The 57,167-nt window shown below is 35.8% G+C and overlaps 1 protein-coding gene across 2 annotated transcripts; it reads right to left on the bottom strand.

Moving 5' to 3' along the window:
• Positions 1-7,974: 7,974 nt before the first annotated feature.
• Positions 7,975-29,569, bottom strand: LOC145683677 (uncharacterized). 2 transcript variants are annotated; one of them, XM_081755026.1, is made up of 4 exons: positions 29,412-29,569; positions 18,595-18,942; positions 11,633-12,038; positions 7,975-8,275 (listed from the first exon to the last, which is right to left on the bottom strand). In XM_081755026.1, the coding sequence occupies exons 1-4, from the start codon at positions 29,482-29,484 to the stop codon at positions 8,251-8,253; spliced, it is 852 nt and encodes a 283-aa protein (XP_081611152.1). In that variant the 5' UTR covers positions 29,485-29,569; the 3' UTR covers positions 7,975-8,250. The 2 variants fall into 2 exon arrangements, with proteins under 2 accessions (XP_081611152.1, XP_081611151.1); XM_081755025.1 differs by having other exon boundaries at positions 11,622-12,038.
• Between the last annotated feature and the right edge of the window lie 27,598 nt (positions 29,570-57,167).

The following is a 57,167-nucleotide window of genomic DNA, read 5'->3' on the forward strand; positions in this document are numbered from 1 at the left end:
AGACGGTGATTATGAGAAATGAATGAAATGGTGGAATGATGAAAGTGGGAGGAAACGGGAGAACCCCGAAGAAACCCATGCACACGGTTTTTGTCCACCATAAAGTTCACTTGGCGGAGCAGGATTCGAACCGGAGACCCCATGCACCAGAGGTGAACGCTCTACCACTGAGCCACCGCGGACGCTTTGACTTATTAATTTAAAGCGCCTGCTATTCATGTTATACTAGTGTTTGGAACTAATGAGCCTGTATGCATCGTTTTATAAAGAAATTATAAAATCTCTAATACTTTAAAGCACCACCAAATTTTTTATTCCATAAAGAGAACCGAACATCAAAACAGGTAAACAATACATTTTTACACTTCTACATTTAGGTTCTGTTCTGTTTCAATAATTAAAACAGTTTCAGCCCACTTGAAATGAGCACGCTTTGTTTTTTTTTTTTTTTTTTTTTTACCAATTGGTTCATATTATGAAACTCATGATCAACAACGTTTCAAACAGGGGCGGATCAAGAAGATAAACACTGAGGGGATGGGACAGCCAGAACCCAGAGTAACTAACTAACTCACTCTATGGCCTATGGAACCCGGAGGTTCAATGCCGCGTTCACAAAAGCTCTCCACTGACTTCTATCCTTAGTCAACTGGATCCAGTTTCTACTTTGTATTCCTATCTCTGAGAGATCCATCTTAATATTGTCCTCGCATCTGCGCCTAGGTATTCCTAATGGTCGTTTTTCGATGGGTCTTCCAGTCAAGACTGAAAGCGTTTCTACTTTGACTATGATAGGTATATCATGAGTTTACTATAAACTTTCAGAAATGCATAAATATTAGCTTAAATTATTTTTGTCATTTCGAAAACTGGGGTCCTAGATCCTCCCGGCAACATTCTGGATCCGCCACTGGTTTCAAAGTTTCATTGTAAAACGTACTTGTTTCCACTTGTACAGAAAACATAATCATTAGCGTAACATGTGATTTATTTTACATACGTACGTGAATAGTCTTATCTCTTTTTCCTGTTTGTACAAGAGAGAATAACTTGAAAAATAATAATAAAGTGACAACTTGATGAACACGTATGTGTGACGTACGTATAATAATGCATGCGATAGTGTTGGCATTCAACCTTGTCTGGCACCTCAAACCATGGGCGTCTCTGGCGGGGGGGACGAGGACGACGCATCCCCCCAATATTTTGAAGTACAAAATATTACTATTTTATTCTAATTTAATATATTTACTAACGACAATAAATATAAATAATAATAATTATGTTTATTTCGAATATAATATTCAACCTATAAATAGTTTATAACAAAGTTCTTGATATACCTTAGGAGGTCCGTGAAGGTAAGTAGAAAGGTAACAAATAGAATCGAAGATAATAAGCACGTTGGGCTAGGTAGTACCGTTTAAATAACTTTCTGTGATGTCCCCTCCAAATTTTACATGCCAGAGATGCCAGTGATTCAAACCACTTTTGTGTTTATTAGTTTCCTTTTATGTATATCTATAGCAGCATTTATGCCATTAAATAACTTTTTTTTTTTCAGGAATAACTATTATTCATCCCACGTTAGCTGATAGGCAATCAAAACAAACTACCGCTCCTGCTAGAGAGATAAAAGTTTACAAGACACAGAATAGTGTAAAATATAAATATCTTTCCTGCCATCGCTTTTCTTCTTAGCCACTATCCACAACTTCTACTAACAATAACTAGATTAAAATCATTATCTTTATTATTATTTATGTATTGAACATTTGATTTTAGTTGTATTTTAAATATACATAGCAAAAATTAAGTGTTGAAACAACACAAAATGACTACCACTTTAACGTGTTACTTATGTGTTAATTCAGCATCAACTTTTTTTCTTTTTCTTAATTTTACGAGGAACGGACATTAGGGTTTCTTTTATAGAGTAGGAGTGTAGGGGAAATAAATTTTGTCCTCCAGCCTCTTTGAGGGTTACGCTCTCTCTGTGGCACCACCTTATATACAAGGTGCAAGAAATGGTAAGGTACAAGCTAAGATATATTTTTTATTAACAGTTGGAATGGAACAAACTATTAAGTGGGTTGTGCAATCATCATATAATTTTATATCGCCATTCTATATTTATTTTTATTTATGCTCATATATATATACAGGGTGTTTGAAAAATAACTCCATAGTTTTAAGTATAAATTTAATTGGTAAATGAATGAAAACTTACATAAATGAGTACATATCATGAAAGAAAATTCCTTCAAGGTTTGTTTAATGTTGGTAGACTTCAACGTGGGATCCATTTGTGGGCCTGCACACGTCGAGACGATATTCCACTTCTCGCCACGTATTCACCAACATTTCAGGTGTAACTGTTCCAACCGACTAGAGTTTTTGTTGTAGGTGGTTCACCACCATAGTGACGTCTAAAACTACATTGTACTGTTATAACTGACTCAAGTTTCACAAGCCAAATAACACACTGCGCTTTCTGTTGCGGAGTACACATTGTTGCTGAGTTCCTCTGCACTGTACGCCTGCCTGGACTGAACTGAACTGAGGAAACAGATAAAAAAAAAAAAAAAAAAAAAAACAGCACTGGTGCCGTCTCAAGGTCAAGCAGACCTGCCAACTGCAGGGGAACCAAACTTGGATGAATCAAACACACAAACTAAAATAGTGTATCCGTGGGACGTAAAACTCAAAGATTTCATTTCATTTTTTAGAATAATGTATGTCACTTTGTACATATTCTAGGACACATTAAAACTAGGGAGTTCTTTTTCAAACACACTGTATAGTGGTACAATAACTATAAGATTGCATAATTATATGGTGCAAAGAGAGAAAAAGCGAAATATATTAAAGTTTGAACAATAAAGTTTTATGTATCTACCAATATCCCAACCACTGCTTCCTGAACAGCATAATATTCTAACATCTCCTCCCCTACAGAGGGTGTAACCCTCTTCGGGTGGTAGCTAGCGTAGGCTAACTAGTGAGAAAAAACAAATCAACTTGGTGTTAAATGAAAACCCAACTAACACGCTAAAGTGGTAGTCATTTTGTGTTGTTTTAATACTTTATTTTTTGCTATGTAACGGTACAGTAATTACTAAAATAATGGTAAAGTTAATTTCAATGATTCCTTTATTTAAGAGTTGCCAATTCGGTGAGGCAAATCAATCATGTGATGATGTCTTGTTTTAGATGTTAAGGAAACCAGCTTTCCATACAATTAAGTATAGGTAATTACATATATACAGGGTGTTACATTAATGCATGGCCAAAAGTGACGAAGTGATTGCGGACATCCAAATAAGTAGAAATGTTGCTATAAACATGGGTCCGATGTTGCTTCGTTTCCGAGATACAGTGTTCAAATGTCGAGTTCCTCCAGTGGTTCACTATGGGAAAGTGAATGGAAATGTTCAATATTACAGGAATAATATAATCAAAACGTTCCTAAACATGGGGCACTGTCTTGCGAAGTTTATGTGTGGTACAAACGAACGCTGTGGCCTCCATCGAATACCTTTCTCAATTACTTATCTTTGGAAACATGCAATAGTTGTGATCTATGAACCGTTGTTTACTATTGTGAGCCGTTAATTGACTTCACTCTTGGATGCCTTGTCTTTCGGAAACGAAGCGAAATCTGCCCCATGTTTAGGAACGTTTTGATGTTAGCAATCATATGCTAATGCGTGGACGTCTAGTGCTATTTGAAAGCATAACACTTTGTACCATGTTGTAAACGCTGACAATCTAATAACCTCAAATGGTGATTAGTTTCATTTTCTATGTTAATGTAAATGTATTTGCATAGGAATAATTCCACTTGATTGTATTATTCCTGCAATATTGAACATTTCCATTCACTTTCCCATAGTGAGCCATTGGAGGCACTCGACATTTGAACACCTTGTATCTCGGAAACGAAGCGGCATCGGACCCATGTTTATAGGAACATTTCTACTTATTTGTATATCCGCAATCACTTCGTCAATTTTTGGCCATACATTAATGTTACACCCTGTAGAGTATTGACATGTGCAAAGTAATGTGTGAATATAGTGTGTGTAAATATTATCTATAGTATGGTATGTTATTAATATATGTACCTATTATTTGTAACAAATTGTAGTGTTCATTCATTTGTACTATAGTTCACAAGTTCACATTTAATCCTTAGCAAAGTCAGAATTTACAATGTCTTGTGCTTTTGAAAGAAGAGGAAAAAATAAAAAGGAAATGTCGTATTGTTAGATTGTTGCAGGAAACACTGTAATTTTCCTGTTACACTGAGAAAAAAAACGTATGTGGTATACTTAAAAATGTAGGTTACATGTGTAAATCCTGCAGTTTTGGACTTAACGTACAGCAAACGTATTACTGAAAAAATATATTTTATACATAGTTTCTGTATAAGTGTTCCGAATAATTTTCGAAGCTTCCGTATTTTGGATATACAATTAAATCCTGTATCAGTAGAAAATCAGTCTGTTTAGAATTACCAATAAAGTATTATGAATAACTATAATAATGCCAAAAGCTTTGCTAAAGATAGTAAAACAAACCATTGTTAAGCTGTGTCAACTAAAGGTCTTATAAGAGGTTGAATACAGTAAAGTTCTCTTTACGATAGAGCTTAAAAATGATACACGGAAATTTTTGGACTTTCCGAGTCATCTTCTACTATAAAATTCCTCCTATGTATAGTAATAGTAATAATTATAGTATTTAATAATAAGTCCTTTTAGATGTTTGCTGGTTTTGTTGGTGAAATGGTGTATGGACCCAGAGGCCGAGCGTCCTAGAGTGATAGGATCCAAGGTTTCGTGGCAAAGGAATGTATGTAAGGACCTCTGAGAGACCGAGTATCCTAGAGGTGGATAAAATGTCCTTGAGTGGTGAGGTGTTTAAGAGGACCAGGAGTCCAAGCGAAGAGAAATTTTCAAAGAGCGATCGTCCTTGGAGACAATCAATCGTTGAAGATTGATGTCTTCTGCGTTGTTGTGCCTCCTTTCATCCTGAAGTGTTGACTCATTACAATATTCAAATTGGGCAACATCCATACTGGTGCTTAAGAAAAAAATACGTCTTAGCTTCAATTTATTACGTTTTTGTTTCACTGGCATTAAAGATCTGGGCTTGTGTATAGCCCGCTCCCCCCAGTTCTTTGTCACCGGAACTGGAAGAGTCACTACTATACCCTACTACTACTGCTATTACTACTACTAGTACTACTACTACTACTACTACTACTACTACTACTACTGCTCCTGCTACTACTACTACTACTACTACTACTACTCACTACTACTGCTACTACTACTTATATCGAGAACAGAACTCAACCAACCCCTGCGGGGCTTCTAACCCGTTCCTACTACTAGTACTACTACTACTACTATTGCTACTAACTACCACTACTACTACTACTACTGCTACTAATACTACTACTATCGCTACTACAACAACTACTACTACTACTTATACTAAAGTTTCCTCACCACAAGATTTACATCTTAAATCTTTATAACATGCGATTCCGATTCATTATGAACTAATATGAATCGTTAGAATCACTATAATTCGTTAAAAATCACTGGGGGGAGCGGGCTATACTCAATTCGCTCTGATACCAAGATCTGATTTGGTTTTAGTTTAGCGGCCCTTTCAGCAGCGAGGCTATATGAGACGTGGAGCTACTGATTAACGTTGAATCCGAATCACATGAGCTCCCTCCGGGAATCGAATCCGGGTCTCTCACGCTATTGGTATTAAGAAAACCTTTGGAACCTCATATGCGTTTGTATTGAAATCGTACTTGGTTTCAATGGGACTGGAACTTTTATTTTAAGCTTCGCATAAATGTGTCAATGTTATTAGTAAACATATTTGTATATGTATTCAGAATAATTTGTTGGCGATTCTGAATAGCCTCTCTTCATACTCACATTTTAAATAACTGCATATCCTGTACCTATTTCTTTTATGCTAGTTTTTGTCTCCATAGATATATTCTGTTTTAAAACCACTAACAATCAACTAAAACTTATGGTTGATAAGGAAACATCTGTTGAGATCTGAACCATAATTCCAATGAGAGACGTATCTATATTCTGTAGTGATATTTCTTTGCTTAAAAAAAATAATCCCTGTGGCCCATCTATTCCTAACACAACAGTCCCTGTGTTCAGCATAAAATTAATAGGAGTATTATCCCATGTTAATTGTAATTTTTTAAAAATGAAATCTTTGAGTTTTACGTCCTACGGTTATGCTGGTGAGGCTAAAGGAGACGGTGATGATGAGTAATGAATGAAATGGTGGAATGAAGAAAGTGGGAGGAAACGGGAGAATCCCGAGGAAACCCACGCACACGGTGTTTGTCCATCACAAAATAATTGTAATTGTAATTTTAGTGGCACAGAAAAAGAGTGTTTCTTAGAATTTGACATGCTCATTGCAGGTTTATGAAAATCTCCTTCGCAGCTGTCTTCACTTCGTCCTTGTATTCAAAGTGGATTTTGCTGAGAGTTTTCTTTGATGCTGGAAAGAGATTAAAGTGTCTGGGTATGAGCTCGGATTGTACTGGGCTCCGAACCGATGAGTGACTAGATGGTTTTTAGATTCCTGCCATCAAGAGTGAATCATGCGGGACCAGAAACCGTCATAGTGCAAAACATGACAAGATAGTTCACTATAGTCAAGGGCGCCGATCCGGGGGGGGAGGTCCGCCCCTCAAACCTCACGTGGACCCCTATTGTAGTTCTGAATATATAATATTTGGCATAATTTGAATGTAATTTGTCTCAAAATCCTCACATATATACCTTCTGCATCTGAATGGGCCCCCCAAATTTACTGAGAAATCGGCTCCATTGACTATAGTGCGAGGTAATTGAAAGAAGACTAAGGGTCTATTCTTCAAAATTAATAGGCTTGTAATACTAATGAAATATTTTCAAAATTAACTATTTTGAAATTGTTTGTAGCATAAAATAATGAGAATTTACAGGTGTTAACAATGTCTTCTTCTATTATTCTGGTATTTCTACTTAACTATCTTTTACGACTTGAAGACGAATACTTTTTAAAAATAAATTTCAGACGCTTCCTCAGAATAGTTCATTTTAATCTTGTTTGTAATCGACAATGTCGCTAAACATTGATTGCTTCAATCCCCGTAGTTACTGGACAGAAAATGGGCTGGTCATTCGAACTTTCTGGTCCCTACTTCTTGTAATACTAATGTAAAAGTTTTGAAAATCAAATATTGTATATACAATTGATTATAGCATGAAATCAAGAGAAATTTTAGAAGAATCAAGATTGGTATTTAGAAGTGATTTTATACTATTATTCTAAAATTTATATTTAATGATATTTATGTCTTGTAAAAAATATATTACAAGGCTTGTTGTTTTGAGAATCATGAAGATAATAGGAAAAAGAAGAAACAGCATGCTTGGCCATCTTATTCGGCACTCCGATTGGATCACCGTGTTGATAGAGGAAAAGGCAGGAGGAAAACCAGGAAGAGGAAGACCAAGGATACAATATCTAATGTACAGTAGATACAGTTACAAAGAAAAGACCTATAAAACAGCTCTCCCAAAGGAGAAAAAAGTTTTAAAATTTAAAATTTCCATGTTGCCTACCTATTTATGGTAGAGAAGATAAAGAAGAAGAAGATGATGTTTTTGATAAATGAACTCCTCCAAGCAGCGCGGAAGTTTCGTTTACAAAACCCTTGCTGTTCATCACCAAATAACGCATGGATGCTTCTCGCGCTAAGCCGATGTGTTGTTGGCTCATTTTCTTTGCGATTTCTCGACAAGAAAAAAAGAGGGAAAAATTATTTTCCAACCTCCTCTAATAGTTTGGAAGTCTAGTAAAACTAATGACTGCTAAATGAAGTACATTAATTGAGATATATTAATCAAATTTAAAAAAATAAAGTTTTTCATATCTAAGTTTATTATTATAAGAAAATGTACACATTGCAGCATTTTTAAAGAAAATAATGCAATATTTTTTTCTTAACAATTGCTTTTAAAAAAGGCTATATATTCATTCAGTTGTCACCACCACCCACTTGAAATAACAATTTTTGATTCTTTGCCTGTATAGAATTGCATAATATAAGTTCATACAGTTTTTTTTAAAAAAAAGCAGTGCTTCAAATTCTTTTGAAATGTCATTTTATGTGTTAGGGTGCCTCAAGCACGAACTATGTTACTTCTTGAAGCTGCGTTTGAACCTGTTAAGAAGAAAAAAGAAAATATTTACATACTTCATTACAGCTGTCAAATTTACAATTTGTATGTACATAAATCCTGTAAATTCTTTTTTATATATTTTAAATTAACATTATTATTAATTTTAAGAACTGTATGTTAAAGCTATCTTATTACAAACTAAATGCATCTATTATTTAAAAAGTAGTTCACAGTATTCCAAGACAACATGATACGTAATCAAATGCAGTTGAGTTCGTTCCTCTAGTCCAGGGTTTCTCATCCTATAGTGCTGCCAAAATGTCTTAAGCCGTGGCAAAAATGCGAACTAAAACCCACCCTCGACACACCCACGCGTTGTGCCAATAAGAGTTCAGCTGTTGCTAAGCGAGAGAGTCTGAGTGAAAGGAAGTGGAATTCCTTCAGCCGATAGCAGCGCCTGGAACGGAAGACTAGGTGTCAAGTCAATGTGGTATATCTATAGGGGTCGCGAGAGTGTTTCATGGGGGGCGCGGAATCTGATACCGGAAAATATTTTTAAATATAATTTTGAATTTTGTTCTGATATGCATATTTTTATTTCTATACATACTATTAAGAACAAAAAAATAGGTCTACTAAACATTTTCAACAGGTGCAGAATTATTTAAAAATAAATTTAAATGAAAGAGATACAATATAAAACTAATGAGAACTGCATATTGAAATACCAGAAAAATACAAATGCAACAGAAGCTGCATATTAAAAGGCAGTTAAAAGTGGAAACTAATGAGATACCCGAGCATGGTGTGATTTCACTGCTGCTCCTATGCCCGGTTCAGTCTTCGTGACGCACATTATCAAGTCATTTAAAATACTCAATAACTTTTTTTTTTTTTTTTAACAATTGTCTAAGTTTTTGAAACGAAAATTAGAAATCACTTTAATTTTTTATCAAATGACCCAAAATTTAGGGAGTTATGAAGTTTTAAAATTTTCAAACGGCCTCCATTTTGAAACAGTATGACGGATCGGATATGATATTTGTAATATGAATGAACTGACCAAGTTTGGGTTTAATCCATTCGCTTTTAGAGACGTTACTCTATTCATTATATACAAGAAGTAGATTCTACTATTATAGAAATAAATGGATATCGTGAGATCTCCGCAATAGGTATATTAATAATCCCACACAAGCTTATTACAAACCAGAAATTATAAGGGGGTCGCTGGCAAGAGGATGTGATAAAATAGGGTCGTGATAGGAATCAGGTTGAGAACCACGGCTCTAGTCGCTGTCTTAACTTAGATTTTGAGGCAAATGTTATTCTGACAACACTGTAATTTCTATGGATGGCAAAACTGAAAATTCTTCAGATTCATATTTCTTGCTGTAGAACAACATTATCTATGATTGTGGTAAGTTGCATTTCATTATCTTCTTTCACTTATGGAAAAAAAAAAAGCAGAAGGAAAATTGTAAATTTTGTGTTATTTTCAGTAGAGCAGGTTCAAGTAGTTTGGCCCGGGCATTAAACTGTCACTGAAGACTTCTTCTTTTATATGTAAAGATTGGTAATTGCCGCAAGAAAATTAATAATTTTAAAAAATTCATTCTACCATATTTTTAGCCAAGACACAAGAAAATTGATATCTAGAGCTTCAGAGCCAGGTAATTAATTGTGCAAAGTTGTTTCCGTTTACACTTGAAATTGCTGTGCCCTTCCATTGAATAAAGTAACTTTATCCATCTTGACTCTGCAGAAAATCAAGTATTAGTACTACTCAAATAATAAATAACTTACTTTTCTGACCAGAGTATATACTTATTTATGAAAATTACTAGGCACGTTCAGAAAATAAGTGTACTAGATGTTTGTAGATTTCAAAAATAAATAAATAAAACTTTTACATGGTTTCATCAGTACATACGTAAACTATTTTTCCATATAGTCGCCATGCGTCTCGATGCACTTAGTGAGACGAGGGATCAACTTTTCTTTTATGCCTTAGCCAAAGGAGTCTCCAGCCACTTCTTTCGTCCAATTCTTCATCTCCACCTTCACTTCCTCATCATGTGAATTTTTTCTCTCATCCGTGTGCAACTTTAGGAAGGTGAACAGATGATAATCTGTAGTAATACACAATAACACATTGAGCAAGGCTATGTGATAATATGTAATAAAAAAAAAACACACACAATAACGTAACAGTTTCAACACTATAACTGTGTCTTCATCAGACTTCCACTCTTTCTCAGAGAGTGGAGAACAGAAGGAGTGGAAGTCTGATAAAGACACAGTTATTGTGTTGAAACTGTTACGATATTGTGTGTGTGTTTTCTTTTCCACATATTATCACATAGACTTGCTCACTGTGTTATTGTGTATTAGTACAAAATTGAAACAAGGCTTGATAGAATAGTTATGATAATCTTATGGCGCCAGGTCAGGGGAAGGCATGAATCAGTCAAAATCGACGGTCTTCCACTTCTTTGCTCATCATGTACACTCATGTCCAAAATTATTGTCTCATATCTATAACTGTCTTGTTTTAAGAATATAATTTGATAATGATTTTCCAGGGTAATTTTAATACTGATACTATGTGTATAATCGCGAAATGTATATTTGTGGTAAATTTCATAGGAAAAAGATGTATAAATACGAAAATTAGAATGAGTAAAACAAAATGTTGCTAAATGGACAATAAATATTAATTTTCCTTTTATTGTTCTTATTTACTGCTCTTTTGACTTGGAATTTGTCACATACATGTCTTTGCCGTTTATACACATACTAACATTTTAAGAAATACCGGGTGAAATCGTTATCAAATTATATTCCTACAACAACATATTTATAGACATGACAATAATTTTGGACATGAGTGTACATTAGTACGGCCGCTTTTAAATACGCGACACCACTTAAAAATACACTCGTACAATCCATAATTCCTTCGCCATAAACTGATTTGATCTCGATAAAAACTTCAGACGAAGATTTTCTCTTAACAGCTAGATAACGGATAACGGATAACGCTACGAATCTCGCACGTGGCGGCAGATTTTATCGACATCTTTAACGGGAGACATTACTGTGGCCTCAGTTTTGGTCGTACTCACGCGTGATGGAGATAGGTGAAAAGGGTAGGAACCAAGCTACACGACAGTGTGACCAACATAAAAATAAGAAAATCCCTCTGTCCGTGAGGGCCCTAGTACACTTGTTTTATGGATGCGCCACGTATTTTAATTTTAATGAACACATATATACTCTGGTGAGAAAAGTATTAACTATTGAATAAATTAAATAAATTCTAAATGTAAGTAATAGAATTGCACTCTACAATCTTTTTTCTCTTCTCACATACATCATACGTACCACCTACTGACCCTGGAACTTGCTGAGTGTTGTTGGACACTGAATTACGTTGTTGCACATGGTGAGAGGGATATCCAAAAACCAAAGAATGAGCTCTTGCTAATAAACTCCTGAATAAGTCATAGAAAAACCTCGGCGACTCCTCATTTCTTGATTTTGCTTTTCGCATCATTTCATTGCTGTGATGGTGGCCGTGTCTGTGTGCAGGGTGAGACGAATTCAGACGGGAGACCATCACGGCCATATTTTGCGCGAATTTTTCCCATTTCAGATCATTCGGTTTGATATTCTGTGGATGGTAATGATGCACTTTACAGTAGAACAATCCTATTTCATCCGCGTTATCCTTCGACACGAGATTAGGGTTGCCAAGACATGTACCAATAACCTCTGCTACTTGAAAGTCTTTAGGTAAACCTGAAAAATATAAATAAATTCTAGTAGTAAATAAGTTAGTGCTAGAAGTATGCGCGTCATTAAATGAAAGATAAACAAAGCTAAATACAATCTGCTAGTAATCAATTTATTTTTTATCATTTACACCTTATAAATAAAGAAACCATCTTTCAACAGAAAAAAAACTAAAAACAAATTTATTGGCGACGAGTACATATCTTTCAGCGCCATAGGAAACTAACTAATTAACTAACTCTAAAGCCTATGCAACCCAGAGGTTCAATGCTCCGTTCACAAAACCTCTAAAATGAAATTTTGTCCTAAGTCAATTGGATCCAGTGTTTACTTTGTATTCCTTTCTCTGCAAGATCAATGATAACTGGATCCAATTTTTACTTTCTACTCCTATTTCTACTAGATCAAAGCCAACTGGATTCAATTTTTGCTTTATATGAAATGATGAATTCGAAGTAAAAACTGGATTTCTGCTAGATCAAAGATAACTGGATCTAATGTTTACTTTGAATTCATATTTCTGCGAGATCAAAGAATATAAAGTAAAAACTGGAATTCATATTTCTGCGAGATCAAAGACAACTAAATCCAGTTTTTACTTTATATTCATATTTCTGCTAGATCAAAGATAACTGGATCTAATGTTTACTTTGAATTCATATTTCTGCGAAATCAAAGACAACTGAATCCAGTTTTTACTTTATATTCATATTTCTGCTAGATCAAAGATAATTGGATCTAATGTTTATTTTGTATTCATATTTTTGCGAGATCAAAGACAACTGAATCCAGTTTTTACTTTATATTCATGTTTCTGCTAGATCAAAGATAACTAGATCTAATGTTCACTTTGAATTCATATTTCTGCGAGATCAAAGACAACTGAATCCAGTTTTTACTTTATATTCATATTTCTGCTAGATCAAAGATAACCGGATCTAATGTTTTCTTTGAATTCATATTTCTGCGAGATCAAAGAATATAAAGTAAAAACTGGAATTCATATTTCTGCGAGATCAAAGACAACTGAATCCAGTTTTTACTTTATATTCATATTTCTGCTAGATCAAAGATAACTGGATCTAATGTTTACTTTGAATTCGTATTTCTGCGAGATCAAAGACAACTGAATCCAGTTTTTACTTTATATTCATGTTTCTGCTAGATCAAAGATAACTGGGTCTAATGTTTACTTTGAATTCATATTTCTGTGAGATCAAAGACAAATGAATCCAGTTTTTACTTTGTATTCATGTTTCTGCTAGATCAAAGATAACTAGAACTAATGTTTACTTTGAATTCATATTTCTGTGAGAATAAAGACAACTGAATCCAGTTTTTAATTTATATTCATGTTTCTGCTAGATCAAAGATAACTGGAACTAATGTTTACTTTGAATTCATATTTCTACTAGATCAAAGACAACTGAATCCGGTTTTTACTTTATATTCATGTTTCTGCTGGATCAAAGATAACTAGAACTAATGTTTACTTTGAATTCATATTTCTGCGAGATCAAAGACAACTGAATCCAGTTTTTACTTTATATTCATATTTCTGCCAGATCAAAGATAACTGGATCTAATGTTTACTTTGAATTCATATTTCTGTGAGATCAAAGACAAATGAATCCAGTTTTTACTTTATATTCATGTTTCTGCTAGATCAAAGATAACTAGAACTAATGTTTACTTTGAATTCATATTTCTGTGAGATCAAAGACAACTGAATCTAGTTTTTACTTCATATTCATGTTTCTGCTAGATGAAAGATAAATGGATCTAATGTTTATTTTGTATTCATATTTCTGCTAGCTGAAAACCACCTGTATCCAGTTTTTACTTTGTACTTCTATTTCTGCGATATCAAAGCCAACTGGATCCAGTGTTTAATTTGTATTTCTGTTTCTGCGAGATCAAAGGGAACTGAACCCAGTGTTTATTTTGTATTCATATTTCTGCGAGATCAAAGTTTAGCTGGATCCAGTATTTACTTTATATCCTCTTTCTGCGAGATCAAAGCGAACTGGTTTCAGTTTTTACTTTGTATTCGTATTTCTGCGAGATCAAAGCCAACTGGATTCAATTTTTTGCTTATCTGCCTATTTCTGTTAGATCAGAGCTAACTGAATCCAGTGTTTACTGTTTACTTTGTATTCCTATTTCTTCGAGATCAATCATAGTACTGTCCCCCATTTGCGCTTAGATTTTCCTAATGGTCGTTTTCCGATTGAGTTTCCAATTAAAATTTTGAAAATGTTCCCTCTTTTTTCACTAAAGACAGTATACAGGATCACGCGAAACTTCTACATGTACAAGGAAGGATCAGAAACTTAAGTTATGAGGCCGATATTTCTGAACTTTCGTCAGTTATAGAGAAGTTATAGCACCCATCTTCTTCGGCGCTAGTTATAGATAAACACAAATGGCGACTTGTTTGAAAATTCGGTCTTCCAAAGATGTCCGCTCAGTTATTCGATTTCTGTGGGCGAAATATGTTTCTGGCTGGCGGAGGAAATGTCACCACACTGTTGAAGCCCAGAGAACCACCAGGATGTTGAAGCAGTTTCGCTTGGACATAATCGACTACCCTTCTTACAGCCCGGACCACGCTCCAACATAAAGTTAAATGCAAATTACTTATTAAAATATACAACTCATTAGTAATTGAGAGACTCGGGGAAATAAAATGGTAATCTCCACTTCTGGTGAAATTTAATTATTAGATGGTATGGGTGTATTTGACTAGATAAAAGTATGTAGGTAGTTTAAGATCGGAAATGTATACAGGCAGATTCGGGATGAGCACGAGCGAGTTTTCTTGGAAACTCGTCTCGACTCGAAATAGACATCTTTGAACTCGACTCGAGAAATTTTCTCCAGCTCGACTCGAAACTCGATTCGAATGCGGGTCGAGTTTCGGATCGAGTTGAGCCAAAACGAGCCAAATCCTGTGTGTAGTTCAGATACTCTCTTCGAGTATCTAACATAGACAATATAATTATCACTGATAGTACGTTATTATTAGTATTTATTATACCGTGAATAACCATGAAAGATAAGCAGTTTGTATCTGAATACTATAGACTAGTTGACTGTCGATCTCGGTTGTCGAGAAGTCTTCAGGAGGCAAGGGCATCGTTCACGAGGTTCTGGGTTTGAGTTTCGGAGAAGCAAATATTCAGGCTCGAGCCAAAAATTGTTAAAAGTTATAAAGCATCGGCCAAACATATTCAAAAGTGCTCGGCTCGGGTTTAGAGTTGTCAATGGCTCGAGCCTATCGGCTCATAGTTCATTCACTATCGTACTAGACCTAAATGTGAGCCGAGCCGGCTCGAGCAGGACCGAACCAACCTGATGGCTCACCCTAAGAAAGCCGGTTGGAACTATTGGCTCAGTTGAGCCGAGTCGAACCGAGACGATGAACTCGTTCCAATCAAGGGCACCGATCCCGGGGGGGCCGGGCTCCCCAAAGCTCATCTGGGCCTCATTACTGTATTTATAAATTTACAATATTTAGCTTCATTGGAATGCAATTTGTTTTAAAATCCTCATATATACTTTGTGCATCTAAATGGGCCCCCCAAATTTACAGAGAAATCGGCGCCCTTGGTTCCAGTTGAGTTAGCTCGAGCCGATGGCTCACATGAGCCGAGTCGGTACCTCATCCAAACCGAACGACTCATGCCATCAACTCAATTGAGCCGAGCCGATGGCTCATCCCAAGCGAACCAGCTGGAGCTGTTTGTTTAGTTGAACCGAGGCAAGCCGGTTGACATCACTACCCATTTTACGCTTCTGCTTGGGCTCAAAACTTCGACCGTTCAAGTCTCAGTCTTGATGGTAAGAACTACAGTAATACTTATATGGTGTTCATGTCATTTGAGGCTGTCTCGTTATAAAAATACCGTATATTGTCGTCTAGTTAGTGAGACGAGACGGGGTGCGAGTAGTGTCCCCTGTCGTGAGCAACACTAAAAGTGTTCAACATTACCGCTTACATTTCCCATGGCTTTCGATTTTCAGTCTAATCAGGTCATGATTTCTAAAGGAATTAAAACGAGCTGAACGACGAGCATTTATCAAACTCGAATCGACTCGAAACTCAACCTCAAAACAGTGATTCGGCTCGGAACACGACTCGAGAAAATTACCGTTGATTCGACTCGAAACTCGAGTCGAATCGAGTTTCAGCTCGACTCGTGCTCATCCCTAAGGTAGATAGCAGGGGCATTTTGTTTGGTATGTGTCATTGCATTACACTTCATGGGAATTGAATTTTTCTTTCAGTTTACTTGAAAATAGGTTAGTATTGTTTTCCACGAAGCTCTCAATTGTCGAATATATTTTATACAAACCAAGACAGTTTCTCAAATATTTAGCCCAGTCCAGATTTTGTATTTCACTTAACAAAATATCTTTCAATTACTTCGGACATTTGGACATTTTCCAATATGGCGAACAAAGAAGTTGTGGGATTTTAGTACGTCATTTAAATAACCTTTACCAATATCTATGTAAAATTTTAACTTGTTAATAATTACTTCCTAAGTTCAATGAAATTGTAAATCAGTTTGACAGTAAATTTCGGAATTTTAGAATTTGGAGCTAAATATTTTTAAAAGTATGCGTTTTATGAAAAATAAAGTGTTGTTTATGTTCTATAAGACGACACTAAGTTTTTCTCTTTATCTTCAACCATAGCGAAGATATTGCTATTTTTATCTGGGTATTGTTCATTTGGCACTTCCGGCGGCCATTTTCCAGTATGGCGGCGAAGGTCACGAGGGTTTTCAGAGAACTTTTAGTATGTTGTTTAGAACATCATTCTCAACATCTGTACCAATTTTCAGCTTCTTACTAATTTGTTCTTTTTTTTCATTTCCTGCACTATTCAACCGTTTTCGAGATATTTTCGTGGAAATATTAAAATAAGCCACCGTGTATATTACAAATTCAACTAAATTTGCCATTGTTATCTATCTTGATATTATAATGCATGGGGTTCTTTGGTTCAATCCCAACTCGTCGCAAGTGAATTTTCTGGTGGACAAATACCCTGTGCGTGGGTTTCCTCGAGGTTCTCCCGTGTCCTCCCACTGTCTTCATTCCACCATTTCATTAATTTCTCATCATCACCGTCTCATTTAGCCTAGCCGGTATAACCGTGGGACGAAAAACTTCATTTTATCTTGGCATAATCATGACCTTCATCTGTTTCATAAGAGTACGAAATATTAGTAGCGCTGAATTTTGTTTCAAAAATTACGGGCGGTCAAAGTTGGAATATATTTTAGAAAACAAAAAAGACATCAACTGAACTGATTCAATATGAATCAAACTTGGCATTGGGGTAGGTCTTTAGCTGTAGTACAAGCGTTTGGAGTATTGTTATGTACAGATGTTTAGCCCCTAATTTATTCAGAAAGCTCTAAACCATTACATTAAATATAATAGAAATGTAATATATATTCTTAAAAAAAAAGTTAAAGGCTAGTCTTGGGCAGTTATTATCAAGTACTGGAGAATATTTTACGACAGTATATGAATTTTCACTTGTCATTTTAGTATACAAACTAGGTAAACCTGCGCTCTGTAAATAACGCATCATTCACATATGAGCATGAATCTCCTTGTCATTCCTCACAACATCTGTACTTGTCCCTTTACAGACACAAGTGAAAGAAGTCTTTATAAAAATCAACAATGGTACCATAAAGAGGAGATTTTTTGGTTATTTTTTTTTCAATAGGCCTGTCTCGCACCGTTTGCAAGATTTGAGTCTACTCCCGGTTGCAGTTTCTAATTCATGTATGATCACTGTTTTCTTTTTTCTTGCATGCAGTACATAATAAGCAAATACATTACATATACAATTAATTATAATGTCAGTGAAATATGGTGTTCATTGGACAAAATACTCCAAACAATAGAGATTCATCTTAGCCTGGAGAAATGGTTATCCATCGTCTTTCATTATCATTTGGGGGTCCGCGGTGGCTCAGTGGTAGAGCGTTCACCTCTGGTGCTTGGGGTTCCGGGTTCAAACCCTGCTCTCGCCAAGTGAACTTTGTGATGGACAAACAACGCGTGCGTGGGTTTTCTCGGGGTTCCCCCGTTTCCTCCCACTTTCTTCATTCCACCATTTCATTCATTTCTCATAATCACCGTCTCCTTTAGCCTAACTGGCATAACCGTGGGACGTAAAACTCAAAGATTTCATTTCATTTCATTATCATTTGGCTATGAAACAAACACCTGAGAGATATGCAACCGCTGTATACTAGTGTGTCGTGTTGGAATGTATGACTCATAGGGTATGATACATTTTTTAAAGATTTAATACTTGCATTAAAGAAATAACGGCCATGTTTTTTTAAATATTCAATTAGAACTGTACAATCTACACAAATTTGGAATCAACCAATGAAAACGGCACGTTTCTAGCAATTTTGGTTTTCGAGATCTATTTGTCGAAAGAATTGGAGGCAAACATTTAAGCTTTTCTTTGGAGAGAAACATACAAACCTAGCATCTTAATACAAAGATACTGTATACTTACCTTCCAGTGTTGCATTTTCGTCTCGATCCACTAGTAATTCCGTGTTGTTTTTTATGGTTACCAAGAATGCATCGTTGGTATTTTTTTCTGGACTTCTTAGTTGTTCCAAATCTTGAGATGGATCCTTTGTGTAATTGTTTACTTGACACATAAAGGAACCTAGAACGTTTCCATCTCGAAGCTTTGTTACATTTGGCCTTCCCACACACAGCATGTCAATTTCCGCTATTTCAAGGTCTACACGATGACTTAGTAAGGATACATAATGAATGTCAAGTGTCTTGTTCTGATTTTTTTGTATAAGGTCAAGGTTCAATATATTGTGGATCAGCAAATACAACTCATCATCTGGAAAAGAAAAGAAAAATTAATTGTAAATTTGAACTTGGTGATCAACAGTATAGGCGAAGTAAACATCAACTCAAAAACATCTATAATTCATCCCTGCTAACTTGATAGCTATTCAAAACAAACTTTCTCCTCCCCGGTTCACTGCGCTCTCGGGGTTTGATTATCTTTAATTTTGCTGTTCCTCTTACCGCTATGAATACCAATACAGCGAGAGCGAGGTTCACAATACCCGATGCACAGTGGCGTATTTAGGGAAGGGGGCTTCCGGGCTTAAGCCCCCCCCGAAATCTTACTTACTATAGTAAAGTATACGAAATACCTTGAAGAATTTTCACATTTTCGGGCAAAGCCCTCCCCGAAAGTTAGCAAAGCCCCTCCCGAAACAAAATCGTAAATACGCCACTGACGATGCATATTTACTAATACATATATTGCTGTATTTTTTTAAAATATTTTATTTCATTAACCCTCGCACTACCTAAGTATTTTTTGTAACACGGACTACCAAAGGGGATATTTTGTGACCACCTGTTAACGTTAAATATATCTCGAAAAAGAAAAAAATTAGAAACTCTCACAAAACTCTCAGAGCCTTATGCAGAGTCATTTTGACATATGATTAGCGTCATGCTAAAAGTCTGATTACGGCAGGAAACATATGATAGTATGGCACTAATCACACGTCAGAACGACTCTGCATAAGGCAATTAGAGATTGAAGTGAACAGTACACAGCATGAGACTAACCGCCAAATTCAGAAAAGGCGAAATACAGCTATTTATTATACTGAGGTTTAGAAGTGACAGTCATACCTCCTACCAACGAACGGGATGGGGATACTTTGGGCCCACCAACTTAGAATAGCAAATTTTTTCAGACACACTAACGTTCAATTTGAACCAACCGTAAGCTATATACTAGGGATGGCCAGAACCGGTTCCTGTTGGAACCGGTTTTCGGGTCTGAACGGATCCGGTTCTAGAAGATCCGGTTCCGGAACCGATTTTTCGGATCAAGATCTGGAACCGGTTCTTCAGATCCAGGTCTGGAACCGGTTCTTCGGATCCAGGTCTAGAACCGGTTCTTCGGATCCAGGTCTAGAACCGGTTCTTCGGATCCAGGTCTGAAACCGGTTTTCAAGATCCGGTTCTGGAACCGGGCTTTCGGATCCAGGTCTGGAACCGAAACTTTGTGACGATCCCTATGCTAAACCCGAGCTGCTGGAAGGCTGTGAACAGTGTGCTAGATGAAATGGTGGAAGCGACAGGCAGGCGCCCAGCTAAATAAACTGGGTAACTGGCAAACTCAATGGATAAACAGGCAAACTGGCCAACTCATTTGGCTAAACACCCACTGGTGGACCAAAATAAAAAAAAAACAAAAAAACACTGGTGACCCATTTTTTTTCTGGGCGCACAAGCGAGTCTCAGCGGGGAGGGCACAAGCGCATGGTCCTCTTTGCAGTGTTTTGAATTTGAAATTTGTGCCTCCTTTACGGGTCTTTGGGGCTTTCGGATCCAGGTCTGGAACCGGTTCCTAAGATCCGTTTCTGGTACCGGGTTTTCAGATCCAGATCTGGAATCGGTTCCTAAGATCCGGTTCTGGAACCGGGTTTTCGGATCCAGTTCTGGAACCGGTTCCTAAGATCCGGTTCTGGAAAAGTATTTTCGGATCCAGGTCCAGAACCGGTTCTTCCGCCGGAACCGGAACTTTGTGGCCATCCTTAGTATATACTTTAGCTTTGTTGAGCAATAATATATTTTCTTATTAATTTTTAAGAAACGATTAGAAAATCAATTACAAAAAATGTACTCCGGTGGGCACAAAGTACCCCCTCCCCTCTGTTGGTAGTCAGAAGGTTAATCTGTGTTAGCAATATAAGCAGTGGCGGATCTTGAGGGAAATCACGTAAGTAAACTGCAAGGTAGCAGACAGGAACCCTACCTAATGAGTTAATTCTTATTTAAAGCCTGGTGAGGCTCATGAAGCTTTCTTTCCTTCACTTGTAGCAATACAATTCAAATATTTAGTGATATGGCTTCTTTCAAGGGTTGTCACTGGAGGTAAGTAACGCAATCTTTTAGTAACATTGTCAATACAATTGAACAATTGTAGCTTATTTGGTATTCAGGGTTATGCTGTAAATGTTAGAATGGGAATTAACTAATAAGGTTCATAATTGAAAAGGTAATAAATATATCCATACATTAATGTCATGCTAATATGCAATTTAAAAGCTAGTACGATCTCCACGGTCAGAGTGCCAATCAATAACATGATAACAATAGAATTTCAAATGATGATGGGAACCATCTGTCTCTACTGACTTTCTAATAAACCCACGTCTAAGTTCGTACTTTTCAACGAACTTAAAAAGTTCGTTACTGAATTCTCTGTCTGTCCGTCTGTCTGTTTTTTTTTTTTTTTTGCGATTTTTTCAGTTTTAAACCCTGCATTCGATAAAGCATCAAAAACTATCAGAGAAAGTGATTAAATTTTTTGCGTCACTCTTACCGTTCCCGAGATATTGGCCCCAAAATGGCCAACTTCCAGAGATTTAAGAACCCATATCTCGGAACCGTAAGTGATAGAGAGATCATATTGGTGTTGATCAATATCTAAAAGAATGGTAAACATTTTGGCACCAAATAGTAACCGGTGGCCACTGTCCAACTGACCAGTGGTTTGGACAATGGCCAGTTGGCCAGTGGCCACCAATTAATACCGGTACGAAAATGTTTAACATTCTATTAGGGATTGATTACTACCAATATCATTTCTCTATGGCTTATCATTCCCGTGATATTGGCCAAAACTGGCCAATTTTGCATATTTAACGAACCATGGCTTCGGAACCATAAGTTGTAAAGAGATGATATTGATGTTGATCAATACCTAAGAGAATGGTAAATGTTTTGGCACCAAATTGAAACCGATGGTCACTGTCCAACTGTCCAGTTCGCTAGTGGCCATCCATTATTATCGGTACCAAAATGTTTACCATACTCTTAACTTTTATCAACACGGATGTCATCTCTCTATGACTTACCGTTCCCATGAAATTGGCCAAAAATGGCCAATTTCTAGATATTTAAAAAGTCATAGCTCGGGAACCATAAGTTGTAGAGAGATGATGTTGATCAATACCTAAGAGGATGGTAAATATTTTGGCTCCGAATAGTAACCGGTGGCCATTGATTAACTGTCTACTGGCCAACTGGCCACCGTTTCCCAGATATTGGCCCAAAAGTTCGAATTTCTAGATATTTAAGCAGCCATATCTCGAAAACTGTGAGTCATAGAGAGATGATAATTCGCTAATTTTTTAGAGAAAGAGAAGAAGGTGCGGATAAAAAGATTTACTGTTACATCTAGGAACAATGACAGTTATCCTTCCGGCTTCATCTCTCCATTCTTTTTAAATTTGATCTGGCAATGCTCTTGGAGCATTCTCAACTGGCTTAAATCTGCAAAACATAAATTTCTGCTTCACTAAGTGCTAGAGTGTCCTACGAATGAATATATATAACTATTTATTAAAAATAAATATATATACCATACATAATATCATATAATTATATAAACTCTAGTGATAGAGCGTTCACCTCTGTTGCATTGAGCTCTTCGTTTGATTCCAGTTTGTACCAAGTTCGCTTTGTGGTGCACAAACATCGTGTGCGTGGGTTGTCATCGGAGATCTCCCGTTTCCTCCTACTTTCTTCATTCAATCATTTCATTTATTTCTCATCATAACATCTCCTTTAAAATAGCCGGTATAATAGTGAAACGTAAAACCAGGGGCAGATCCAGGACGGACTTCTCGGGGGGGGGGGGCGGAAGGTTGTAATACTGCTACTTAAAGCTACTTTTTAGAGCTCCAAACTCTGGGATGTGTTTTATTTATGTACAAAATTAAAAAAAAAAAAAAACCTCTTCTGGCGGGCAATCGGCCCGATCGCCCCCCGGATCCACCAGTGCGTAAAACTTAGATGTTATTTCATAATTTACCAAGATTTGGCGATTAAAGGACGTAATAGGGTGTTTCAAAAATCATGACATAAGTAGAGATCTTGCGTTTCTTTTATTGTTAAACTTTCATTACCTATCCTAAAGAGGAAAGGAATCCAAATATTTTAAATATACCTATTCTGCCCGCGCGATGAACGGCCAATTCAGCCTTTGTTAATCTTTGACCACGCACTTTCCTGTTTAACGGCTTCTATTTTCACCCGTAGATGGTAAAATTTAATGCATATGGCAAAGAAAAGGTATTGAAAAAGATAAAAAGTACAGTATGCAATTAATCTGAAGAAATGAAATAAATTCGTGTATTGTTAAGATTGGGCTAAAGGGAAGTTTTCTTTTAAACTTGTCTCAATAATTCATCTTTGTTTTCTTTCTAGGTTATTCTTTAATGTGGATAAGTTTGATATCTTCTGTTTTTCCTCTTTCTATTTACTTCTCTTCTTTCTTTTCTTTCTTTCTTCTTTTTTCTCACAGTCTAACTTACGTCTCATGTCCTTTCTATCCTAGAGACATTTCCTCTAGAACGTTTTTTTTTTTGGTGAAGTGGCCGCCTTATCTAACACACGGTTAATATATTTACTATGGTTTCTACGGAGACCGTTGTGGTAAAGATGACATGAAAGAGGGGAGCTAGAGGTGGCCCCTCTGCTAGTGAACTACCACCGAAATAACTCTAAATTTCACTGTAGCACGCAATCCTCCCCACCCGACACATGAGTGTCTTTGTAAAGCTGGTGTTTATCGGGAGGTATTCTCCTCAAACTATTGAAATATTGACGAGATTTGCTAAGAAGTAATAAATTAAACTTCGTGACGCAACAGTCATTGCTCGTATTGAACTGGATGACAAATGGCCAGCGCATTGGTTCCCAGGCGACATTATTTCTGGCTTTCTTGATTGGACTTCGTTATCTCTTAATTCAGATAGCTCCCCAATTATCTTGTGATGCTGGGTCAATACCAGAAAAGTTTAGTACTCCTAGCAAGAATAGAACGAGGAACTATGTACACCGAGGTTACCCACTCTAACAATGCGGCTAAACCGGAGTTAAATAATAATAATAACAGTGATAAATTTAAAGATCCACTTTCTATTTTAATGCTCTCTATTCACACATGTAAATGGTAAATTTTGATGCCTATAGTAACGAAAAAAGATTAAAAGTGCTGTCTATAGCTTATCTGCTGAAGTCTTGTGAAGGATTAAGGATAGAGTTTATGGGAAATAAGTTTTGCGTTAGACATGACTATGTGGAAGCTTGTTTTTTGTGAGAAAGTATATAGAAAACTTCTAACATATGAGAGAAAATGGAACGAAATCTTTGTTTTAAGTCGGCTAGGTTAAAGGAGACGGTCATGATGAGAAATCAATGAAATGGTAGAATGAAGAAAGTGAGAGGAAACGGGAGAACCCAGGAAAACCCACGCACACGGTATTTGTCCACCACAAAGCTCATTTGGGGCCAAAGGTGAACGCTCAACCACTGAGCTACTGCGGTCTCCCTTATATGAAAGAATCACAAACGGAACATACTACATGAAAGCAGAATCTATTTCGATAACACTTTACCAAATGATTAAAGGTCTCAGCCGAATGGGCTCCCCGACTTCGCCATTGGTGCTGACTACACATCACCTTTGTTACTCTCATTTATCTAACTGGATGCACACGATTGCTATTTTTTAGACTATTATACTATTGCATAAAGTCTGTAAGCATTCTTATTTTTTCTTCAATTTTTCTCTATTCTTACCATTTTTATTTTCGAACGACGATAGGAGAGAACAAGAAAGTATGGTGATTGTGAAAAAAAAAAAAAAAAATCAGACTCGAGATTTCAGCATATTTCATGGTTTCTACATGCCGAAGAAAGGATTTTTTGATCTATTCCGATGTAAAGATGGTCACTCGTATAGAAGCCATGTATCATTCAACTATCAAAACCAAATTTAAAATTTAAAGATTTTCTTTAAAGTTAAAAATTCCTTCGAGTTATTTTTTGAACTTTCTTTCTACCCGTAGAAACAATGATAGTTTACTGTAGGATGAAAATTAAAATTTGCGACTTTTTTCAAAAACAGCTCTAATGATTTCGTTCCTATTTTGTAAACCAATATTCGACTAACAATTCTATAATATGGTCTAAATCATTTTCCTAAAAAAAAAAAAAAAAAAAAAAAAAAAAAAAAATCCAGAAAGAGTAGTTTAATCTTAGGATTCTTGGAGTGAATTTTCCGGACAGCTCAAAAACAACAGAGGCGATTTTGTTTATATCTCTTAAATAAAGATTTCATTAATAACCTGATAATATGGTATAACTCATTTGTCTCGACAAAATTCACAAAGGATAGTTATTCTTGCGGATTGACCAACTGCTTACGCCAACTTTCACCTTTGGTGCATGGGGTCCCTGGTTCGATCCCAGCTTGCACCACGTGAACTTAGTGGTGGACAAACACCGTATGCGTGGGTTTTATCGGAGTTCTCCCGTTTTCTCCCACTTTCTTCATTCCACCATTTCATTCATTTCTCATCACTGTCTCTTTTAGCCTAGCCGGAATAATCATGGAACGTAAAACTAAAAGATTTTATTTCATTTGCTTTCACCAACTATACACAGCTACGGAAACCTCGGCTGTCGCTGTTGGGAGTGTAACAAAAATATTTATTTCGCTTCCAGCGACTACTTGCACAGTAGAACGTTCATTTAATACTTTAATGAGAGTAAAAACTTGGTTACGCTCAAGAATGGAGGAATGGAGGACTCAGTAGGCTATGTATATTGTGTCCACCGAAAACATGTGCTTGTAAACAAGAATGTGTTCATACAGCAGCAAGCAATTACAAGATTCACTAAGGAGGGTCCTCGTCGGCTAGAATTTCTGTTCAACGAAAACCAGTGAATGAAATGTAGGCTAAGTAGATTATTTGTGTTGTGTCTTTTCCCTGTCAATGCTATCCTAATATCTAATCTGTTGATTTTTTTAAAATATATGTTTACTATATAGTTAATGAAGATATAATATGTTCTAAAATAATTGATCAGTTCGACATGAAGGATTACGAACTGATTACTTTTGATGTGTTTGTGTCAGAGTTGTATACAGTATATATATATATATATATATATATATATATATATATATATATATATATATATATATATATATACAGTGGCGTATTTACGATTTTGTTTCGGGAGGGGCTTTGCTAACTTTCGGGGGGGCTTTGCCTGGAAATGTGAAAATTCTGCAAGATATTTCATTTACTTTACTATACTAAGTAAGATTTCGGGGGGGGCTTAAGCCCGGAAGCCACCCCCCTAAATACGCCACTGTATATATATATATATATATATATATATATATATATATATATATATATATATATGTTTATGTGTGTGTATGTGTGTGTGTGTGTGTGTGTCTTGCCCCTCCTCGGAAAAAATCCTGCGGGCGCCTATGCTTGTAACTAGTAATTTAATCATTTTAATGTCTAAGTAGTAATTTAATTCTGTAGGATCGGTACTATGTAATATTGATACATTTTCTGATGATACGTTAGTCTCACGAGGTCCAAGATACACTGACGCCCAAAATAGGCTTAGTGGCCGAGTGAGACCGACGTGTCGCCACGCAAATATTAGCCGATTGCATCCGGATTTTGAAAGTGTTCGAATCCGTAAATTGATGAGGTTTGCAATGATCGTTAATAATAATAATAATAATAATAATAATAATAATAATAATAATAATAATAATAATAATAATAATAATAATAATAATAATATAATTGTAATAAAATTATGTAAACAACAAACATTTGGTGGAGAAAACTAATTGATGGAACGGAACTTTAACCCGAGACTGCCAACCTACCACTAAGCTACAAGTCTCTCATGTAAAGCTAACAAATTAAAATACTAGTTACTGAGGACATAGCTTTGCTAAGCATATTTTACTTTAAAATATCTCTCGAACCCTAACTAATATTCACCCATGTCTTGATGCAGTCCAAGGAACCACAAAAGTATGTATCTTTTTTTTTTTCCTAGTTGCGGGAACTACATTAAGGTGGATCACCATCCAGAAGTCATTACGTATTTTAGCTCATTTCCTTAACTACTGCGCAATGAAACGTTACACATTATAAATATTGTACTATAAGATAAAGTTATGTTTCAGCTACAACACAAGACACTGATTCATTTGGTTATGTCTTGTGATATTGAAAAACGTAAGAAATAAAAGAACATATTTGATTCGTTTTACAAAGAGCACACAAGATGGCACTTGCTGTTAGATCTTAGTAGAAGTGCTCAATTTTATGAAATGTTTATTTGAATGTGTAAAGTACTTTAAAGTGACGATCTTACTACAAAATAGATAAATTGTTTGATCGTTTTTCGTGTTATGTTTCATATTTTATTTATATATTAATGTAGATTTAAGGAAATATATTTTGAGAAGAAAATTGCGCAGAACGCCATAAAACGTTCTTGCCAAATTTGTACATTTAATTCCTGGATTATAGTGTTGCAGTCCGAGAAGAGGAACTTGACTGTGAATTGCGGTAAGGGTCGAAAACTAATTTCTACAGTAAGTATCCCAGCAGAATTCCGCAATTACTTCCTTTATCATCTGGCATCAGTAAACACTCGACACTACCTGGCAACACCGCACTATTGAAGCAGTGTTTAGCATAGCACCGAGAACACCTAGTGATCCACCATAAAACCTGAGCCTCAACTTGAAGAAATATTTTGAGACATTTGCCTCCTTGAGAAAGATCTGTTTGATGTCTTTTTGAGTTGAACAGGAAATGGTGAGTAACTCAACATATGCCTTAGTATCTGGACTAGTCTTACATCAAAGGTTTCCGACCGGCTAGCAGCTTTTGCGCTAAATAACTGATCGGAGTGACAAAATTCCTCACATAGAAACAAGAAAGAAAAGTTCACATGGACCTGTGCTTGAAAGTGGATAGTTTCAGAATTATAGGATGCAGAAAATGTGAAATAAGTCAAATTTAAAAGTTCATAGTTCCACTACTATAGGACTGATGGTGGCTGTGTCAAAACATCACTGAAGAATTAGTATGTGAACTATCCAAATATCCACCTTTTAGAACCTCCAATACTTGCATAATTATTTTTAGAGAGGCTGTTTGGGAGTACTTGATCACTCTCCACTTACCTCTCTAAAAATTGGTGTGCAAGTAGTGGAGCATCCTTAAACATGGATAGTTGGATTGTTCACATACTAGCTCCTCAGTGATGTCTTGACCCGACTACGATAGGAACCATAGTAGTGAAATTATGAACGTTTCAATTTCAGTTATTTAATGTTTTCGGCACCCTGTAGCTCCGAAACTATCCACTTTTGAACACAGGTAAATATGAACTTTTTTTCTTATTTTGATGTGAGTTATCTGTTCCCAAAATATTGTGACGCAATTATGTAACACCCTGTATATACGAGAAGAAACATAATCTAAACAGCCGTGTATATATATATACAAAAGGTTGATTAATTAGTGTGTCAATTTCATTTGTTAACTGTGCAAGAGTAGTATGCGGTAAAGCCTTGCAATTTGGTGTAACTTTAGACGAAGGACACAAGTTTTGTTTGGTCGTAGAAGCATGTCACTTGTACTAAAGATAGAAGAGATATAGGATCAAAGGTCAAATTTCGATTTTTTCCTTATGGGACTGCAATGGTAAATTCTGAAAGAGCTTGAAAAAACGTGAATCGAAGTGATAACAAAGAAAAATCTGTATGGTATGATTCTATGTCGCAAGCTGACCAAATATGCGTCAATCAAGTGTCGTGGTCAGAGGTCACTGTCAGATCAAGGTCACAGGTCACTTTCAGAACCCATTTGGCATGATGAGGTACGGACATTGCGTTGTTTTCAGACTATTCAATTGGGTTCTCAAGATGACCTGTGACCTTGATCTGACCGTGACCTTTGACCTTGACACTTGATTGACGCATATTTGGTCGGCTTGCGACATAGAATCATACCATACAGCTTTTTCTTTGTTATCATTTCGATTCACGTTTTTTCAAGCTCTTTCAGAATTTACCATTGCAGTCCCATAAGGAAAAAAAAAATCGAAATTTGACCTTTGACCCTGTATCTCTTCTATCTTTAGTACAAGTGACATGCTTCTATGACCAAACAAAACTTATGTCCTTCGTCTAAAGTTACACCAAATTTCACGGGTTTACCTCATACCACTTTTGCACAGTGAACAAATGAAATTGACACACAAATTAATCAACCCTCTGATATATATATATATATATATATATATATATATATATATATATATATATATATATATATATATATATATATATATATATATATATATATATTTAAATGTTATCTACTTTTCCTATTATTGTTTGAGGAAAAGGTGAAATTTTCTTACCCTGCGATTGGTTTTCCATATATGATGGTGCTGCAGATACAGCACCAATCACGAGTGTCAACACGAACAACATTCTGGAAATGGATTATGTCCCGCAAAAGTAACTTTCAGTACAACTTATATAGCATTTATAGATCCGCGTTGGACTTTGAAAATAGTTAGGACGACAGAGAATTATCTTTTAAAACATTTCAAAATTATTTCATCTTAAAATAACAGCTCCACTTAAGAACACATTACGATTGTCTTTTAAAATGTTACAGGTCGTTAGCCTATCGTCAAACAGCAGGTTAGGAATCTATCTCATCATGCAATATGTTCACCACTTAAGGAAATGGTCTCTATTCACTTAATTTCATTTGCTAGAGGCAGAGTAAATAGCTCCTATAAACTGAATATATTAATCAGAAAAAAAAAAAAAGAATTACAAGATTATTAATCTCGTAATATTGTTAGAATATATCGAAAAATAATGGACCTCATGCAGTCATTTTGACGTATGATTAGCGCTATACTAAGGGTTTGACTAGAGCTTGGTTATCAGAAATGTATTCAGAAATTCTGAGTAGAAAGTAAAAGTTGACTAAGTTAATCACATGTGACTAGTTAATTTAGATGCTACCCTGGTTTAGCCACCTTTTAGCCATGATAAAATTACATTATGGGAATACAAGGGCAATTAATTACCTATCTTTCTTTCTTTCTATCCTTGCACCTCATCGGGTGCATTAACTATGCAGCAGCTATTATGCCAAGTCCTCTACAACAGCAGAACTATTTCTTAAAGTAAACAGTGAGAGATGAGTAGAAAATTTCCAGTGTTGTGAGGAATTTAATTTGAATTGAATTTCTCTTTATTTCAGCGGGCGAGGTCCAGCCGGAGGCTGCTCTGCCACCTAACCCTTGTCATCATTACAAAGAAGAGGTAAAAAACAGAGATACAAATAAGATACAAGATACAAATAACAACGTAACATGATACATTCAATAATACTAAGGATAAATAAAACACTCAATAAATGTAAATGTAAAAAAAAAAAAAATAATAAATAAATAAATAAATAAAAATAAACTACTCATACTGCTAGTCCAATTTCATATTGTAGTAAACCTTTCATGTGTGCCAATGCTTTGTCTCTGATCTCTAAATAATAATGTTTGGAGTGATGATTTAAATGAATGAATTGTGACGAATGCAACAACTGATCGATAAATTATCTTTCCTTATAATTACAATACAATCATTCTATTGTCGCTAATATTAATTGACTGCTACTTACTCCTCCCATAACTTTGTGGTGGACAAACACCGTGTGCGTGGGTTTTCTCGGGGTTCTCCCGTTTCCTCCCACTTTCTTCATTCCACCATTTCATTCATTACTCATTATCACCGTCCCCTTTAGCCTAACCGGCATAATCGTGGGACGTAAAACTCAAAATTTCATTTCGTTTCATTTCACTCCTCCCATAAATACATCCCTCAGAAAGGAAACAGTTAATTATAATACAATTTCCTAACTACAAGTTGTTGTGATGTCAAATCACGAAGAAAACATTTTGAATTTCGTATTTCATATATATTTTCATAGAGATTGTTTCATTATTAATCAGCAAAAATATAAGGTTATTCAGAAAGCGTTCCGGTTTTGTTACATCAACTTATGAACTTTATGTTTTCTAAACACACTAACAAAATTCATAAACATGCTCATCACGAATTCATATTTCAGGTATGGTGAATGACGCCGGGCTTATGACCTTCCCTATTGCACTGGCATAGAGTAACTCTGTAAAATTCGCTATGACTGACTGATAACTTTCCAGTTGGATTTCTCAGACAACTCGTCGAATTTCCTCCTTTAATTCACGAATGGAAAGTTGTTTATTGACATACACCAATGATTTAAGAGTGCCCCAAAGAAGTTACAAGGAGTCAAGTCGTATGACCTCGGGGGCCATTGCTAGTCAGTATTACGCGAAATGAGGCGATCCGTTCTGATAAAACGTTTTCACAATTAGCACACGTTGCGCTATAGTAAACTGCTCCATGGTTAGACACAGACTGAAGAAATAGGGGAAATTCAGACTAAGGCGACAACCGTAATGTTTGTGGGTAGCGCAACCATTGGCGTCTCTGGCATGTAAAATTTGGGGGGGACATCAAAGGAAATGATCTAACTGCTAGTATCTCAGCGGAATTTTAGATCATGTCACTTCAAAATATTGGGGGGGACGCGTCCCCCCCGTCCCCCCCGCCAGAGACGCCCATGAGCGCAACAATACAAAACAATGTCGGCAACCGGGAAACAAAAGATCCAGATGTAGACAGACTGCGAGCGTTTTGAATAACACTATAGGTAAAAATTTCCATTCTTACTGATAGCAGAAAAACATCAGAACCTTTGGATGATATCTCCAAACTTTTTGAAAACAATATTTCTTTAAGTAACCTTTTTCCATTACTAAATGACAACACTGAGATATGTCCCTGGAATCATCACATGGCAAGAGAAAAAATTGAGATTCTGTTCAGTGGCGTAGCACACTTTTGCGCCCCTCCCCGACAAAGTATGGAGAAGGAGCCCTAGTTGTAAAGCCGATAGAAATAAGGTTGAAGTTCTACTTCTTTATTAATCGCAAGACTTCGCCCCCCCCGCACTGCGAGGGTTGCGGGGGCAGTTAGTACGCCACTGATTCTGTTACTTTTCAACTACCTGCTCTGTTGAATTCAATTATTCTATATTTCATAGTATTGTCTGAAAGCGATAATTTGTCATTTTGTTTCTCGATTTCTCCCCAAATACAATTTTGATTGCTTTTTTTTTTTTTAAAATATTTGATTGGCTATTAGAGGAGAAAGTTTATACGATGCTTCCACCACTTGCTTCATCTTACTCTTCAAAGATTGCAGAGGAGTACAACTTCATACATTTTAGCGTGTTTCTTTTCACAATAAAACATATGTTTCGAGTTGTCTCTGAGAGCTAGACATATTGTTGACTAATGTTGTTCCAATCGGAAGTAGGGATGGTATCGAGACGAGACGAGACGAGACTTTGTACAGTCTCGGTCTCGTCTCGGTTGATAAATAGCGGTCTCGGTCTCGGTCTCGTCTCGAGTCAAAAATCGCCGTCTCGGTCTCGGTCTCGGTCTCGTCTCGGTCAATAGATGCTTGTCTCGATCTCGGTCTCGGTCTCGAGGACCAAATCTCGGTCTCGTCTCGAAAGTCTCGAAAGTCTCGAAATAAATAGTGTGAAATTAAAATTGTGAAAGTATTATTATCGTACAGTCTGTCGTTTCCGCTTCTTATTTTTTGCTTTCATTCTTGACTATTATGGTATGCTGTACCTCTTCATAGCTAATTTGCTAGCGCTAATGCTTTCCATGCGTGTGTTCCAGGTTCAACCATCTGTGGGCAGTGGCGGCGGTTGGACGTTAAAAGTGTGTGTGTGTGGGGGGGGCAAGACATGATCTGAATATTTGATATCAATGTTAGTTTTCCTGGTTACTTGTAACACTTTGTTTGACGAAAGGTTGTATAACTAATAGGATACTATCTTTTTCAGTTAGAATACCGTATATCGTATTTCATATTTTATTAAGTAAATTGAAAAGAGAAACGCAAGTAGACACTAGCCCTTTGTACTCTTAAACAACGAAGGTGTAAGAAGAGATTTGATTCCTTGCTCATGAATATCTGTGTGGAAAATTGTGTGATCAGATCAGGCACGTAGCCAGGATTTCGTGAAAGGGGGGGTCCGTGACATGAAATACTGTGGTCATCACAAAAGGGGTTCGATCACTCTAAACTATTTTACTGGAACATAAATTGGTTCGTTTAGCCAGGATTTCGTAACGAAGGGGGGGAGAATGACATGAAATTCTGAAGGCCCAGGAGCTCGATCAATCTAAACTACTTTGCTATCAACATACATTGGTTTGTTAGGACAATAAAATGAGGATATGTTGGCAAGTATTTTAATAACAAACTATGAAGAAATTTCGAGCAAAATAATAATAAAAAAAAGTATTGAAAAAGGTTTTGCAATATTTACGTTCCTTCTCCTGTTTATTCAAATATAACAATTTTTCTTTCGTTATGACCTCAGTTATTATAAAAAGTACATACTGAATAATGTCTTGTAAACTATCTTCTAATATAAATAAAATAAAGAGTTTGTTTGTGTGTTTGACTGTCTCTGTGCGGCCTTTGGTCAGGGGTGCCTTGACCCAGGCCCCAGATCAAGACGAAGCGGTTTTTTTAAATTTCGAAACAGTGGGGTCTCAGGGGGGCGTTTACCGGAACCGGCTTGGGAACCAGACAAATTGACCGAGAGTTACCAAATTTTAGTCACGAATACCTTGGTCCAGGCTCGAGACCAGAGTTTAACGTTTTTGTCGAAATTCGAATCAGGGGGGTCTCAGAGGGGCGTTTACCGGGACATGTAAAAGTAGTAGAAAATGACCAATATTTATTTATTTATTTATTTAACAATCACCAGATACAGCTCAGCGGTCATTTTTACATTGAATATCCAACATTAACAATGGAAAGGATTTGGAAAGGTATCGGCCAGGGCCTGTTTAGTAGGTGCCATCCCGGCATTTGCCTAGTAGGACTGAGGGAAACCCTGGAAAACCTCAGTCAGGATGGTAGGCAGCGGGATTCGAAGCCACGACCTCCCAGATGCGAAGCCAACGCTCTACCACTTGAGCTATTAGTGTCGAATTCATATTTTCACGGTCGCTGAAATCAATGGTGAAACTCCAGTCGCATTAACTTCCAAATTCACGCTATTCGGCTCCGGGCCGGGGGTCACCGAAGGGGGGGGGGGTGAGATACCAAAACATTTAAAAGTAATCCAAAATGACCGATATTAGTGTCAAATCCATAGTTTTCGCGGTCGCTGAAATCAATGGTGACACTTCCGTTAGCGATGACTTGCAAGTATGCGGGCCGGGAGTCAGCGGGGGGTGGATACCGAGACGTAAAAAATAGCCCAAAATGACCGATATTAGTATCAAATCCATAGTTTTCGAGGTCGCTGAGATCAATGGTGATACTCCCACAGGCGTTGACTTCCAAATACAGCCCCTGTGCGAAGCATGTGCATATTCAACTAGTTTTACTACAATATATGCGTTCCTTTCTCTCTTGAATCAAATGCTAACAGAACTTTCTTTCAACATATTTTTTTGTTTTTATTATTCCGTCAACTACTGTCGGTTCCAAATGATAGGTTAAAGGAGCAACAGAAAATTGTCCTTGAAGTAACATGGTTGATACTGCAAGGAAGGATGCGATGACGAAAAGTTATGATTAAAAATGTCCACACTGTTACACAACGGCACTTATGCTTTCGAAAGCTTGAAATCTCCCTGACTAGTAGCAGGAATTCTGAGAATTCCATAACTTTTCTTGAAATTTCAAATTCCCTGACTCTTCCAGAATACCTCGCTTACCTCGCCACCATATTGCAAGTAATACAAATCTCCTCATAAGAAAGAGTAAGCAAAAGCTTCTTGTAGTTTTCTTTTTAATTTTTAAAGCACATTCTTCTTTTTGTCATTTCATTTTGTTTTATCCTTCCTTAATTTTTTCATTTCTGGTCTCGAAGGGGGGGTCCGGACCCCCGGACCCCCCCTTGGCTACGTGCCTGGCATATTTAATAAATTTACAAAACAAATAAACAGAAAGGATAATATTAATCAAATAATCATAGTAATGAATAATGGGGCTTGTTTTGCAAAAGTTATATTGAAACTTAATTCCACGCATGCTATTATATATTTTATTACTCTTAGAATGACAGTGAATACTACAAGCATATGCTACGACATTTAAAGAAATACTTTTGCACCTTCCCGAAATATGTTCGCTGCCATTAAGTACAGTTTTCACTTTCTTGGAATATATCAAAACTCAGCAATACTTAGTGACTCCACATTTCAGTTATACAAAATAATTCTAAAATCTAGAATTATGCTAAATTTAATAAATTGAATTGTATATACAAAACTGTATATGTACATCTCTAAACTCCTATATTATACTGCAAAATTAATATTCCTTGCCGAGCTCCTTCGTGGCTAAGCGGTTAGCGTACACGCCTTTGACGTGGGAGACCCGGGCTCGATTCCCCGGGGAGCTCACGTGGTTCGGACTCCACGTTGATAATTAAGTCCACGTCTCACATAACTTCGCTGCTGAACAGGATGTTAAACTAAAAAAATCAAATCAAAATATTCCTTATTACTATTAGAAAGAACAAAATACATTTTAGGAACTGTCGATTTTTGTGCAATTAAAGAATAACTTGTGAAGGACTTCTTTTCTTGCGAAATGTTATCTCAATTAGTTCCAGAGCAGCTGACTAACATATCGAGCCCTTGCAAGAATAAATTAAAGAATTGTGGCGCTCCAATAGGTTAATTTTTGGTCCATTTTTAGTAGCAGTTCAAACGCAATTCCTAGCTTTCTTAATTCCACGGGAAGACAACCAATACGTACTCATGGAACGACAAATATTTTATGCCACCATTTTTATTCTATGAACCAATAATACATACAAAACTTTATATTTCCAAATGAAACTATATACATTAATGGGTAATTTCAAAAAAGTGGGGGCAACTGCCCCCCTTTGCCCCCCTAATCGCCGCCCATGTCTGTTGGTATATCATATCTGGGATAAAACCCTAATAGTAACCCATATTTCACTTTCTAGCAATAGACTTTGTCTCAAATAGCCTCACTACTGCCTATACAATTAAACTCTATTAAATTAACTCCAGTACTATACAGTAGTTTATTTCCTTCCTTTGAATCAGAATTGATCAATACCTCCTAACGGATAACACAACACATAGCAGCTCGAAAGTATTAAATCGGACCGAAATTGAAATTTTACAATACCTTATTTATTGTCCAATACATTCTGCTTTGACTGTTATTTTAAAAACAGAATATAACATTCATGATCTTAACAAATAGGGTAAATTATTACTACAATATATTTTGTTTCTAATTGATCAAATGCTTTATTAGTGTTTCATATATACGTATTTAATTTACAGTTTATAACACGGACTTCCTGAACCTTGTGGTGGGAGCTAAGACACCCACCTTTGTTATGTGTGGTCTTGGGTTGAAATCAACAAACAAGTTAGATTTAAAGTCCGATATTTCGCACAGTTCGCGTCTCAATTTAAGTACATTCTGTTTCTTATACGAGATCGTAAAATCGTAATGCATTACTATGCATAGCCGTAACTAGGCAGGAGCAACTGGGACAGTGTCCCGGGGTCCTCGCCCATAAGAGCGTCGAAAAACCCAGTCAGGCTTACAAAATTTCTACTCTGAGAAATATGGAAAGGATAATACGTAAGAAATTGAAGAATTTAGTGCTATAATTTAAATAAATTGTCATGAATACTGCAGATTTATCTCTTTGTACGCTAGGGAAAATGTCGACCCTCGGTGGCGACGAAATCAGTTTTCGGGGTCCATAGAGTTACTGTTACTCATCTAAGTAGGACAAAGCAATAGATAATTTGTTTCCTTTTTCAAATATCTTGTTTTACTCTTCGTACTACTCTTCGCAGTAGTTTATGTGAAGTATATTTATTTATTTTTATTTAATTTAATTTATGTTTTGCTCTCATTAACCATTGAATTTCAATGATGTCACGCAGAGACGTAAGCAGACTACAGCACGCTTGACTACAGCAGAGCCGTAAGCAGCACGCTTAACTACAATTCGCGTGGTCCCAAGTTCGATTCTCGGTGTGGGTACAGTTGAACGACCAAAGTGGTTCCACTATAATCAGTAGCTCCACGTCTCCTTTAGCCGCCCTAGCATAATCGTGGGACGTTAAACTAAAACAAATTAACCCAAAAATCAACACAATGCGGTAAGTCTTTGAATAATTGCATATACACTGAAGAAAAAACCCAAGTCCAGATTTTAGGATAAAACGAGGATAATATGCTTTTTGTTGGGAACACTATGACAAGACAGTGGTGTCAGTCTTAATACTGGGTGAAACACCCTCATTTCTATGGCGACATAGTCAGTAAGTGAGAGCGATGCTTACTGTTCTCACAGGAGTAACTGATGCTCTCACTTACTGTAGTACGTAGCCACATGAAATAAGGGTGTTGCACCCAGTATTACAATTGACGCCTGTATATATATATAAAACAACACCGACGATTGGGAGGTGAATCCTGACACCAAGATAAGACAAAATGCTTCCTTTTCGGAGTTACACGCTGCCAAAACATGAAAAAAAAAAGAATTTTAATGTTCCATAGCTCCAGTGGCGGAGCCAAGGGAAGGTCAGGGAGGCCAGGCCCCCTTGCTCAAAATCTTGGCCCCCTAGTGACCCCCACACAGTGATATAACTATAGGTTTACAAACGCTAAGTGAGTCGTAGCCACAAGTGAAATTACTACCAAAACATCTCTCCACAACAGAGTTACCAACTGCAGAATACCGTATGTTGCGATAGTCTGCGTTCCGAAATGAAATGAAATCAAGATTTACGTCCCACGGATATGCCAACTAGGCTAATGGTGACGGTGACGACGAGAGATGAATGAAATGGTGGAATGAAGAAAGTGAGAGGAAACGGGAGAAACCAAAGAAAACCCACGCACGCGGTGTTTGTCCACCACAAAGTTCACTTGACGCGAGCTGTGATCGGATTAAAGGTGGACGCTCTACCACTGAACCACTGCTCTGTGTTTCGAGTAAAATAGCTCTACTAGTTTATGTTCGTAGCACAGCAAGATCTAATTCACCGAAATCTGTGGGATGCATGCATTGATCTCATCACCTGAACTACCTTTTAACCCCTGTATCTTATTGACGTAGTTATCTCTTTTGTTTTCGACAAAGAGCCAGAAAGAAAAGCAAAATCAGTCGGCTTTCTCATTCGCTTCAATGCTGAAATTTATACTAAAATATGAGACACTTACTTACAAATAGCATACACTTTAGTAAACCATTACACTTGCGTTGGACGAAAGAAGTGTTCGTACATTACCTATTACAATTCGTACAGTAAGTAGTTAATTCTCATTGACTATGGTGACAGAACAAATGCATAGTAATCATTAAATAATTTGGTACTACTACTACTACTACTACTACTACTACTACTACTACTACTACTACTACTACTACTACTAATAATAATAATAATAATAATAATAATAATAATAATAATAATTATTATTATTATTATTATTATTATTATTATTATTATTATTATTATTATTACAGTTTATCTACATAATAATATAAATAACTATTTATATTATTATGCGGTATTAAAACAAATCTGGAACTTGTGATATTTATTCACTTCCATCATTCCATCAGGCAAACTGGTCTGATGTGTGCAAGAAGGAATGTTTTCGAGCTGGTAAAATTTGAGATGACTGCTGCCTATAACCTTGAGCTTCGCCTTATGTCCAATTCTATTATAGCAGTCAACCTCCGCCGTCACGTCTAAGTGGAGTAGTCACCTAACCCTTGCTCATGTTCATCAGCAATCACGAGCACTAGGTTTACTCACAAAGGATGTCGCGGCATGTTCTGCAAACAGCTTGTTGTTTACAGTTTCCATTCAACCTTCAGAAGTAATGTTCCACTGTATAAATATGATAAACAGACTTGTTTCCTAGTTCGCTTTGATTTTCTTAACGACTACTAAAAATAAGTAGTTATCGTATTTCTGCTTTTTTTTTTTTTTTTTAAAAAAAAATAGTGCTTTTGGATAGGATAGGCCTAATGGATAGAATAAGATATGCATATTCAATGATTTTTAAATTATACAGTACATTTTAGCTTGTGATTGAACCTTACAAGTTTTGTGAGTATATGAATCAAATTTTTCCATTCATTGAAGATGCCCCCCTCAAAATTTTCGTAGTCCCTTCATTGGCCCTCTTGAAAAACATTCTAGCTACGCTACTGCATAGCTCCAATACTATGGGATCTACCGTAGTCGGGTCAAGACTTCAACTAAGAATTAGTATGTGCCCTATCAGTATGTATCCATGTATCAGTATCTTGCGGTACTTCTGCAACAGCTTTTACAGAGGTAGTTGGTGAGTACTTAAAATTATATGCCCTTAGCCAAACTCCTTCTTGGCGATTCTCAGCGTTACGCACGGGACATTTGTACACAAAAACTGCTTTTTTAAACAAAAATGTATTTTCAAATAAAATAAAAAATATGTCAAAATTAGGGGGGAAATTATTAGTGCATAGTTAAATAAAAAGAAACACTCAAAACAATTGCAAATTTGAGTTATAAGCAAAAATTAAGCGTTACGCACGGGACTCAGACAAAAAGCTCATTTGACATCCTCAATTTCATTGGACATTCTCTGCGATTTATGGCAGCATTTTCATTTTATATGTCATTACTTATGTTCTACATTCATTCTCCGTACTGTGCATTATATTTTTAAATTGGAAAATAGAATCTAATTATCTTCACATCATGTTTTCTTTTTCGACTCACCGTTACGCACGGGACGTTACGCACGGGACAGAAAAGTAACCATGCAATTGTTTGGTTGTTCTAAGACTGTTATTATGCAATATCCTTACTAAAGAGACTAATATTTTAAGATAAACATTTGGACATTAACAAGTATAAAAAATTTACATCCATAATTTAATTTAAATGAATTAAATTACATTCCAAAGTATCAAAGTCGAACTTTGCTAGGCAACTTGCTTAGTATTATTACCATGTGATTGGAGTATTTGTCTGAGATGATTGGTGGCGTTCAAACTATATAATGTTGTACAAATGTTGAGCTGCTCGATTCTCTGTGCTACCTACCAAACGTTGAGTCGTTTGAATGCTGCCATTGTCATGTGAAATGCGGGAAAGGGTATTGAAGGGAAATAGTTGTTTTTTGGTTATTTGGTATGATTGATTGGTACTTTACAGTGAAGATTTGCTTTAGTGTGAGTTCTTTAAGTAAGTAATATGGATTCACAAGCAAGTAACTCTGTTCCAAGTAATATTATCAGTGATGAACTGAATCGATCAACAAAAGCAATGAGTGGCGCTGAAAGGGCTAGAAAATATAGACTTAAACATAGCAAGAATTTGAGAGTGAAAAATGAAGTGAGAATGCAGTGTTATAGGCAAGTTAAAAGATTAACTCTTTTCCTCTCATGTTCGTTTTGCGAAACTCATTCCGCATTGTTTTGTTGTTGGCCATTTAGAAGAGGAAAGCACTCTAAAATGTGAAGAAAAACAAGGTAATTCCAGTTAGATTGGTTCAAAGAAAACGAAAACAGTTCCAGTGTTCAGAATGATATATTCATCAAGTGATGTGAGCGACATTCAGAATACAACTTTGATGACGATGTTCATAATGATATTCCAACCTTTCAACTGTCGAGCTCAGAATGGACAATATTAGAGCACGTGTATTTCTCCTAGTGAAATTTGATTGTGGTTCTTCCAGAAATAGGATTAAATATCGGTGTGTGTCTGAAAGTGATGTAGAAGATGGGGACATTAGAGTAACAAATCTGGAATGCATGGACGACAGTTGTACAAAGTTTTATTTTGATGAAAAGAACAGATATTATGTCTCATTTGATCAAGTTTTAATTATACTTCCAGAATTTAATTTGCTGATAAAGGGTGAAAGAATGTACTATAAATTTCCAGAACCAATAGACGTTTTTGAAAGGAACTAAAGAGTTTTGAGGTTAATCTATTTGTCCCCTAAAAGACGGTCAAACCAACGTAGATACCTACCTTTCTAATGACAAGAAAAAAGTATGATTTATCATAACTTCTTTCTAAGCCTCGTGGTAAATGACTTTATGTAATTTAACGTAGGAAGTTTTGATAGTTTAGTTATGCTTGGTTTAGTTTCTGTCACCAAATTAATGTTTTTTTTTTTTTTGAGTTAATATAAAAGTTTATTCTTCAATGTTTAACCTCAATAACAATAAACACGCGTTGAAATCTTAATAACTTGATTTTATTCACTTTCTTGTATAAATCTGTAAATGTCCCGTGCGTAACGTTACGCACGGGACAACATTTCTATACTTCTTAAAATAAATAAGGAGGATAATAAACAAATTTAATAAGTACCACTAACATGCTAATAATAATTTTACTTTGGGGCAAAGGTTTCAATACTTTATCTTCTACAATTACAAAGGAAACACGAAAAATACATGTTTTCCGTTACGCACGGGACAGCAAAACATGACATGAGAAAACTACGATTTTTGCCTACCAGAATCAAACATTAATTAAAACAAAATTGTCAAATTTTGGCCAAAGGTCCATTTCATATTTTTTTCTATTGTTCATAAAATTACAGATTTAGAATTTAGTTTGAAAATTATTTGAAAATTGGGATATGTGAACAGCACTGAGCATGATTTAGAACAGATAAAGTTTATGTGATCAAAATCTTGAAAATATATTTTACGAAAAGATTTTAAATGTCTCAGTATATAGTTACACTATTTCTTAATAGAAAAACATAAACATCATAGTTTTAAATTAATTTTGAAAATTTACTGACAATGGACCACTTGCCAGAGAATCGCCCTTCTATGAAAATTGTTGCGTGAGTACCGCAAGGATTCTGAAACATGTATTTTTGGATAGGTCACTTAATAGTTCCTAAGTATAGTTTTGATCCGACTACCGTAGATCCTATAGTATTGGAGCTAGGGACCATTAAAGTTCATTTTTTCATGTTACCGACAGCCTATAATTCCAAAAGTAAGCATTTGTGCACCCAGGTTGGTCTATACTTTTTGTCTTATCTTGGTGTCAGGAATCACCTCCCAAACGTTGTTGATATATATATATATATATATATATATATATATATATATATATATATATATATATATATATATATATATATATATATATATGTATAGATATAGATATAGATATAGATATAGATAGATAGATAGATAGATAGAGAGAGAGAGAGAGAGAGAGAGAGAGAGAGAGACAGACGGACAGAGAAGGCAACATCAGCAGTGGATTTTGTTTCGGGAGAGGTTTGAGAAACGGGTAAGAAACATTTGTGGTGTACGTGCAGTGTGAAAAAATAGTCACAAATTTATTTCGAGAAAGGCTTGAGCCTGATAGGCACCCCCTAAATACAGGACTGTACATCAGTCAACCGTTCCCATATTATCTAACACTGCAACGAAAGAAATTTTGAGTGAAGACAATTTTAATTTTTATCAATATTCGAGACGAGACCGAGACTTTCGAGACTGACCTGAGTCTCGTCTCGGTCTCGTCTCGATTTATAGAGGCCTGTCTCTGTCTCGGTCTCGTCTCGGTTATATAAAATCCGTCTCGGTCTCGGTCTCGTCTCGGTATAGAAAAGCCCGTATCGGTCTCGGTCTCGGTACCATCCCTAATCGGAAGGGGCGTAAGAGCATCATTGCTAAGGACAGCATGACACGTAATACACTGTTACTGGAATGCCACCTTTTTCAATGAACGTAAACACCATACCGGATGTAATCTTCACTATACAATCTTTATCTTTGAACTGGAAGCTACCATTTTACTTCACACACACACTGATAGAAACGAAAAAAAAAAAAAAAAAAATACAAAGTCAATACAACATTCACAGCACGACAAAATAATTTTACCAGATTAGAATAAACCAAACTTAACCACATGGCGGAACGGCCCTATTTGTGGGCCTGACCCTCTCCATGTCATCTGTTAGCGAGTGGTAGAACTATGTTCAGGCTAGTGCCGAACGTATGGTCAACGCGCTGCGACGCCCTTCTCTAATATATGTGTATCAGGAGCTTTTTAGAACTAGTTGCCGTCACTTTTTTTTTATTCACGTGACTTTCGAGTTTGCCTCACGACGGTGGCTGGACGCCGAAAATTGGAGAAGCACCGACCGGGAATCGAACCCGGAACCACACAGACATGAATCCAACGCTCTAACCCCCCCTCACCAGATCAGAATATCGGCCTGAAAAATTAATGAAGCGAACAATAGCTTGTGAACGGTTCAATACTGCAGATGTAGACAAGACTCCGTTATGTTGGTTATAAAGAAGCAGAAAATCGACACACACAAAGAAAACGGCCGTTCTCAAACGATCACTAATCATAATAAGCTTCAAACTAAGTAATGTGGGCTTTTCGTAGAGGTATATTCATTGTTGCCAACAGTGTCGAAAATAAATACTGTGCCGGTGCCGTGCCAGCTCAGTTGTAGCTCAGAATAATCTCTAAAATACTCATTAAATAAATGCAACAAATTGGGGATGAAACCTGTTGCACAACACGGCACTTAACTGTAAAATTATGGTTGAATTTAAATAAAATTCAAATGTTTCTATTTTGAAAATGACTAGTTGGAGAAATAGATAAAAGAGAGAGAGATAGGTTGAGATTAAAAGATAAAGGATGAGCACTAGCCTTATATTCTAACGAGACTGGCGTCGTCCTGGTCATCTGGAACGATGAATGTCTTTCTCTGGAGGAATTCCGGAAATGCTGGAATCAATCAACATCTGGATCTCTATCCTGTTGATCTGCTAGGGGCGTCGAGTTCTCTCTTAACGATGTGCCTTCTACGATGTACGTCTTCATCTTCATGCCACTGCTCAGCTGTCAAACTCAAATGTGTCTGCGGTGATAAACCAACAAAATGATATTCTTGGGACATGGAGTCAGTCTTCGTCCAATGGTGCGGCGTGCTTGCCTCCGACGATCCTGCACCTTCCTAAACCTCCGACGATCCTGCACCTTCCTAAACTTCGTGGCGAATACTCCTTGTTGATCCGTCCTCCGTGGTTTTGTTTGGCTGTAAAGTCCTGAGTCTCGTATTCAGAGAACGGTGAAATATCAAGCTATACGGAAGGGAATGCGAAAAGGCAAGAAGGAAACTAGTCGTGTTTATTAACAATTTCAAAAGCGAGAATTAACAAATACATGATTACAGAAGCTGTCTGGAAATGTACCATGTTAATGAAACGTTTTTTTATTCCGCTGGATTTTAAAGAGTTCATGATACTGTCGAAGATAATCGTAAAAATAATGAAATAGAATTTAAGAAAATAAATCAATAGTTCGCAGTCATCTCACAGTCACATCACTGTTAATGCACAGATACTTCACAATACTAAATACTGCTCTGTCCTGTTCTTGGACATTACCCCCAACTCTTCGTTTTTGAATCTGTTTGTTAGCAATCACATTGTTATTTTAAATTGTCGCAGGGTTGTCGATGTGTTTGAAACTACTTTAAAAACATTAAAAATGACATTTAAGTAATTGATAACCAATTTACAAGGAGCCAATGTATACTAAATTACGATTTTTCTCATGGTTATTTAACTTACAAGTATGATAAATGTTCTTACAAAGAGATGTTAAAAATTAAATATCGTACAAACTCGTAACTATTGAGTAACAACTGTGATTTCATAAAGACCAAATTTGGTAATAATAATAATGATACTGCATTGCAATTGCAAAGGTATGAAGAAGTCTTGTTGGAAACAATATTAACTCCATATACATAATAGGATATTATTATTTATTGAACATTTGAGAATTCAAAGCTGTATTTGAAGTCACAGGAAAGGTCAATCAAAAACCACGTGTGTCCAATCAGCAAAAAGGACGAGGAATGGGGAGCATGAAGCATGGAATGTTTATGAAGGGGATGCCTGGTAAATGAGGTTGGGAACCATCAATCTAGTGAAATCTACTGGTTACTGAATGTCTCATCTTTTGATATTTTCTTTCCGTTAAACATATAGTGAGTAGCAGAATTATTCGGACAGAGCCAATGAAATACATATAACGGGCTATGGCTCCGAAATGAAAACATATTTTGTACACAACAATACACAAAAAAAAAGGAGCTATATACGCATACCTGAAAAACACAATGAAGCGTGTAGTTGATGTCAACAGAACGGATATAATTAATCGCAATGAAAATCATACCCAAATTTTCCCCAGCAAAATTATTCGGACAGTACGACATTTGTGAAATAATGTGAGCACTATGAGACGTGGCGCTAGTGCTGAGGGTTGTGTTAAGTACTGTAGTCGTTATGGTGGCAGTTAGATACAATAATTCGTTGTCAACACGAAGAATGGGTCAAAGAGGAAAGAACACGACATTTGAAAAGCGGCAATTAGCAATTTTTCATTATGAAAAAGATAAAAGCTGCAGAAAAATTGCAGAGATGTCGCAAATGAAAAAAGTACAGTATGTGATATTATCAAGCGATACAAGGTTGAGGATAAAGTTGATTTCCCTCCTAACACGGGACGTCCAAAGACATTTTCGGAGAGACGGGAATCCGCAATAGTCCGAAAAAAAAGGATCAACGAATCAAGGATCAACGAAAGGATCAGAAATAAAGAATCAATCAGCTTCAAAAATCGCTGCCGAGGTTGGAGAATAAATGGGGATCGACGTGAGTCCCGATACACTGTAACCAATAGATATAACCGTGAAAATAAGTGTCTCCTACCATAAAAAATATACGGTTTACCGTTTTTCTAAAAGAATGGTAGGAGACCGTTTTCCTGTCAGATGCTTGTGTCGGGCATGCGCATTGGAGAGAAAAAGCACATGGTCGAAGCGAGGATTGATGGCGCGTAGGTTCGGATGTGTTGTGCTTTGTTTTGTGTTGTTTTTTTCTTTTGTTTGTTTGTTTAGTGTGTGGTTTTCTGGTGTGATATATAAATACTAGTGTTGAAGATATCCTGGAAATTCAACATTAAGCAAGGTAATGTATGGGAAAGCACCACGTTAATATTTGAACTTGGTTCGGTGACAAACAAAACTTTAGTTGGCTATCGTGGCAAGCAGATCGCTCCAAAGTGCAACGATTCGAAACCAAGAAGCTGCTGGATGTATAAAGTCTTATGATAATGTAGCCAACTATGAGTGGTGGTGAAGCTAGAATGAAAATCACAATGTTGAAATACTTTTTTTTTTTTTTTTAATTAGGAAAAGTGCTTCGTAGTTTACCGTACTTAGTACAGCATTACATAAATTGTGTTGCATCAACTGGAATTTTTCATGTTACAGAAATAAAAGAATACTGTCACTCATGTGTGCCCGAAGGAGGGGCAGGGGGTCGCTCCCCTAGCTAATGGAAACGTATTAAATTTCTTAATACAAATAAAAAATATAAAATGTAATAAAGTATATAGTAACCAGGGAGATGAGTCCCCTAGAAAGTTTTCATCGGGCGCCCATGCTGTCATTAGTTTTTCTGAATAAATGAATTGTTAGATTTGAAAAATATTTCCGTAAATGTTTTTATCTTTAATTTTGTTCTGAGTACCTATAATCTGTTCTGGTGCCTTGTTAATACATTTGAGCGTTTAATAAATATGAAAAAGTCCGATACTCTGGAAGTTTGGTGACTTTTTTTAATAGCATTGATGCCGCTGTTACATAATTATGCAAACACGTATTTATTAATTTGGGATAGCGGATACTGGATACTGTAGGCAGTGTTGTGAGAAGTCATATGGTTTTACACTTGTTTAGTCGTAGTTCTGGTCATTCTAAGCTATGTTGTCGGGTGCCGGCTTGGTTATCTGAAACCGTAATAATGCGACTAATCGAATGAATCGCTGATTAGAATATTTGAGGTCTATTAGTCTACTGGTACTCATAGCGAAAATACATGCGATAAAGCTAGTCTTAACACTGCAACAGAATATCGATTTATGAATATCTTAAAAGGACATGGATGTTTGTTTCAACTACATTTTCAAAGCGTGCGAAAACTCAGCTATAAAATTCAAGAAATAGTTTTTTTTTTATGTAATATCGAATCCTCTTCTGGTGTTTTGTTCAATACATGACAAAATTGGTAATTTTGAAAAGAAAAAGCAATGTATGTTCAAGATGATATCAGAAAAAGGGTTCGATATTACAAACTAAGAATTAATTTCAACTTTTATTCTTATGGATATTATGCACGTCGTAGGTGCAACGCTTCTTTCGTTCATTTTTGTGTTTTCTTTAGTTAAGTAATCTTTCAGTGGACCAGCGTGCACTCTAGTTGCATCCATCCAGGAAAAAATTATTGCTAGCTAGTGTGTGTACTGATACAGTTCCAGCAATTCGATGAAACTTGGGTCAATATATATTGCCCAGCAAGAATTCTTACTGGATCTAGCAAGAGGGCACGCTGCACTGGCAAGGACCTCTAGATACGGAATCGGTGTGATAATTACCGTAAATCTTGTACGGTAATAACACACCTGTGTTTTTTTTAAAAAAAACGATACCTAAATTTTACGGTAAATTACCGTAAAATATACGGTACCAAATTTGTTTCTAAATACGGTCAATATTATTTTGCTTCTAAATATACGGTCTGCCGTTTTTATGAAAAAACGGTGGTCCGTAAAATTTAGGGTAATCGGATGGCAGCGAGAGTTGACGGTAATCGGTCAGTAAATTTAAGGCGAAATTTTTTACAGTGTACAATTAGAAGAGTCCTGAGAAGAACTAGTTTTCATGGCCGCGTAGCATGCAGAAAGCCTCATATCAACAAAACAAAGAGGAAGAAAAGACTAGTTTTGCAAAATAATACCAGTATATGGGTGCCAACTGATGGAACTATGTGATTTTTTCTGATGAAAGTAAGTTCAATATCTTCTGTTCTGATGGGAAGGTAATGTTGTGGAGAAGAAACAGTATCGAGCTGGAGGAACAAAATTTGCAGCCGTCAGTAAAATACGAAGCAGGGAGAATAATGGTATGGGGCTGCATGTCAGCGTCTGGAGTAGATGAGTTGGTGATCATTGAACAGTCAATGAACAAACACTTCTACCTGCAAATTCTCAAAGATAATTTAAAGAAGAAGGCAGAAAAATGTAGATACATTCAAATTCTATACGAAACACAGCTCATATTGTAAATCTGTGGTTACTATACAATTGCCCAAAGACATTCCATCCCTCTCTCCAGTCTCCAGATATGAACCCCATTGAACATTTGTGGGATAAACTAGAGAAACAAGTTCGAAATGTGTGATAAACTAGAGAAACAAGTTCGAAAAATATGCATAACCTCGAAGGCGCATCTGAAGGATGTGCTTCGTCAAGAATGGGCCAAGATTATTGTCGCATACACTCGCAAACTTGTGAATGGTATGCCAAATAGACTACATGCAGTTCTTAAGCAGAAAGGACTGCCTACTACATATTGAGTTTTATATTTTTTACTCGATAAGTGTCATATCTGGTCAGGTGTCCGAATAATTTTGCAACACCCGAATTCGTATTGTGTTTCTTTTGATCTCGTTACTTTACATTGTTTGTTAAGTTATTTTATTTTCGAAGTGTAAAATTGTTTATGTTTGTTGGATGTCAGAGAAAATGATAGCATATTATTTGCATTTGCTTTTTCTTTGAAATAAATCCCATCTTTTGTTCAAACACTATGGTGTCCGAATAATTCTGCTAGTCACTGTATATAAAACTATAGAACAGGTTTTCTTAACATAGGAGTCGCGAAGATAAGCAAAACAGATAAATATAATTAGAATCAACTACCGGATAATATTTTTAACTATTATTTTAAGTTTTGTTCTGATAGGCATACTTTTATTTTTATACATACTATTAAGAACAACAAAAAATAGGTCAATTAAACACTTTCAACAGGTGCAGAGTTGTTTAAAAATCAGTTTAAATGAAAGAGGTACGACATGCAATTAATCAGAACTGCTAGCATATTGAAATACCAGAGAAATTCAAATGCAACAAAACCTGCATATTGAAATTCAGTTAAAATTAAAAACACTAATCCTCAATAATTGTGTTGTGTATGTTGATATATCAACCTTGGACAAATTATTCTGTCGGCAATAATATGATTGCTTTTGTTTAGGATCTTTTGTTTTCTTTGCAGAATATACACGTATGCGTGTGAGCGAGTAGTTTTTTTTTTCTTTTTTCCAGCAACCTGTGCACAATGAAGGTAAATTTTTGGTGTGGGATCTTATTTATTTCCTAAATTTGAAATGTAAACAAGTTGCTTTTAACAGTTTTTGGTGGTACTGAACACATACACAACAATGATCAAATGTATAACAAAATGAGATAACTCAATGTGGCGGCCTCTCGAAAACTAAAATACTCAATACCTTCTTAACAACTTTCCAAGTGTTTTAAAACCAGAATTAGAAATCACTTTATTTTTTCATCATATGACCCAAAATTAAGGGAGCTATGAAGTTTTAAAATTTTGAAACGGCCTACATTTTGAAACAGTATGACGGATCGGACTAGATATTTGTAATGCGAATGAAGTGATCAGATTTAGTTCTAATCCATTCGCGTTTAGGTAAGTTACTGTATCCATTATGTGCAAGAAATGGATTCTACTATTATAGAAATACATGGATATCGTGAAATCTCGGGAATAGATATATTAAGAATCCTACATAAGTTTATTGCTAACCAGAAATTATAAGTGGTTCGCTGCCAAGAGGATGTGATAAAATGGGTATCATAATATGAATTACATTTAGGACAACTGCTTTAGAGTAAGGGATTTTTTTCAAAAAGACTTTTATGTTATTTTTTCTTTCGTAAGTGCTAATTTATTTCTTTTTATTTCAGGTTCACGTAGTGATAGAAAATTAGACGAAAAGGCTTCAAAATATGAACCATCTCAACCTTGGAGAAGTGTGACGAAAAATCTCAAGAACTCGCTTTGAACAAAGAAGAGAGTAATCATCTAGAAAAGGGTGAAACAGACTTTGTTCAGTGTTCAAGATGTCCTGTGAATGTTCAACGTTACAAGATGGTCGAACATGAAAGGGAAAACTCCAAACCTGAGTCAAAATGTTGTTATTGTAGAAAGAAAATGTCTTGTGAGAAATTACTTTCACACACCAAAAGTTGTGACATTTCTTTAGTTCCTTGCGAGAAATGCGATGTAATGGTTCAGAAGTTTTATTTGACTAATCCCCTGGACAACGTTTCCGAGAAACGATTGGTTAAGTGCGAATACTGTAGTTGTGAGTTTATAGCGGATACTCTTGAACGTCATCTTGATAGTTGTGATTTCGTTCCGATTTATTGTGATAACAAGTGCGGAAAAGAAATACCGCGGAAAACTCTTCAACATCATGTGTTACAAGAATGTCCTAAAAGGTTGGTGGATTGTAAATATTGTAGCAAACAGGTACAAGCTAACGAATTAAATCATCATATATCGAACTGTTTAAAACTTCCGTTTGAATATGAGAAGTGTTATGGTGCAAGTGTTTCAAAATGAAGTGAAAACCAGAATCGCTTGAAGAATAGTGGTAGTGTTATCTACAAACCTGAAGAGTTTCCTGTAGAATTACACGAATATATACGCAATGAATGCGCAGAACTAACTAAAAATATTGTGAAAGACTTTACAACAGGAATCGAGAACCAAACTATGAAAATAGAAAATTTAGATAGTAAACTTGTCTTAAAACAAATTAAAGTAGAAAAATTGGAAAGTAGACTTGATTTGAAAGAAATCAAAATTCAGAGCTTAGAGAGCAAACTTCGTGAGAAAGAAATTGCAATGGAAAATTTGGAATCAAAATTAAAATTACTGGAAGAAAAGGCAGAAGAAACGAAATATGTCACAAATGGGAACTTTCTTTGGAGAATTCCAAACGTTTCTGAGGAGTTAAATACTTTTAAATTTGGAGAATCAATTGTTAGTGATAGTTTCTATGATTCTCCATATGGTTATAAATTAAAAGTAGGACTATCTTTAAACGGTTGTGAATGTGGCGGCGTGAGATATGAGAACACAGTAGGAGTTTTCATTGTGATTTGTACAAGAGAATAGAATACTCTATTGAAATGGCCATTCAAGAAACGTGTGGTATTCAGGTTCATAAGTTTTAGACACAAGAGCAGAGATATTGTGCAACGTGTTGATGGTTGCTGTGGAAAAGAATTTTAAAGACCATTGAATGTTGAGGATAACATAGGTTGTGGTGTTCCCAATTTGATCTCGAATACCAAGCTAATACGTGGAAACCATATTTCGCACGAAGATGAATTATTTCTTGAAGTAGCAGTGATGTGACTAACTTTTAACCGTAGTGATAGCATCTATATATTATTATACTGATTTCCCTCTATTTGATTATTTTTCTTTCCCAAAACTTCATCTTTTGAATTTTACATTTGAATACCGAAGCCATGCGAGACGTTTACCAAAAATAGAAGGTGAAATCGGAACCACTTTGATTTGTTCAAATCTCAGTGCACGGATTGTCAGACGTCCGGCTATTTCATCGGGCCCTCCGATTTTGAAAGAGCAATATTGATGCTCTCTTTCGTAAATAATTAAGACTTGTTTTTTGCTCCTTTTTTGACAAAATTAATTCCTAGATAGAAATTGAAAACCTTAATATAGGTTAAATCTATGAAGAATATTATTTAATTAAGGAAGCAATATTAGCCGAGAAGTTAAAACATATCAAATCAGACGAAGAAAAATCAATATTCTTATGGCGCAGGGATTTGTTGCGGAACTAACAGCAGTTAAGGTTGCTCTTGATCAGGCGCTCGAACTTTTGCTGCATCGTACAGTGGTCAGTTTTCGTTGTCTGGCGATGCAAAATTATTTAGTATTCATAAGAACTTTCTAGGCAAAGAAATAGGTACACGTATTGGACAATAATAAATACCTTTAGGTACTATTCCAATGTTTTATATGTCTCCCGTCTTGCAGACTTTAGGGTACCAAACAGATTGATTTCAATAATACATAGATTATAATGCATCACAAATAAATAAGTTCTTAAACACAATATTTTCACAACCTTATACTTGGAAATTGATTACTCATCAGGATTGGTATTCACAGAGAAATTTAAATTTAAGGTATTATAACTTAAAACATTAAGCACTGCTATGTAATGAAACCAGATTTGTTATAAAACAATCGAAATTTTACTGTAAAAAATGTTTTCTTTATTGTGTAACACAGTTTTCTAAAATATATAAACTTTTTACAAGATATAGGCCTAGTAAAAAATCACCTAAAGACATTACTGTACCATAATGTAAACACAGGCGTCTAAAATACAAAATCTTCCACATTCCACATTTGTTTATCACAATGTTTTAGTTCACATATAGGGAAATAAGTCTGAAAGAGGTTTTCTTTGATATCTCTTTTGCATCAGGTTACACATTTTTCATAAATTAAAGTTATAGGCAATAAACATAAAAATATAAATAAAGTTCTTTTTGAGAATTTTCTTTCCAGTAATGGTATTATATACAAATATGTAAATGTGTGACTATAAACATGAAAGAAAGTATACAATTACCTCTACGTGATGTGGCCTCCTCTCTCCTCGTCGTTCATATCATCATAGCTTGACTCACGTTGAGTTGGGGTCTTTAGACTATTTTCAACATCAGAATTACTTCTTTGGGCAATGCTTTACGCTCCGATTTGTTGTGACTTTTTTAAAGTTACTGATATAGCCATCTGATTAGATCTGGAGCACGTACATCAATCATATTCTCATGGTTTGTTGCCAGTTGAAGATAGGAGTGCCTCTCCAGGAAGTGTTGAATAGTCCTTGTTGTGTCTTTTTTGGACCTGAACGGATATTTGTCCCATTGATAACGCAGCATTGTTTACCAATATTCTTCTATACATTTACATATTATAAACATAGTAAAATTATATATTACGCTAAACTAATACTAAATAAATAGTGCCAGGCCTGACTTTCTAATTAATAAACACATTTTAATAATATATAGCGTAATAATATTAAATATATATCATTCATAAATATGAAAATTCAAGCGAGGTAACGAAGTGCTCCTTGCAAACTTTAGCATTGATTCCAGAATTATGCTCTCGGAATATAGCTTGATATTAAGTTTTAATGTTTGGCAGATAAAAATTGAACTTTGTTAATTCGCCAAAATATCAATTTACTCTATATTTAGTTCAGTGCATTTAGAGTTTGTGGTGTTTTATTCACGAAGACTATTACTAATAATTATCGAAGCTAATCCATTAACTGTAGTTAACAGAACCGATATCAACATTCCTATTTAATAGTTAGTGCGTAAATCCAGTAAAATTCAGATTAAATTGTGTTTATTACAGAAGAGTTTAAGAGTTGGATTGACAATTGGAAGAGGCAAATTCTGAATTGGAGAGAATCGTGATAGCCTTGTTTGAGAAGACCAAGGTCTTCGAGGGAGTAAGAAGGAATTCAGGATTATAATTTGGTGTACAAACTAATTAAAGTTTCCGGAAATGTAAATCAAAATTTAAACCATGTTTTTATTTATTATTTTCGGAGCATAAAGTCAGTGAGTCTGTTGTATAAAATTCAGTGCTTTTGAACCTGTAAAAATTTTTGTTTAGTGCTTCATTAAAATTTTCTCGAAATGGATTTGGATTGCAGATCTGTCTACTTTGAAGAGATAACAAGGTATGTGATACAGCACTTGAACATGTTCTTTTCTTTTCAGGCAGCAGAACGTGCAGAAGTATTAGCAGTTTATAACTTTGTCCTTGTCTTTTCTGATAGCTTGTATGTGGCATGTTAAGCGTTCAATCTCAAGAAGTAAAACCACAGGAAAAGAACATGAGACAAAATAAAAATTTCTATTCGTTTTGTTCAGCTTAATGAGATTAGTCAAAATTAAACTCCATCAGAGTTATATAAATTTAACAGTTAAATTATTCAATATTAATATGTATTTGGAAATTAGAATTCCTACAAGCCCCAGACCCTCAGTGATGGCTTTGCCATGAACTGTCAGCTTGTAGAAAACTAGTTTTGAGGAATTCACTTCTCTTTACAGCAGACGCCTGTCACCAACACATGCTTCAATTGAACCGGTATTATTTCCTGCATTTCACATTCAACAGCAAACACACAGTTTATTAAATATATATATATATATATATTCCTACTTGTACTCTGACAATCATATACATGGCTTATTATGTACGCTTTGCGCAAATCTATACATATTATAGACAACTACAGAGCTTGCTTTCTGCCACATAATACTGGACACTGTCTCGCAATAGACTACCTATTAAACTTTCCAGAAACACTCACTGTTTAAAAATATGAATATTTTTGCTGGCTTTTCAAACATTTATTCGTAGCATTTTCGTGAACAGTATGTTTTGCGGGGAAATTTAATACAATGTATTATAATGGTGTCGTTGAGGTTAATTGTACATATTACCTGCAGGAAAAGTAATTCATATCTGTCATATAAAAGTGGGGAAATATTTGCAGTCTTCCTACATATTCATTCTTGTGTTTACAATGAAGACTACCATTTGTAGGTAATTAACAAATATGAATAATGTCGGAGGCTTTTTAAACGTTTGTTCATAGCATTTGAGTGATCACTACTTTTGTACTGTAATGTAGTACAGTGCATTATAATGGCAACCTTGGGCATAGTTCTACATATTACCTGCAGCAAGGTTTTCTGAAATATTTCATATATACTGGGAAATTACTTGCAGTCTTCCTGTATCTTTATTCTTGTATTTGCAACGAAGACTAGAATTTGTATGTAATTTACAAATATGAATTTTATTGGAAGTTTTTTTCAACATTTGTTCATAGCATTAGATTGAACACTAGTTTTTGCACTGTAATGTTGTACAGTGTATATAATGGTCTCTTTGGGCACAATTGTACATATTACCTGCAGCAAGACATTTTCAAATGTTTCGTATATGGTGGACAATTACTTGCAGTCTTCCTAACTTTATTCTTATATTTTCAATGAAGACTACAATTTGTAAGTAACTTACAAATATGTATTTTCTTGCAGGCTTTTTAAAATTTATTCATAGTTTTTGAGTGAACACTACGTTTCACAGTGTCCTTTACCAAAGTGCATTATAGTGGTGATCTTGGGCGTAATTGTATATATTAAGTGCAGCAAAACTTCTTGAAATGTTTCATATATACTGGCAATTACTTGCAGTCTTCCTGTATCTTTATTCTTGTATTTTCAATGAAGACTACAGTTTACAAGTTAATTTGCAAATATGAATATTGTTGGAGGCTTTTTAAACATTTGTTTATAGCATTTTAAACAACACCACTTTTTGCATTGTAGTATAATACAGTGAGTTCTAATGGAGTCTTTGTCTTTCCTTACTACAATCAACTAACAATACATGATTTCCATAATGATACTAAAAAACGCATATATAAACCGATTACTATTCTGATTTTAGAGGTGTAACGAGAAAGAAACTGACCACCCTGAATGTTGAAGAAACAAAGACATTATAGATAAATGATTAAAAATAATTGGAGTCTTTCTAAATGTGGGTTTAGGAAGAATGGAGAGAATTAGCAGAAAACGAATGAGAGGGTGTTAGAAATGGTAAAGAAGAAAAGAACAATTTCAGATATTATTAAGAAGAGGAAGAGAAACTGGTTGGGACATTGGCTAAGAAGGAACTGTATCATGAGGGACTTCTACAGAGTATTAGAAATGATGGGGGAGAAAAGAACAATTTTAGATATTATTAAGAAGAGGAAGAGAAACTGGTTGGGACATTGGCTAAGAAGCAACTGTATCATGAGGGACGTGCTAGAGTGTATGGTGGTAAGAAAGAGAGGGAGGGAGCTTAGGAGCCTACAATTAATGGGCGATATCGAAATGGGAAAGTCGTACGTGAAGACAAAGAGATTAGCGGTAGACTGTTGAGCATGGAAGCTTCTCAATTGTGGCAAGTGACCTGCCAATTATGGCAGAATACCTATGATGATGATGATCTTCTCCCTCCCTGAGTTTTACTGCCCGACTAGTCTCTTCTATTTTCGTTCTACAGAAGAGCTCTTATTCGTTATAGGATGAAGCCAAATGCATAATGAATATTGTACCATATCTCATAAGAGTGCAACACTTACTTTGATCAGCGGAGATGTATGAGGATATATTCTCCGGATTCAAAGCTCCATAACAGATCACAGGTGTTCAGTAATCTCTAGATGCAGACAGAGGGAGTATTGTAGTTCATTTTGATGTTCACGAAACCATACCTCAACAGCTTCAGTAGTACGAATTGACTTATAAGGAGACTTACCGATTTAAATTAAACTTTGGATACTTGTAGAATGTTGAAAAATAATCTAATGTGTTTTGTTTTATTTCGGCAATGGTGCGAGTTTAAGGGTAGAAACCATCCCTTACACTTTTGGTTGGTTTCCAAGCATAGGCAGAAAACAATCATTTAATGTAGAAGAAAACCTGCTGCCGGGGGAGGGGTTAGAACAGCTGATTCAGAATCTGACTTCAAAATTACAAAATTCAAAATGGCGGATCCAATATGGTGATTACAATTACAAAAGTCTTCTGGTTTGAAATGCTGTGTAGTCGGCCAAGAATAATTGTAGTAGGCAGGGGTTACTGTGAGAAGGTTGCAGACTGATTTGAAACATCTTTCTGTACTTATTTTAACGGAATGCTTGATTAAAGTGAGGCTCTGCACCTCTCACTATTCAGTGTGCTTATTTATATCCCATTCAACAGTCCGTTTTAATTCTAAAAGTCCCGAAAGTCTGGGGATCAGAGTTAAAGTATGAATAAATTGTATTATCAGAATTAAACTGGCTTTCCCAATTTAGCGTCTGATGCGTCCTTCAAGGTATAGCACGGGACCCAAAT

Source organism: Thermobia domestica, chromosome 4 (assembly GCF_964235325.1).
Source record: "Thermobia domestica chromosome 4, izTheDome1.hap1.1, whole genome shotgun sequence".
In the NCBI taxonomy this organism is placed as follows: domain Eukaryota; kingdom Metazoa; phylum Arthropoda; class Insecta; order Zygentoma; family Lepismatidae; genus Thermobia; species Thermobia domestica.

Coding starts and splice junctions, on each gene's coding strand:
- LOC145683677 (XM_081755025.1), bottom strand. CDS start 29,484: ATGTTGTTCGTGTTGACACTCGTGATTGGTGCTGTATCTGCAGCACCA. Junction 18,943..29,411: donor TATGGAAAACCAATCGCAGG/GTAAGAAAATTT, acceptor TTTCTTTTCCAG/ATGATGAGTTGTATTTGCTG. Junction 8,276..11,621: donor AGTTCCAGGGTCAGTAGGTG/GTACGTATGATG, acceptor TCTTCTTAACAG/GTTCAAACGCAGCTTCAAGA.